This window comes from Melospiza melodia, chromosome 4 (assembly GCF_035770615.1).
Source record: "Melospiza melodia melodia isolate bMelMel2 chromosome 4, bMelMel2.pri, whole genome shotgun sequence".
Taxonomy (NCBI): Eukaryota; Metazoa; Chordata; class Aves; order Passeriformes; family Passerellidae; genus Melospiza; species Melospiza melodia.
In genome coordinates this window covers 84376208-84445211 of record NC_086197.1, presented here as the reverse complement: position 1 = coordinate 84445211, position 69004 = coordinate 84376208, and the positions used below count along the sequence as shown (strand labels likewise).

At 46.2% G+C, this 69004-nt stretch overlaps 3 protein-coding genes across 4 annotated transcripts; 2 read left to right on the top strand and 1 right to left on the bottom strand.

The window, feature by feature from the left end:
• Positions 1-21356: 21356 nt before the first annotated feature.
• MLC1 (modulator of VRAC current 1) lies at positions 21357-35491 on the bottom strand. Of its 2 annotated transcripts, XM_063155431.1 has the most exons (12): positions 35359-35491; positions 34499-34682; positions 32292-32381; positions 30235-30288; positions 29984-30085; positions 28242-28343; positions 27271-27342; positions 26685-26801; positions 25908-25964; positions 24653-24775; positions 23081-23248; positions 21357-21928 (listed from the first exon to the last, which is right to left on the bottom strand). In XM_063155431.1, exons 2-12 carry the CDS (start codon positions 34676-34678, stop codon positions 21854-21856), a joined length of 1140 nt encoding a protein of 379 aa, XP_063011501.1. In that variant the 5' UTR covers positions 34679-34682; positions 35359-35491; the 3' UTR covers positions 21357-21853. The 2 variants fall into 2 exon arrangements, with proteins under 2 accessions (XP_063011501.1, XP_063011502.1); XM_063155432.1 differs by lacking the exon at positions 30235-30288 and having other exon boundaries at positions 29984-30070.
• A 4715-nt stretch (positions 35492-40206) lies between these two features.
• On the top strand, positions 40207-48571 carry LOC134418033 (RNA helicase Mov10l1-like). The gene is made up of 7 exons (XM_063155882.1): positions 40207-40329; positions 41452-41636; positions 43651-43807; positions 44211-44323; positions 45121-45311; positions 47308-47448; positions 48334-48571. The coding sequence occupies exons 1-7, from the start codon at positions 40251-40253 to the stop codon at positions 48569-48571; spliced, it is 1104 nt and encodes a 367-aa protein (XP_063011952.1). The 5' UTR covers positions 40207-40250.
• A 4269-nt stretch (positions 48572-52840) lies between these two features.
• On the top strand, positions 52841-68383 carry LOC134418032 (RNA helicase Mov10l1-like). Its single transcript, XM_063155881.1, has 18 exons — positions 52841-52875; positions 52925-53039; positions 54352-54529; positions 55142-55212; positions 55589-55680; positions 56431-56489; positions 57043-57158; positions 58240-58270; positions 59369-59547; positions 60056-60202; positions 60990-61111; positions 61915-62014; positions 62393-62557; positions 63996-64169; positions 64933-65082; positions 66578-66685; positions 67396-67533; positions 68288-68383. Exons 1-18 carry the CDS (start codon positions 52841-52843, stop codon positions 68381-68383), a joined length of 2076 nt encoding a protein of 691 aa, XP_063011951.1.
• The last annotated feature ends 621 nt before the right edge of the window (positions 68384-69004 follow it).

The window sequence follows — 69004 nt, the reverse complement described above, 5'->3', positions numbered from 1 at the left end:
GCCCCGCAGCTGGTGGAGAGAAGGAGCCTCCATAGGCCTTGGGGACCAGAGCCGCCCTGTAAGTGGGGGCCTGTAAGTGCTCTGGAGCCCCGGGCACTTTTTAGTCCAGGCAGCGGCCTGAGCCCCCTGTAAGCAGGGGTGTGCAGCCTCTTGGCCGCTGCCTTGCGTGCCCAGCTTCCTTTGCCCAGAGGGCCCGGCTCCCAGCACGGCGTGGGACTGCGCCGGACGTCGGGACGGTGAGTGAAGCTGTAGTTGGAGGCTTTTGGGCAGCTGGGGGGCCGCGGCGTTGCTGGCATGAGGCTGTGGGGCTGTTGGGTGGCCCTTCCCTATGGCAGCTGGAGCTCCTCGGGCCTGATTGCGTCCTCGTCGACGTTTGCAGAAGCCGTGGGACAGCGAGGAAAGAGCGAGCCGCAGGAGCGGCCTCTTCGAGCTCAAGAGTGGATCGGCGAGGCAAGAGCCAGCCTTCAGCATTGGCGGCCTCGAGCCCAGAAGCGCAGCCGCAAGGTAAGAGCAGCAGCTTGGAGCTGAAGTGTGGGGCTTTTGGGCAGCCGGTTGGGGATGTCCCTGTGGGGCTGTTGGGTGGCGGTTCCCTGCAGGCACGGGGCCTGGAGTTTCTCAGGCCTGAGCGTGTCGTCGTCCGTTGGCAGAAGCCGTGGGACGACGAGGCAAGAGCGGCAGCGCCTTCGAGATCAAGAGCGGAACGGCGAGGCACAGGAGCCGAAGAGGGACGCGAGGGGCCCTCTGGGCAAAGGGCTTTTTCCAGGCCAGGGCGCCTTCAGGGTGCCGCGGCCGGCTTTGCGCTGGGCGACCTCCCTGCGTGCAGGGCTGGTCCTTGCTGTGCTTGGCCTTTTGCCTTGTGCTCCTTTGGCTGCCCGGAGAGAGGGGCGACCCTGTAAAGGAGGGTGTGAGAGCCCCTGTCTCCGCACCGCAGGGGGGAAACGGAGCTCTCCCGGCCCCCAGCCCAGCTACCCTGTAAGCAGGGCAGGGCTTTTCCCCAACCCCGGCAGCTTTCTGCCTGCTGCTGGCCCCTGGCCAGCGTGACCCCCTGTACTCGGGGCGTGTCACAGCCTGCGTCCCTGGTGCCGGTCCTGAAGCGCTTCAGCGCGTCGAGGCCCCTGTGGCCTCCTCTCAGGGCAGGGGCAGGGCTGAGGCTTTCCTCTCCCGCTCAGCATTAGCAATGGCTCCCTAGAGGAGGTTGGCTGCACAGAGCTTGCTCCCTCTTCTGGGACTGTCTCCCCCTCCCCTGCCTCCCCCTCCCCTGTCTTCCCCCTAGTTGGTGTGAGTGAGGAAGTGTGGTTGTGCTTTAGGAACAGAGCCAGTGTAGCTTAGACTTCCCAGGAGGGAAAGAGGAGCTCTGTGCAGCCGCAGGCGGGTGCCCAAAATGCACGGGTGGAGAAAGCCTCCGGCCTTGCCCCTGCTTTCTGAGGGCGGCGCGAAGCCGCTTAGCGGCAGCGTGGGCAGCGTGACCCGCCTGTAGCCAGGGCCAGGGCGTGCGCCCACGCTGCCGGTGGTGCTGGTGAGCTGCCAGCGTGCGGGCCCTGTACTCGGGGCCCGTGTCGGGACCTTGGCGGCACCCGTTGTCCCCAGGAGCAGCCCCACCCAGGTCCCTGTAAGCAGGGCTGGGGAGGCTCCTTTAGCCAGGCGACAGGAACGAGCGCTCCCGGGCCCTTGCCAGGGGGCAGCTTGCAGAAGTGCCGTGCCGCAGGGCACGCTCCTGCCTTTGGCAGTGCTTCGGGCTGGCGCCACGTGGCTGGCGGCCTCGTACAGGAGGCTCCCGGGGCTCTGCAGGCGGCCGTGTTGCCGCGCTGCGCTGCGGCCGGGCTCTGGCCTGTCCCCAAGTGGGGCGCGGGCCGGAGCCTGTGCTCCGTAGTGCTTGTTGGGGGGTGCCGGGCAGCGGGGGGCGGCCCCGTAAGCGGGGTTCTGTGCGTCCCCTGGCCTCGGCGGGCGGTTGGAGGGACCCCCTGTAATCAGGCGGGTGTCCCTGGCCCCGGTCTTTCAGAGGCATGGGGCCAGGAGTCACGGGGCCGGCCGTGTGCCCTCCCTGTCCTCAGGGCTGGGCTGGCGGCCCCTCGGCTTTAGGCCGTGAGCTGGACTGCCTGACGGTAGAGTCAGGTTCCTGTCGCCTTGGGGGAAGGCCGAGCTCTGTGGCTCCCCGGGTGTGGACCGGCCTGTAAGCAGGCTGCGGGTCTGGGAGCCTTTGTGCTCCCTTTCAGCTGGCAGCCTGTGTGGGGCGCCCGCCCCGTTAGTGGGGAGCGCCCCGCAGCTGGTGGAGAGAAGGAGCCTCCATAGGCCTTGGGGACCAGAGCCGCCCTGTAAGTGGGGGCCTGTAAGTGCTCTGGAGCCCCGGGCACTTTTTAGTCCAGGCAGCGGCCTGAGCCCCCTGTAAGCAGGGGTGTGCAGCCTCTTGGCCGCTGCCTTGCGTGCCCAGCTTCCTTTGCCCAGAGGGCCCGGCTCCCAGCACGGCGTGGGACTGCGCCGGACGTCGGGACGGTGAGTGAAGCTGTAGTTGGAGGCTTTTGGGCAGCTGGGGGGCCGCGGCGTTGCTGGCATGAGGCTGTGGGGCTGTTGGGTGGCCCTTCCCTATGGCAGCTGGAGCTCCTCGGGCCTGATTGCGTCCTCGTCGACGTTTGCAGAAGCCGTGGGACAGCGAGGAAAGAGCGAGCCGCAGGAGCGGCCTCTTCGAGCTCAAGAGTGGATCGGCGAGGCAAGAGCCAGCCTTCAGCATTGGCGGCCTCGAGCCCAGAAGCGCAGCCGCAAGGTAAGAGCAGCAGCTTGGAGCTGAAGTGTGGGGCTTTTGGGCAGCCGGTTGGGGATGTCCCTGTGGGGCTGTTGGGTGGCGGTTCCCTGCAGGCACGGGGCCTGGAGTTTCTCAGGCCTGAGCGTGTCGTCGTCCGTTGGCAGAAGCCGTGGGACGACGAGGCAAGAGCGGCAGCGCCTTCGAGATCAAGAGCGGAACGGCGAGGCACAGGAGCCGAAGAGGGACGCGAGGGGCCCTCTGGGCAAAGGGCTTTTTCCAGGCCAGGGCGCCTTCAGGGTGCCGCGGCCGGCTTTGCGCTGGGCGACCTCCCTGCGTGCAGGGCTGGTCCTTGCTGTGCTTGGCCTTTTGCCTTGTGCTCCTTTGGCTGCCCGGAGAGAGGGGCGACCCTGTAAAGGAGGGTGTGAGAGCCCCTGTCTCCGCACCGCAGGGGGGAAACGGAGCTCTCCCGGCCCCCAGCCCAGCTACCCTGTAAGCAGGGCAGGGCTTTTCCCCAACCCCGGCAGCTTTCTGCCTGCTGCTGGCCCCTGGCCAGCGTGACCCCCTGTACTCGGGGCGTGTCACAGCCTGCGTCCCTGGTGCCGGTCCTGAAGCGCTTCAGCGCGTCGAGGCCCCTGTGGCCTCCTCTCAGGGCAGGGGCAGGGCTGAGGCTTTCCTCTCCCGCTCAGCATTAGCAATGGCTCCCTAGAGGAGGTTGGCTGCACAGAGCTTGCTCCCTCTTCTGGGACTGTCTCCCCCTCCCCTGCCTCCCCCTCCCCTGTCTTCCCCCTAGTTGGTGTGAGTGAGGAAGTGTGGTTGTGCTTTAGGAACAGAGCCAGTGTAGCTTAGACTTCCCAGGAGGGAAAGAGGAGCTCTGTGCAGCCGCAGGCGGGTGCCCAAAATGCACGGGTGGAGAAAGCCTCCGGCCTTGCCCCTGCTTTCTGAGGGCGGCGCGAAGCCGCTTAGCGGCAGCGTGGGCAGCGTGACCCGCCTGTAGCCAGGGCCAGGGCGTGCGCCCACGCTGCCGGTGGTGCTGGTGAGCTGCCAGCGTGCGGGCCCTGTACTCGGGGCCCGTGTCGGGACCTTGGCGGCACCCGTTGTCCCCAGGAGCAGCCCCACCCAGGTCCCTGTAAGCAGGGCTGGGGAGGCTCCTTTAGCCAGGCGACAGGAACGAGCGCTCCCGGGCCCTTGCCAGGGGGCAGCTTGCAGAAGTGCCGTGCCGCAGGGCACGCTCCTGCCTTTGGCAGTGCTTCGGGCTGGCGCCACGTGGCTGGCGGCCTCGTACAGGAGGCTCCCGGGGCTCTGCAGGCGGCCGTGTTGCCGCGCTGCGCTGCGGCCGGGCTCTGGCCTGTCCCCAAGTGGGGCGCGGGCCGGAGCCTGTGCTCCGTAGTGCTTGTTGGGGGGTGCCGGGCAGCGGGGGGCGGCCCCGTAAGCGGGGTTCTGTGCGTCCCCTGGCCTCGGCGGGCGGTTGGAGGGACCCCCTGTAATCAGGCGGGTGTCCCTGGCCCCGGTCTTTCAGAGGCGTGGGGCCAGGAGTCACGGGGCCGGCCGTGTGCCCTCCCTGTCCTCAGGGCTGGGCTGGCGGCCCCTCGGCTTTAGGCCGTGAGCTGGACTGCCTGACGGTAGAGTCAGGTTCCTGTCGCCTTGGGGGAAGGCCGAGCTCTGTGGCTCCCCGGGTGTGGACCGGCCTGTAAGCAGGCTGCGGGTCTGGGAGCCTTTGTGCTCCCTTTCAGCTGGCAGCCTGTGTGGGGCGCCCGCCCCGTTAGTGGGGAGCGCCCCGCAGCTGGTGGAGAGAAGGAGCCTCCATAGGCCTTGGGGACCAGAGCCGCCCTGTAAGTGGGGGCCTGTAAGTGCTCTGGAGCCCCGAGCACTTTTTAGTCCAGGCAGCGGCCTGAGCCCCCTGTAAGCAGGGGTGTGCAGCCTCTTGGCCGCTGCCTTGCGTGCCCAGCTTCCTTTGCCCAGAGGGCCCGGCTCCCAGCACGGCGTGGGACTGCGCCGGACGTCGGGACGGTGAGTGAAGCTGTAGTTGGAGGCTTTTGGGCAGCTGGGGGGCCGCGGCGTTGCTGGCATGAGGCTGTGGGGCTGTTGGGTGGCCCTTCCCTATGGCAGCTGGAGCTCCTCGGGCCTGATTGCGTCCTCGTCGACGTTTGCAGAAGCCGTGGGACAGCGAGGAAAGAGCGAGCCGCAGGAGCGGCCTCTTCGAGCTCAAGAGTGGATCGGCGAGGCAAGAGCCAGCCTTCAGCATTGGCGGCCTCGAGCCCAGAAGCGCAGCCGCAAGGTAAGAGCAGCAGCTTGGAGCTGAAGTGTGGGGCTTTTGGGCAGCCGGTTGGGGATGTCCCTGTGGGGCTGTTGGGTGGCGGTTCCCTGCAGGCACGGGGCCTGGAGTTTCTCAGGCCTGAGCGTGTCGTCGTCCGTTGGCAGAAGCCGTGGGACGACGAGGCAAGAGCGGCAGCGCCTTCGAGATCAAGAGCGGAACGGCGAGGCACAGGAGCCGAAGAGGGACGCGAGGGGCCCTCTGGGCAAAGGGCTTTTTCCAGGCCAGGGCGCCTTCAGGGTGCCGCGGCCGGCTTTGCGCTGGGCGACCTCCCTGCGTGCAGGGCTGGTCCTTGCTGTGCTTGGCCTTTTGCCTTGTGCTCCTTTGGCTGCCTGGAGAGAGGGGCGACCCTGTAAAGATGGGTGTGAGAGCCCCTGTCTCCGCACCGCAGGGGGGAAACGGAGCTCTCCCGGCCCCCAGCCCAGCTACCCTGTAAGCAGGGCAGGGCTTTTCCCCAACCCCGGCAGCTTTCTGCCTGCTGCTGGCCCCTGGCCAGCGTGACCCCCTGTACTCGGGGCGTGTCACAGCCTGCGTCCCTGGTGCCGGTCCTGAAGCGCTTCAGCGCGTCGAGGCCCCTGTGGCCTCCTCTCAGGGCAGGGGCAGGGCTGAGGCTTTCCTCTCCCGCTCAGCATTAGCAATGGCTCCCTAGAGGAGGTTGGCTGCACAGAGCTTGCTCCCTCTTCTGGGACTGTCTCCCCCTCCCCTGCCTCCCCCTCCCCTGTCTTCCCCCTAGTTGGTGTGAGTGAGGAAGTGTGGTTGTGCTTTAGGAACAGAGCCAGTGTAGCTTAGACTTCCCAGGAGGGAAAGAGGAGCTCTGTGCAGCCGCAGGCGGGTGCCCAAAATGCACGGGTGGAGAAAGCCTCCGGCCTTGCCCCTGCTTTCTGAGGGCGGCGCGAAGCCGCTTAGCGGCAGCGTGGGCAGCGTGACCCGCCTGTAGCCAGGGCCAGGGCGTGCGCCCACGCTGCCGGTGGTGCTGGTGAGCTGCCAGCGTGCGGGCCCTGTACTCGGGGCCCGTGTCGGGACCTTGGCGGCACCCTTTGTCCCCAGGAGCAGCCCCACCCAGGTCCCTGTAAGCAGGGCTGGGGAGGCTCCTTTAGCCAGGCGACAGGAGCGAGCGCTCCCGGGCCCTTGCCAGGGGGCAGCTTGCAGAAGTGCCGTGCCGCAGGGCACGCTCCTGCCTTTGGCAGTGCTTCGGGCTGGCGCCACGTGGCTGGCGGCCTCGTACAGGAGGCTCCCGGGGCTCTGCAGGCGGCCGTGTTGCCGCGCTGCGCTGCGGCCGGGCTCTGGCCTGTCCCCAAGTGGGGCGCGGGCCGGAGCCTGTGCTCCGTAGTGCTTGTTGGGGGGTGCCGGGCAGCGGGGGGCGGCCCCGTAAGCGGGGTTCTGTGCGTCCCCTGGCCTCGGCGGGCGGTTGGAGGGACCCCCTGTAATCAGGCGGGTGTCCCTGGCCCCGGTCTTTCAGAGGCGTGGGGCCAGGAGTCACGGGGCCGGCCGTGTGCCCTCCCTGTCCTCAGGGCTGGGCTGGCGGCCCCTCGGCTTTAGGCCGTGAGCTGGACTGCCTGACGGTAGAGTCAGGTTCCTGTCGCCTTGGGGGAAGGCCGAGCTCTGTGGCTCCCCGGGTGTGGACCGGCCTGTAAGCAGGCTGCGGGTCTGGGAGCCTTTGTGCTCCCTTTCAGCTGGCAGCCTGTGTGGGGCGCCCGCCCCGTTAGTGGGGAGCGCCCCGCAGCTGGTGGAGAGAAGGAGCCTCCATAGGCCTTGGGGACCAGAGCCGCCCTGTAAGTGGGGGCCTGTAAGTGCTCTGGAGCCCCGGGCACTTTTTAGTCCAGGCAGCGGCCTGAGCCCCCTGTAAGCAGGGGTGTGCAGCCTCTTGGCCGCTGCCTTGCGTGCCCAGCTTCCTTTGCCCAGAGGGCCCGGCTCCCAGCACGGCGTGGGACTGCGCCGGACGTCGGGACGGTGAGTGAAGCTGTAGTTGGAGGCTTTTGGGCAGCTGGGGGGCCGCGGCGTTGCTGGCATGAGGCTGTGGGGCTGTTGGGTGGCCCTTCCCTATGGCAGCTGGAGCTCCTCGGGCCTGATTGCGTCCTCGTCGACGTTTGCAGAAGCCGTGGGACAGCGAGGAAAGAGCGAGCCGCAGGAGCGGCCTCTTCGAGCTCAAGAGTGGATCGGCGAGGCAAGAGCCAGCCTTCAGCATTGGCGGCCTCGAGCCCAGAAGCGCAGCCGCAAGGTAAGAGCAGCAGCTTGGAGCTGAAGTGTGGGGCTTTTGGGCAGCCGGTTGGGGATGTCCCTGTGGGGCTGTTGGGTGGCGGTTCCCTGCAGGCACGGGGCCTGGAGTTTCTCAGGCCTGAGCGTGTCGTCGTCCGTTGGCAGAAGCCGTGGGACGACGAGGCAAGAGCGGCAGCGCCTTCGAGATCAAGAGCGGAACGGCGAGGCACAGGAGCCGAAGAGGGACGCGAGGGGCCCTCTGGGCAAAGGGCTTTTTCCAGGCCAGGGTGCCTTCAGGGTGCCGCGGCCGGCTTTGCGCTGGGCGACCTCCCTGCGTGCAGGGCTGGTCCTTGCTGTGCTTGGCCTTTTGCCTTGTGCTCCTTTGGCTGCCCGGAGAGAGGGGCGACCCTGTAAAGGAGGGTGTGAGAGCCCCTGTCTCCGCACCGCAGGGGGGAAACGGAGCTCTCCCGGCCCCCAGCCCAGCTACCCTGTAAGCAGGGCAGGGCTTTTCCCCAACCCCGGCAGCTTTCTGCCTGCTGCTGGCCCCTGGCCAGCGTGACCCCCTGTACTCGGGGCGTGTCACAGCCTGCGTCCCTGGTGCCGGTCCTGAAGCGCTTCAGCGCGTCGAGGCCCCTGTGGCCTCCTCTCAGGGCAGGGGCAGGGCTGAGGCTTTCCTCTCCCGCTCAGCATTAGCAATGGCTCCCTAGAGGAGGTTGGCTGCACAGAGCTTGCTCCCTCTTCTGGGACTGTCTCCCCCTCCCCTGCCTCCCCCTCCCCTGTCTTCCCCCTAGTTGGTGTGAGTGAGGAAGTGTGGTTGTGCTTTAGGAACAGAGCCAGTGTAGCTTAGACTTCCCAGGAGGGAAAGAGGAGCTCTGTGCAGCCGCAGGCGGGTGCCCAAAGTGCACGGGTGGAGAAAGCCTCCGGCCTTGCCCCTGCTTTCTGAGGGCGGCGCGAAGCCGCTTAGCGGCAGCGTGGGCAGCGTGACCCGCCTGTAGCCAGGGCCAGGGCGTGCGCCCACGCTGCCGGTGGTGCTGGTGAGCTGCCAGCGTGCGGGCCCTGTACTCGGGGCCCGTGTCGGGACCTTGGCGGCACCCGTTGTCCCCAGGAGCAGCCCCACCCAGGTCCCTGTAAGCAGGGCTGGGGAGGCTCCTTTAGCCAGGCGACAGGAACGAGCGCTCCCGGGCCCTTGCCAGGGGGCAGCTTGCAGAAGTGCCGTGCCGCAGGGCACGCTCCTGCCCTTGGCAGTGCTTCGGGCTGGCGCCACGTGGCTGGCGGCCTCGTACAGGAGGCTCCCGGGGCTCTGCAGGCGGCCGTGTTGCCGCGCTGCGCTGCGGCCGGGCTCTGGCCTGTCCCCAAGTGGGGCGCGGGCCGGAGCCTGTGCTCCGTAGTGCTTGTTGGGGGGTGCCGGGCAGCGGGGGGCGGCCCCGTAAGCGGGGTTCTGTGCGTCCCCTGGCCTCGGCGGGCGGTTGGAGGGACCCCCTGTAATCAGGCGGGTGTCCCTGGCCCCGGTCTTTCAGAGGCGTGGGGCCAGGAGTCACGGGGCCGGCCGTGTGCCCTCCCTGTCCTCAGGGCTGGGCTGGCGGCCCCTCGGCTTTAGGCCGTGAGCTGGACTGCCTGACGGTAGAGTCAGGTTCCTGTCGCCTTGGGGGAAGGCCGAGCTCTGTGGCTCCCCGGGTGTGGACCGGCCTGTAAGCAGGCTGCGGGTCTGGGAGCCTTTGTGCTCCCTTTCAGCTGGCAGCCTGTGTGGGGCGCCCGCCCCGTTAGTGGGGAGCGCCCCGCAGCTGGTGGAGAGAAGGAGCCTCCATAGGCCTTGGGGACCAGAGCCGCCCTGTAAGTGGGGGCCTGTAAGTGCTCTGGAGCCCCGGGCACTTTTTAGTCCAGGCAGCGGCCTGAGCCCCCTGTAAGCAGGGGTGTGCAGCCTCTTGGCCGCTGCCTTGCGTGCCCAGCTTCCTTTGCCCAGAGGGCCCGGCTCCCAGCACGGCGTGGGACTGCGCCGGACGTCGGGACGGTGAGTGAAGCTGTAGTTGGAGGCTTTTGGGCAGCTGGGGGGCCGCGGCGTTGCTGGCATGAGGCTGTGGGGCTGTTGGGTGGCCCTTCCCTATGGCAGCTGGAGCTCCTCGGGCCTGATTGCGTCCTCGTCGACGTTTGCAGAAGCCGTGGGACAGCGAGGAAAGAGCGAGCCGCAGGAGCGGCCTCTTCGAGCTCAAGAGTGGATCGGCGAGGCAAGAGCCAGCCTTCAGCATTGGCGGCCTCGAGCCCAGAAGCGCAGCCGCAAGGTAAGAGCAGCACTTGGAGCTGAAGTGTGGGGCTTTTGGGCAGCCGGTTGGGGATGTCCCTGTGGGGCTGTTGGGTGGCGGTTCCCTGCAGGCACGGGGCCTGGAGTTTCTCAGGCCTGAGCGTGTCGTCGTCCGTTGGCAGAAGCCGTGGGACGACGAGGCAAGAGCGGCAGCGCCTTCGAGATCAAGAGCGGAACGGCGAGGCACAGGAGCCGAAGAGGGACGCGAGGGGCCCTCTGGGCAAAGGGCTTTTTCCAGGCCAGGGCGCCTTCAGGGTGCCGCGGCCGGCTTTGCGCTGGGCGACCTCCCTGCGTGCAGGGCTGGTCCTTGCTGTGCTTGGCCTTTTGCCTTGTGCTCCTTTGGCTGCCCGGAGAGAGGGGCGACCCTGTAAAGGAGGGTGTGAGAGCCCCTGTCTCCGCACCGCAGGGGGGAAACGGAGCTCTCCCGGCCCCCAGCCCAGCTACCCTGTAAGCAGGGCAGGGCTTTTCCCCAACCCCGGCAGCTTTCTGCCTGCTGCTGGCCCCTGGCCAGCGTGACCCCCTGTACTCGGGGCGTGTCACAGCCTGCGTCCCTGGTGCCGGTCCTGAAGCGCTTCAGCGCGTCGAGGCCCCTGTGGCCTCCTCTCAGGGCAGGGGCAGGGCTGAGGCTTTCCTCTCCCGCTCAGCATTAGCAATGGCTCCCTAGAGGAGGTTGGCTGCACAGAGCTTGCTCCCTCTTCTGGGACTGTCTCCCCCTCCCCTGCCTCCCCCTCCCCTGTCTTCCCCCTAGTTGGTGTGAGTGAGGAAGTGTGGTTGTGCTTTAGGAACAGAGCCAGTGTAGCTTAGACTTCCCAGGAGGGAAAGAGGAGCTCTGTGCAGCCGCAGGCGGGTGCCCAAAATGCACGGGTGGAGAAAGCCTCCGGCCTTGCCCCTGCTTTCTGAGGGCGGCGCGAAGCCGCTTAGCGGCAGCGTGGGCAGCGTGACCCGCCTGTAGCCAGGGCCAGGGCGTGCGCCCACGCTGCCGGTGGTGCTGGTGAGCTGCCAGCGTGCGGGCCCTGTACTCGGGGCCCGTGTCGGGACCTTGGCGGCACCCTTTGTCCCCAGGAGCAGCCCCACCCAGGTCCCTGTAAGCAGGGCTGGGGAGGCTCCTTTAGCCAGGCGACAGGAGCGAGCGCTCCCGGGCCCTTGCCAGGGGGCAGCTTGCAGAAGTGCCGTGCCGCAGGGCACGCTCCTGCCTTTGGCAGTGCTTCGGGCTGGCGCCACGTGGCTGGCGGCCTCGTACAGGAGGCTCCCGGGGCTCTGCAGGCGGCCGTGTTGCCGCGCTGCGCTGCGGCCGGGCTCTGGCCTGTCCCCAAGTGGGGCGCGGGCCGGAGCCTGTGCTCCGTAGTGCTTGTTGGGGGGTGCCGGGCAGCGGGGGGCGGCCCCGTAAGCGGGGTTCTGTGCGTCCCCTGGCCTCGGCGGGCGGTTGGAGGGACCCCCTGTAATCAGGCGGGTGTCCCTGGCCCCGGTCTTTCAGAGGCGTGGGGCCAGGAGTCACGGGGCCGGCCGTGTGCCCTCCCTGTCCTCAGGGCTGGGCTGGCGGCCCCTCGGCTTTAGGCCGTGAGCTGGACTGCCTGACGGTAGAGTCAGGTTCCTGTCGCCTTGGGGGAAGGCCGAGCTCTGTGGCTCCCCGGGTGTGGACCGGCCTGTAAGCAGGCTGCGGGTCTGGGAGCCTTTGTGCTCCCTTTCAGCTGGCAGCCTGTGTGGGGCGCCCGCCCCGTTAGTGGGGAGCGCCCCGCAGCTGGTGGAGAGAAGGAGCCTCCATAGGCCTTGGGGACCAGAGCCGCCCTGTAAGTGGGGGCCTGTAAGTGCTCTGGAGCCCCGGGCACTTTTTAGTCCAGGCAGCGGCCTGAGCCCCCTGTAAGCAGGGGTGTGCAGCCTCTTGGCCGCTGCCTTGCGTGCCCAGCTTCCTTTGCCCAGAGGGCCCGGCTCCCAGCACGGCGTGGGACTGCGCCGGACGTCGGGACGGTGAGTGAAGCTGTAGTTGGAGGCTTTTGGGCAGCTGGGGGGCCGCGGCGTTGCTGGCATGAGGCTGTGGGGCTGTTGGGTGGCCCTTCCCTATGGCAGCTGGAGCTCCTCGGGCCTGATTGCGTCCTCGTCGACGTTTGCAGAAGCCGTGGGACAGCGAGGAAAGAGCGAGCCGCAGGAGCGGCCTCTTCGAGCTCAAGAGTGGATCGGCGAGGCAAGAGCCAGCCTTCAGCATTGGCGGCCTCGAGCCCAGAAGCGCAGCCGCAAGGTAAGAGCAGCAGCTTGGAGCTGAAGTGTGGGGCTTTTGGGCAGCCGGTTGGGGATGTCCCTGTGGGGCTGTTGGGTGGCGGTTCCCTGCAGGCACGGGGCCTGGAGTTTCTCAGGCCTGAGCGTGTCGTCGTCCGTTGGCAGAAGCCGTGGGACGACGAGGCAAGAGCGGCAGCGCCTTCGAGATCAAGAGCGGAACGGCGAGGCACAGGAGCCGAAGAGGGACGCGAGGGGCCCTCTGGGCAAAGGGCTTTTTCCAGGCCAGGGCGCCTTCAGGGTGCCGCGGCCGGCTTTGCGCTGGGCGACCTCCCTGCGTGCAGGGCTGGTCCTTGCTGTGCTTGGCCTTTTGCCTTGTGCTCCTTTGGCTGCCCGGAGAGAGGGGCGACCCTGTAAAGGAGGGTGTGAGAGCCCCTGTCTCCGCACCGCAGGGGGGAAACGGAGCTCTCCCGGCCCCCAGCCCAGCTACCCTGTAAGCAGGGCAGGGCTTTTCCCCAACCCCGGCAGCTTTCTGCCTGCTGCTGGCCCCTGGCCAGCGTGACTCCCTGTACTCGGGGCGTGTCACAGCCTGCGTCCCTGGTGCCGGTCCTGAAGCGCTTCAGCGCGTCGAGGCCCCTGTGGCCTCCTCTCAGGGCAGGGGCAGGGCTGAGGCTTTCCTCTCCCGCTCAGCATTAGCAATGGCTCCCTAGAGGAGGTTGGCTGCACAGAGCTTGCTCCCTCTTCTGGGACTGTCTCCCCCTCCCCTGCCTCCCCCTCCCCTGTCTTCCCCCTAGTTGGTGTGAGTGAGGAAGTGTGGTTGTGCTTTAGGAACAGAGCCAGTGTAGCTTAGACTTCCCAGGAGGGAAAGAGGAGCTCTGTGCAGCCGCAGGCGGGTGCCCAAAATGCACGGGTGGAGAAAGCCTCCGGCCTTGCCCCTGCTTTCTGAGGGCGGCGCGAAGCCGCTTAGCGGCAGCGTGGGCAGCGTGACCCGCCTGTAGCCAGGGCCAGGGCGTGCGCCCACGCTGCCGGTGGTGCTGGTGAGCTGCCAGCGTGCGGGCCCTGTACTCGGGGCCCGTGTCGGGACCTTGGCGGCACCCGTTGTCCCCAGGAGCAGCCCCACCCAGGTCCCTGTAAGCAGGGCTGGGGAGGCTCCTTTAGCCAGGCGACAGGAGCGAGCGCTCCCGGGCCCTTGCCAGGGGGCAGCTTGCAGAAGTGCCGTGCCGCAGGGCACGCTCCTGCCTTTGGCAGTGCTTCGGGCTGGCGCCACGTGGCTGGCGGCCTCGTACAGGAGGCTCCCGGGGCTCTGCAGGCGGCCGTGTTGCCGCGCTGCGCTGCGGCCGGGCTCTGGCCTGTCCCCAAGTGGGGCGCGGGCCGGAGCCTGTGCTCCGTAGTGCTTGTTGGGGGGTGCCGGGCAGCGGGGGGCGGCCCCGTAAGCGGGGTTCTGTGCGTCCCCTGGCCTCGGCGGGCGGTTGGAGGGACCCCCTGTAATCAGGCGGGTGTCCCTGGCCCCGGTCTTTCAGAGGCGTGGGGCCAGGAGTCACGGGGCCGGCCGTGTGCCCTCCCTGTCCTCAGGGCTGGGCTGGCGGCCCCTCGGCTTTAGGCCGTGAGCTGGACTGCCTGACGGTAGAGTCAGGTTCCTGTCGCCTTGGGGGAAGGCCGAGCTCTGTGGCTCCCCGGGTGTGGACCGGCCTGTAAGCAGGCTGCGGGTCTGGGAGCCTTTGTGCTCCCTTTCAGCTGGCAGCCTGTGTGGGGCGCCCGCCCCGTTAGTGGGGAGCGCCCCGCAGCTGGTGGAGAGAAGGAGCCTCCATAGGCCTTGGGGACCAGAGCCGCCCTGTAAGTGGGGGCCTGTAAGTGCTCTGGAGCCCCGGGCACTTTTTAGTCCAGGCAGCGGCCTGAGCCCCCTGTAAGCAGGGGTGTGCAGCCTCTTGGCCGCTGCCTTGCGTGCCCAGCTTCCTTTGCCCAGAGGGCCCGGCTCCCAGCACGGCGTGGGACTGCGCCGGACGTCGGGACGGTGAGTGAAGCTGTAGTTGGAGGCTTTTGGGCAGCTGGGGGGCCGCGGCGTTGCTGGCATGAGGCTGTGGGGCTGTTGGGTGGCCCTTCCCTATGGCAGCTGGAGCTCCTCGGGCCTGATTGCGTCCTCGTCGACGTTTGCAGAAGCCGTGGGACAGCGAGGAAAGAGCGAGCCGCAGGAGCGGCCTCTTCGAGCTCAAGAGTGGATCGGCGAGGCAAGAGCCAGCCTTCAGCATTGGCGGCCTCGAGCCCAGAAGCGCAGCCGCAAGGTAAGAGCAGCAGCTTGGAGCTGAAGTGTGGGGCTTTTGGGCAGCCGGTTGGGGATGTCCCTGTGGGGCTGTTGGGTGGCGGTTCCCTGCAGGCACGGGGCCTGGAGTTTCTCAGGCCTGAGCGTGTCGTCGTCCGTTGGCAGAAGCCGTGGGACGACGAGGCAAGAGCGGCAGCGCCTTCGAGATCAAGAGCGGAACGGCGAGGCACAGGAGCCGAAGAGGGACGCGAGGGGCCCTCTGGGCAAAGGGCTTTTTCCAGGCCAGGGCGCCTTCAGGGTGCCGCGGCCGGCTTTGCGCTGGGCGACCTCCCTGCGTGCAGGGCTGGTCCTTGCTGTGCTTGGCCTTTTGCCTTGTGCTCCTTTGGCTGCCCGGAGAGAGGGGCGACCCTGTAAAGGAGGGTGTGAGAGCCCCTGTCTCCGCACCGCAGGGGGGAAACGGAGCTCTCCCGGCCCCCAGCCCAGCTACCCTGTAAGCAGGGCAGGGCTTTTCCCCAACCCCGGCAGCTTTCTGCCTGCTGCTGGCCCCTGGCCAGCGTGACCCCCTGTACTCGGGGCGTGTCACAGCCTGCGTCCCTGGTGCCGGTCCTGAAGCGCTTCAGCGCGTCGAGGCCCCTGTGGCCTCCTCTCAGGGCAGGGGCAGGGCTGAGGCTTTCCTCTCCCGCTCAGCATTAGCAATGGCTCCCTAGAGGAGGTTGGCTGCACAGAGCTTGCTCCCTCTTCTGGGACTGTCTCCCCCTCCCCTGCCTCCCCCTCCCCTGTCTTCCCCCTAGTTGGTGTGAGTGAGGAAGTGTGGTTGTGCTTTAGGAACAGAGCCAGTGTAGCTTAGACTTCCCAGGAGGGAAAGAGGAGCTCTGTGCAGCCGCAGGCGGGTGCCCAAAATGCACGGGTGGAGAAAGCCTCCGGCCTTGCCCCTGCTTTCTGAGGGCGGCGCGAAGCCGCTTAGCGGCAGCGTGGGCAGCGTGACCCGCCTGTAGCCAGGGCCAGGGCGTGCGCCCACGCTGCCGGTGGTGCTGGTGAGCTGCCAGCGTGCGGGCCCTGTACTCGGGGCCCGTGTCGGGACCTTGGCGGCACCCTTTGTCCCCAGGAGCAGCCCCACCCAGGTCCCTGTAAGCAGGGCTGGGGAGGCTCCTTTAGCCAGGCGACAGGAACGAGCGCTCCCGGGCCCTTGCCAGGGGGCAGCTTGCAGAAGTGCCGTGCCGCAGGGCACGCTCCTGCCTTTGGCAGTGCTTCGGGCTGGCGCCACGTGGCTGGCGGCCTCGTACAGGAGGCTCCCGGGGCTCTGCAGGCGGCCGTGTTGCCGCGCTGCGCTGCGGCCGGGCTCTGGCCTGTCCCCAAGTGGGGCGCGGGCCGGAGCCTGTGCTCCGTAGTGCTTGTTGGGGGGTGCCGGGCAGCAGGGGCGGCCCCGTAAGCGGGGTTCTGTGCGTCCCCTGGCCTCGGCGGGCGGTTGGAGGGACCCCCTGTAATCAGGCGGGTGTCCCTGGCCCCGGTCTTTCAGAGGCGTGGGGCCAGGAGTCACGGGGCCGGCCGTGTGCCCTCCCTGTCCTCAGGGCTGGGCTGGCGGCCCCTCGGCTTTAGGCCGTGAGCTGGACTGCCTGACGGTAGAGTCAGGTTCCTGTCGCCTTGGGGGAAGGCCGAGCTCTGTGGCTCCCCGGGTGTGGACCGGCCTGTAAGCAGGCTGCGGGTCTGGGAGCCTTTGTGCTCCCTTTCAGCTGGCAGCCTGTGTGGGGCGCCCGCCCCGTTAGTGGGGAGCGCCCCGCAGCTGGTGGAGAGAAGGAGCCTCCATAGGCCTTGGGGACCAGAGCCGCCCTGTAAGTGGGGGCCTGTAAGTGCTCTGGAGCCCCGGGCACTTTTTAGTCCAGGCAGCGGCCTGAGCCCCCTGTAAGCAGGGGTGTGCAGCCTCTTGGCCGCTGCCTTGCGTGCCCAGCTTCCTTTGCCCAGAGGGCCCGGCTCCCAGCACGGCGTGGGACTGCGCCGGACGTCGGGACGGTGAGTGAAGCTGTAGTTGGAGGCTTTTGGGCAGCTGGGGGGCCGCGGCGTTGCTGGCATGAGGCTGTGGGGCTGTTGGGTGGCCCTTCCCTATGGCAGCTGGAGCTCCTCGGGCCTGATTGCGTCCTCGTCGACGTTTGCAGAAGCCGTGGGACAGCGAGGAAAGAGCGAGCCGCAGGAGCGGCCTCTTCGAGCTCAAGAGTGGATCGGCGAGGCAAGAGCCAGCCTTCAGCATTGGCGGCCTCGAGCCCAGAAGCGCAGCCGCAAGGTAAGAGCAGCAGCTTGGAGCTGAAGTGTGGGGCTTTTGGGCAGCCGGTTGGGGATGTCCCTGTGGGGCTGTTGGGTGGCGGTTCCCTGCAGGCACGGGGCCTGGAGTTTCTCAGGCCTGAGCGTGTCGTCGTCCGTTGGCAGAAGCCGTGGGACGACGAGGCAAGAGCGGCAGCGCCTTCGAGATCAAGAGCGGAACGGCGAGGCACAGGAGCCGAAGAGGGACGCGAGGGGCCCTCTGGGCAAAGGGCTTTTTCCAGGCCAGGGCGCCTTCAGGGTGCCGCGGCCGGCTTTGCGCTGGGCGACCTCCCTGCGTGCAGGGCTGGTCCTTGCTGTGCTTGGCCTTTTGCCTTGTGCTCCTTTGGCTGCCCGGAGAGAGGGGCGACCCTGTAAAGGAGGGTGTGAGAGCCCCTGTCTCCGCACCGCAGGGGGGAAACGGAGCTCTCCCGGCCCCCAGCCCAGCTACCCTGTAAGCAGGGCAGGGCTTTTCCCCAACCCCGGCAGCTTTCTGCCTGCTGCTGGCCCCTGGCCAGCGTGACCCCCTGTACTCGGGGCGTGTCACAGCCTGCGTCCCTGGTGCCGGTCCTGAAGCGCTTCAGCGCGTCGAGGCCCCTGTGGCCTCCTCTCAGGGCAGGGGCAGGGCTGAGGCTTTCCTCTCCCGCTCAGCATTAGCAATGGCTCCCTAGAGGAGGTTGGCTGCACAGAGCTTGCTCCCTCTTCTGGGACTGTCTCCCCCTCCCCTGCCTCCCCCTCCCCTGTCTTCCCCCTAGTTGGTGTGAGTGAGGAAGTGTGGTTGTGCTTTAGGAACAGAGCCAGTGTAGCTTAGACTTCCCAGGAGGGAAAGAGGAGCTCTGTGCAGCCGCAGGCGGGTGCCCAAAATGCACGGGTGGAGAAAGCCTCCGGCCTTGCCCCTGCTTTCTGAGGGCGGCGCGAAGCCGCTTAGCGGCAGCGTGGGCAGCGTGACCCGCCTGTAGCCAGGGCCAGGGCGTGCGCCCACGCTGCCGGTGGTGCTGGTGAGCTGCCAGCGTGCGGGCCCTGTACTCGGGGCCCGTGTCGGGACCTTGGCGGCACCCTTTGTCCCCAGGAGCAGCCCCACCCAGGTCCCTGTAAGCAGGGCTGGGGAGGCTCCTTTAGCCAGGCGACAGGAACGAGCGCTCCCGGGCCCTTGCCAGGGGGCAGCTTGCAGAAGTGCCGTGCCGCAGGGCACGCTCCTGCCTTTGGCAGTGCTTCGGGCTGGCGCCACGTGGCTGGCGGCCTCGTACAGGAGGCTCCCGGGGCTCTGCAGGCGGCCGTGTTGCCGCGCTGCGCTGCGGCCGGGCTCTGGCCTGTCCCCAAGTGGGGCGCGGGCCGGAGCCTGTGCTCCGTAGTGCTTGTTGGGGGGTGCCGGGCAGCGGGGGGCGGCCCCGTAAGCGGGGTTCTGTGCGTCCCCTGGCCTCGGCGGGCGGTTGGAGGGACCCCCTGTAATCAGGCGGGTGTCCCTGGCCCCGGTCTTTCAGAGGCGTGGGGCCAGGAGTCACGGGGCCGGCCGTGTGCCCTCCCTGTCCTCAGGGCTGGGCTGGCGGCCCCTCGGCTTTAGGCCGTGAGCTGGACTGCCTGACGGTAGAGTCAGGTTCCTGTCGCCTTGGGGGAAGGCCGAGCTCTGTGGCTCCCCGGGTGTGGACCGGCCTGTAAGCAGGCTGCGGGTCTGGGAGCCTTTGTGCTCCCTTTCAGCTGGCAGCCTGTGTGGGGCGCCCGCCCCGTTAGTGGGGAGCGCCCCGCAGCTGGTGGAGAGAAGGAGCCTCCATAGGCCTTGGGGACCAGAGCCGCCCTGTAAGTGGGGGCCTGTAAGTGCTCTGGAGCCCCGGGCACTTTTTAGTCCAGGCAGCGGCCTGAGCCCCCTGTAAGCAGGGGTGTGCAGCCTCTTGGCCGCTGCCTTGCGTGCCCAGCTTCCTTTGCCCAGAGGGCCCGGCTCCCAGCACGGCGTGGGACTGCGCCGGACGTCGGGACGGTGAGTGAAGCTGTAGTTGGAGGCTTTTGGGCAGCTGGGGGGCCACGGCGTTGCTGGCATGAGGCTGTGGGGCTGTTGGGTGGCCCTTCCCTATGGCAGCTGGAGCTCCTCGGGCCTGATTGCGTCCTCGTCGACGTTTGCAGAAGCCGTGGGACAGCGAGGAAAGAGCGAGCCGCAGGAGCGGCCTCTTCGAGCTCAAGAGTGGATCGGCGAGGCAAGAGCCAGCCTTCAGCATTGGCGGCCTCGAGCCCAGAAGCGCAGCCGCAAGGTAAGAGCAGCAGCTTGGAGCTGAAGTGTGGGGCTTTTGGGCAGCCGGTTGGGGATGTCCCTGTGGGGCTGTTGGGTGGCGGTTCCCTGCAGGCACGGGGCCTGGAGTTTCTCAGGCCTGAGCGTGTCGTCGTCCGTTGGCAGAAGCCGTGGGACGACGAGGCAAGAGCGGCAGCGCCTTCGAGATCAAGAGCGGAACGGCGAGGCACAGGAGCCGAAGAGGGACGCGAGGGGCCCTCTGGGCAAAGGGCTTTTTCCAGGCCAGGGCGCCTTCAGGGTGCCGCGGCCGGCTTTGCGCTGGGCGACCTCCCTGCGTGCAGGGCTGGTCCTTGCTGTGCTTGGCCTTTTGCCTTGTGCTCCTTTGGCTGCCCGGAGAGAGGGGCGACCCTGTAAAGGAGGGTGTGAGAGCCCCTGTCTCCGCACCGCAGGGGGGAAACGGAGCTCTCCCGGCCCCCAGCCCAGCTACCCTGTAAGCAGGGCAGGGCTTTTCCCCAACCCCGGCAGCTTTCTGCCTGCTGCTGGCCCCTGGCCAGCGTGACCCCCTGTACTCGGGGCGTGTCACAGCCTGCGTCCCTGGTGCCGGTCCTGAAGCGCTTCAGCGCGTCGAGGCCCCTGTGGCCTCCTCTCAGGGCAGGGGCAGGGCTGAGGCTTTCCTCTCCCGCTCAGCATTAGCAATGGCTCCCTAGAGGAGGTTGGCTGCACAGAGCTTGCTCCCTCTTCTGGGACTGTCTCCCCCTCCCCTGCCTCCCCCTCCCCTGTCTTCCCCCTAGTTGGTGTGAGTGAGGAAGTGTGGTTGTGCTTTAGGAACAGAGCCAGTGTAGCTTAGACTTCCCAGGAGGGAAAGAGGAGCTCTGTGCAGCCGCAGGCGGGTGCCCAAAATGCACGGGTGGAGAAAGCCTCCGGCCTTGCCCCTGCTTTCTGAGGGCGGCGCGAAGCCGCTTAGCGGCAGCGTGGGCAGCGTGACCCGCCTGTAGCCAGGGCCAGGGCGTGCGCCCACGCTGCCGGTGGTGCTGGTGAGCTGCCAGCGTGCGGGCCCTGTACTCGGGGCCCGTGTCGGGACCTTGGCGGCACCCTTTGTCCCCAGGAGCAGCCCCACCCAGGTCCCTGTAAGCAGGGCTGGGGAGGCTCCTTTAGCCAGGCGACAGGAGCGAGCGCTCCCGGGCCCTTGCCAGGGGGCAGCTTGCAGAAGTGCCGTGCCGCAGGGCACGCTCCTGCCTTTGGCAGTGCTTCGGGCTGGCGCCACGTGGCTGGCGGCCTCGTACAGGAGGCTCCCGGGGCTCTGCAGGCGGCCGTGTTGCCGCGCTGCGCTGCGGCCGGGCTCTGGCCTGTCCCCAAGTGGGGCGCGGGCCGGAGCCTGTGCTCCGTAGTGCTTGTTGGGGGGTGCCGGGCAGCGGGGGGCGGCCCCGTAAGCGGGGTTCTGTGCGTCCCCTGGCCTCGGCGGGCGGTTGGAGGGACCCCCTGTAATCAGGCGGGTGTCCCTGGCCCCGGTCTTTCAGAGGCGTGGGGCCAGGAGTCACGGGGCCGGCCGTGTGCCCTCCCTGTCCTCAGGGCTGGGCTGGCGGCCCCTCGGCTTTAGGCCGTGAGCTGGACTGCCTGACGGTAGAGTCAGGTTGACTCCGTCTTCACTTGACAGAAAACATAATCTATTAAAGATACAGATTCAGTTAAACAATGTGTTTTACCATATAAACTAAAACAAATCATCAAGGAAATGGTTAAGTTATAGTCACACTATTCTGCATATTAATCTCTTTTTTCTTTAAATGATTCATGAAGAACTTCTACACTGTCTACAGTCTTTTTCCTGTTTAATTCATGAGATTTAGGAAGTTAGACATTTTTTTTTATATAGGAGTGTAACTATTCCTTTGCAACTTTCAAAAAAATAGGGTACCATCAACGTAACTTTTCCTACTTGTAAAATTGGTAGGATTGTAGCAGATATACACTTAAGTACCTGTGACATTGAGAGAATGGTCACACAAGTAGCACCAGTACAGGCATGAAATTTTGCAATATTTAAGAAACAGCAACTGCAGCCTGTGGTTGTTGATGTAGTAGACTGGCCCAAAAGCACACCCTATTGTTTTTAGGTGGACCAGGAGGTTGCTGTTTACATGCTCTTAAAAAGCTCTGCTCTAAACTTGAAAGAGTACCCTCTATGTATTTATTTCCAGAATAAAGGTCAGCTTTCCCAAAATGAAAATAAACATGTTCCTGTGCCTGAAAGGCTCCACACACTACACACCCTTCTCTCTTTCTTTCCCCTTCTCAAATGCAAAGAGCGAAGCTTTGCAGCATGCTCTCAACAGAATTATTTCGCCTTAAAAAGAATGAACTTCTAAGTCTATAATCTCTCAAAACCCAACAATAAAACAACAAAAACAGGAACAAAATAACCTCACCACCTTGTCAGCAGCTATCACCCTGGTTACCCCAGAATTCCTATTAACTTGGAAATTCTAATAGAGTTTGAAATCTACCCTATCGTACCCATAGTTCAGCTACAAGAAAAGGTCACCTGTATGGGGAATGTTCCTTGTTTCAGGGCAGCTAAGTTAAACAGGTTTTAAAAATAGTTAGGAAAAGAAATAAATGAGAAGTAATATATCTAAAAATAAACAAAGCCTCTTTCAAAATCAGTAGTAACTACTGTTATTTGGCCAGTTTCTTTCTGTTTGTTGGATGTTTTAGTTCTGGCTAGCAGCTTATGTGTCCCAGCACTCAGAAAAAGCCTCTCCCCCCTTTTAATAGCCCAGAAATTGAAGTTTAATGGGAAAGAATATTCTGTTTTCACCCTTCAGATAAGAATGTCAATCCACATTCTCAAGTTTCCACATAATAAAGACTTTTATTTATATAAAAGCAATAAGATGCAGAACACTTTACAACTCCTACAAAAGTGAAGTATAAGCAAAAACATCAATTATGACTTGTACTCATAACTTTACAAAAGCATTTATCAGTCACGCTGACTGCATAACTGCAGTTACAACAATCTCTTGCAAATATATGAAGCCTACTACATATTGCAATATTTCACTTTGCTATCAGCATAAATCCATGTGACTCATTACCTTTTTCTAAAGGTATCTTCTAAACACTAGACTACAGATACCAACAGAAAAGACAGATGTGTTAAAAATATTAACAACAAATTTTAAAATTATTAGACAGATACATCATTTACTGTGTTATTCCATGGCTCCTACTGCTGCAACTATATTGCTGTTTAAAAATTGAAGTTTTTAAACCTTCATTCAAACAGTTGATTTATTTTATTGGATTGTGCTGTGTTGGCTGCATTTGAAGGATCCAAACTACTGAGCCATCTGCACCACAACTGCTTTCCAAGCTTTATCTTTGTCAAAATCCTTTAAGGTATTATTGGAAACCTAAAAGTAAACAAATTTCAGACAAATGTAAACATGAAAAATGTTTTGATTAAAAACTGAAGTTCAAGCAAATAAACACCTGAGAAAATCTAGCAGAATGCAAATGTGAATAGGTACAGCCAGAGCTTTTAAAATATTCTATACATTTGTAAATTGTATAGTTTTGGATATTACAGAGTTTCTATTTAGGATATAACAGTGTAAATTGTATAATACTTGAAATGTTTGGGTCTAAGAAACTTGGCCAAATTCCCACTTTAAACATGTTACTTAAGACATTTTTTCAAGACTTTTTCTAAAATATGACTGAAAGCCTTCACACCTGAACCTTTAACCCCAAAACCAGAAGCAGCCCCCATGGTGCAACTGAAGCAAGATTTACCTATATACATGCAAGCAAAGTAAGGTCTTGCCTAAGAACACAGACTTCTGAGAAGCCAAAGGGACTTGCAACTTCACCTATAACATTATTCATGCGTTTAAATACTAAAAGGTAAGCAAAAAAGTGTTGCTTTTGCAGAGAAAGTGCTCCTTTTAGCATTTAACACCTAAGTTCTCATTGACTCACAAACCAGGAACACTTTTGTCAATAATCTCCAGCAGAGAACTCTTTAGCCATGCCATGACCCATGCTCCAAAACATGACTTGCAGCAGTGGAAGCGCTGCTGTGCTTCATCTTTTATACAGAACCTAAGGCCCAGGACACAGACCCAGCAAATAAGCAACCCACACCAAATATCCTCAGCAGCCTGAAGGGACATAATTCCAAAGCTTTCCCTTTCCATTAGCAGATGTTTACTAACTTGACTGATTTCAGTCTCTGCTCCCAGTGCTTTCTATCCAGTGCTAGACTGAATCCAGCACTCTCCTTCTATTGAAGTAAACATGAGTTACTCTCTGAGAGTCTTTAAGGATACAGGGTTTAGCTCTGTACAACAGAGGAAAGCCTAAGCAGTACAGTTCTGTGTCCTGTGTCATGCCCAGTTATCATCTAACCAGGAAACTATTATCTTGATTACAAAATTAAGTTTCATAGAACAACTTTTAATTGTGGTCTGAATTAAGATCAGAATTTAAGACCACAAAACATTATCAAAAAAAGTATTTTAAAATAGGCATTTTCAAATTTTCTAGTGGGTATAAATACAAACCTCTGTTGTTCTGTATTCCTGTTTCTTAGCCTGTGATGGTGTCCATGCTGAATCTTGTAGTTTCATTTTTGTCTTGTAATTCACACACTGTATTACAGTTCCAATAGTAAGGCATGCCTGAATTAGCAGCATCAACATCAGAAGCAACAGGAGTACATCATAAGATTGCTGAAAATAGACATATGTTGTTAATTACTTGAATAAAATATTTGATAATGTTCCCATCTCTATACTTTAACAATTCCTATCTAGACTTTTTTAACAAATTATAATTTACAGTTTATTTCAGCATAAAGTTTCAACCAAAATTTAAGTGCCTGAGTTTGTTGAAAGTAGAAGAGATCTATAGCTTCTAAAAATATGTTAATTTATCAAATTATCTTTTCCTTTGGAAACAGAACAGAATTGAGGAAACTATCTTCTAAAATAGTGTCTTACTGCTGGTTTTGACCTAAGCAATGTCACAGCTATGCTTGGGCCTGGCCCTATGCCTTGCTGGCTCTGACCTTGCCCTGCTGACCTGAGTTTCTGGATGACCTTGGATTTGCTTCAGTACTGTGGACTTGCCTGGCAATCACTGCACCTGGCTACTATGGCTGGACCTGCCTTTCTTTACTATTTTTTGGGATGCTGTAGGACTGCTCTGCTTGCCAATGAAGTTTCCATTAATTTTCTGTCTTGCTGTTTCCTCCTGCTCCATAGTTCATCACCCTGTGCAGAGCAGCCCACTCTTGTAACCGCACACAAAGCAGAGTGAGAATGTAAGAAATGCTCTGCAGGGCCACACCAACTGTCTAGACAGTGCAGTCATCTGTCTCCAACATGGGTGACAGAAGCTACTTAAAGAGGGGATGTGAAATGTCACCATTCCTGTGGTTCAACAACACAGCACACTCCCCCAGAATATCAACAGGATCACAGAAGTTGATTTTCCAGTCCCTGAGACCTCAGTTTATTAAACCTTTTCTCTCTTTCCTTCTAAAGTTACAAGACTACTTAATGACTAATGGAGACTCTTAATGGCCTTGGTCTAATGCCCCTAAGTGGTTCTTTGAACAACATCAGGGATTGGCAAACACTTTGCCAGTAGAGCACAAGAAAGCTCTTCAGCAATGCACAGGTAACATTTCATACTGAAATGCTTTAAACTTTGCAAACTGTTTCTTCTCTGTCCAAATCCAGACTTTGAATAAATACAGGTGTAATCTTACAATCCCAATGATTGGTAAGCATCCTAAGAAACAGAAAAATGTACTCTTCAAAGACTCCTAGAATCTTTTATAATTTGTAGTATTTAAATTAAAGTCTCAAGGAGTCTAGCATACTGTATATTATTTTACTGTGTCTTTAGAATAAAATCCTATCTTTTTAAAACTACAATTTCAGGGTGCCAATAGATGTAATATAATTTCAATTATATAATAAGTCAAACAAGAGTTTTTACATAATTTCAATAACATTTCATTCAATCTTTATAATGCAGGACCTTGTCTTCATATATTCCCTGATTTGCTACTGCCTTGCTACTGTAACATATAGAAGTTCATTTTTCAATTGCATAAAAACACATACTTTAACAGCAGGTGGATAACTTTTAAAGATGTCAACAACTTGCATGATACTGAAGGATAAGTATGCAGAAGCAGTGAACAACAAAGGAGAGGTAACACTGCTAATGGCAATCAGGACCTCAACCTAAAAAATAAGATAATAAATGTTAAATAATAATCTAAAAAATTAACTCTGGTTTGTAAGCTATGTCTCCTTGAAGCAAGCATAACAAAAGTGTGTAAAACTGCATAAGATTATACACAAAAGACAAATACTAAGAGCTATCCACATTTCATGAAGATACAGAAGCAAGATTTGTATAACCTAAATTTCCTAGCCAAAACACTGCTGGCTTGAAATTCATATTTCATTCAATACAGATGATGACATTTTTGCCTTATTTTGTAAGAGCCTTTGATACACACCTAGAGGAAGTAATACCCAATCTGGAGAGCCAGTATAGAAGCCACCATTTATTCCTCAATTTATATGAAGCAATGAGAATTAAAAACAGATATTGCAGACTTGCAACATAAAATACCTTAAGCAAATAAATTTGAGTGTCCTGAGGCAAATTTACTGCCACACAACAGCAGCTGAGCTTCACTCAAATATCACCCCTACAGGATTGTACTCTGACTTCAGTTGTGGTTATGCCTCATTACTCACTTAAATATGGTCACATGACTATTAATTAGAACAGATATTTTAGGGAGCCTTAACTATACATCTAGAACATTCAAGGAATAAATGCACTCTACTGAATATTATTAGTGCTTGCTGCTAATCACAAAGATGAAGAATTTGTTTAAAATAGGTTCTAGGTCCAGTACAGCCTGCACACCTAATTTTCTTCTTTCAGAAACCACAACAGATAATGAAAGAAAAAGGGAACTTCATCTCAGGAGCTTGAAAGCAGTTCTTGCCATACCATATGAGGCATGTCATTTTTCTATAGTAGTATCTTTTCACACAGAATTGGTACAAAATATCCAAAAACCAAAACAGAACAAAACAAACAAACAAAAAAAACCCAAACAACAACCAACCAAACTCTTCAAATTCTTTTCTAGAACTGATTAAATGAGGCGTCCAAAGGACCTGCTGGAGTTCTTTTAAGGGATACCAGCTAACACTCCTGCTACATATTTATTTGTTACATTTTGTAGAAGCAGCTAAAAACAAGTGAGCAAACTTGATTAGTGCCCATTATCAGGCAGATTTTCTTAGCATTATTCCATTTTAATTTAGAAGTCCAAGTATTTCACACACTTACCAGACATTTACTTGGATATTCAGCAGCTACATGACTTGCAATAGCACTTGGAAAGCACTAAACAAAAGAGTGCAACAAAATAAGTATTTATTAACTTGAAAATTACAAAAATTATTATTGAGTTACAGTAATTCCCACTATTCACAGCTCTTTTCTTTTGTGAATTTTGAATGCTGAAAAGCTTGTTTATGAACTTTTTCCACTTCATGAAAAGGGATTTTACAGACACATGTATAAACCTAGTGGTCATTGTCTTCTTTCCAAATCAGTTCCTTTGTGGCAAGCAGGGTAGCACAGCATCATTTCTGAATCCACTGCTCCTGGGTACAGGCTGTCATTAAGGAGAAGGGTTACCAATCACAGTCTCAGACTTTTAAAACAGGTAAAACTGAGAGGTTAAATAAGATATTCTAAGGATTTTACCATGCTAAAACGAAACTAAACTTTTCCTTTTGCAGCCTAAAATATTCTAAAACCTATGACGTTTTTTGACAGAACACCTCACTTCAAATACACTTGTTTTAATACTCATTTCTGTTTTACTGAATTGAGGTCTGAGAATGTATCAGAACAATTTACTGAAGTATTGCAAACCAAAACAGATGAAAAATATTGCATAAATATATTAAGTAATTGAAGTTTTAATTAATTTGCTAAGCAGCAATTCCCAAACAGTATTAGAGCCAAATAAATACTCCACTGGGGAGGAGAAAAGTGAAAAAAAAATTGAATAAAAGCCATTGTTTTAAAAGAGTAGCTTCTATTTGCACTACTTACAGCAACTAAGATCCAAAAGAATGTTACTGAGAGGTATGGACCTGAGACTAGAACATCCATATTCAAAGCAATTATTCCACCAAATACTGATGAAATTCCAATAATCACCTCAATTACCTAAAATAAGTAAGAGCACACAAATTATTAATAACATATTTGAACATCAAATTTCCTACTTGCATATAGAAAGGACCTCAGTGGAAAGAATAAAATGCATTTATGCTACTAGCTAGGCATAAAGTCCATGTTTTCCAGATCTAAAATGTGGCAAAACACTAACTAGCTTAAGTGAAAAAAAGATCAGCTTCATTATACATATTTATGCTTTCATTTATTAGCTCCCCTGAACAATAGTTCAGTTTACACTATTTATCCTTATGTCATTATGTAGTCTCCTTCCCATAATAAAAAGCAGTTGTGATTGATCTTGCAATCTTCTAAAAGGAAGTATTTTACTATATATCTCTCATTTTTGTCTTTATTCTTTCAATTCTTAGCTACAGTGATCTCTTCCCGGCTTTAAAGAACCTTAGCACTGACAAAGGTGAAATAATAAATTGATTCAATGAAACAATGCTTTTCTTACTGAGTATGACTTAAGAATTCGAGCAGGAAAGCTGACATTGCTCAAAACAATGGCACTGTCGTGTGCAGCATTCTAGAGGGGAATAAAAAAAATCGTGGTAAAAAATGTACAAAATACACAAATACACATTTCTTTCTAGTTTCTTATACAACCTCTTACAGGTCCTAACAGTGGTACTTAATATCTGATGGGCCCAGAAGAGGTGACAGTGACACATCACAGTGTCCTCCTGGGTAAGACCACATCAATTACATTAAAACCAAATTAATTAGTATCAGATTAGCTGTTCTACAGCCACCATTCAATAATGAAATATTTTCATCTTGTCTCCCTTTTCCACCTTCAAAGAATATACTTTTTTCCTGAGCCTTCAGATTTTACAGATGTGGATTAGCACAAGACAAAGGAGGACAGGGCACTACACAACTTTATCAACCAGTATTTCCAGTGTAAAATCATGTTTGCTTCATTCTAAAAGAAGTACTGTTGTAGAAAAATGAGGGTGGGGTTTGGGACAGCACTAGTGAATAAAGAAAATTTTATCAATAGTCCCAAATCCTGAAGCCAAGAGTCATTGTGCAGATACCACCAAACCAGCATACAAGACAAATACTTTCTCTACATCAGGCTTCAAAAAGGTATTGTTTGCATACATACAAGTTGTAGTACTTTAATATTTCAAACATCAAGTTTCATTCTACAGAACAGAAATAAAACATTTGCCATGCCCATTCATGGGGTATTCAAAGAACTCTGTGCTATATAATTTTCAATGGGTAATTTTGAGTGGGGTCATTGCACTTTTAAAAGCTAAAAGAAGAAATAACTGTTTAGTATGGTACTTTTATTTGTAGTTCAAATATAGCTTTAGCATGCGAAGTTATATACTGGTGTTGCCAATAAATTTTCGGCACATGTAATACAGGAAAATGGGGAATTTTTTACCATGCACAATCCTTAAGGGTACCTACTTTCTTTCTTGTACAGCAGTCTTCAGTAGACCTAGCTGAAATGATCACAGTAGTTGCCATGAAGATTTCCAGCAGAATAAGTAGAATCAAATTGAAATTTATCTGTCAGTAAAATCCCAGACATGAATGAGTTATGTCTTCCATATGAAAAATAAAGGAAGGGGCTAAGTCTAGCATGATTAGGCAGGTTGAGTAGTTTCTGTCAGATTTAGACACATCTACTGATAACATACTTTGTTATCTATTTTCTTGGCTCTTGACAAACTTCAACAACAACATAATACTCAGAATGCCTAACCTAAGAAAGAAACATTTACTTCATTTATGGAAATATTTTGCCTGAAGATTCTATCACTGTCTTCCAGAAGAAGAGCTTATGAGAAGGGAGTGTTTGCTGGGTACATTTGCTTTTTGCAGCTCCTTCTATGTGAGCCCAGAACGCTGCAGCAACTAATGGAACATTCTCAGGGGAAGGAGGGCCACAGGTCACAACTCCTAGGCTGCAATCTCAAACAGTGTGCTACCATATTGGACACTGAATGAAAACACAAACCAAAGAACTTCACCAAGGATCCCAGTTCTGTGCCCTGCTCAGTGCTGGTAAAGCATTCACAAACACTCTTCATGGGTTCACGATGCTTGCAGACTACATGGCAAAAACATGGATGCTGCCATTGCTCATATTCAAGAGACTAATAAGTGAATGCAATACTTAATGTTGCTTTTTTGTTCCTTATTATTCTCATGAAAAGAGGTAGACACCTACACTGCATGGACTGAATCATTTCCTAGAGGCACACAAGTTAGGAAGAATGGATCTCCCTATCTTGTCTTCAAAAGCACCATGTTTTTCCATCAGCTGCCCAAAAAAACATCTGGTAGTCAGTCAGGCCATTGGGGCAAAGTACCAAAAGTCTAGCAAGAACTGACACCATTCCAAACCTATACAATTACAGCAAACCATTATTCAACAACTTAGAACAGAATGATATTGTTTCCTCATGTCAGACCTGCTTTGTTGATGATGAAATCTCCATCTCTCTCTGACACATGTCTTTCAGCACATGTTTTTTGAAAAATGTAGTAAGTGGCAGATTTAGGAGGCTTTTTTGGACACTGAAATTCACTTTTGCTTAGGAAATGATAATTGAAACTATGTGCTTTGCTGCACCCAACAGACTGTACAGTTGTCCTAACTCTGCAAAGAGTGATAAATGTCATTGAGGTAAATTTCTAGAAAACGTGCTACAATAAAGAATACAGGACTTGTTAGGCAAAAGAAGAAGTTTAAATGTGTGGCCTGCAGAACAATTTATCCAGATTTAAAATTCCCATGATTTAGACATGTTTTGACACAGCACTAACACTGGTATGAGCTGGCAAGGCCTCACGTTATACTTGGCATTGCAGTGCCAAGTAGATGCACAAGTTTGAGTCCAGAAGCACTGTAACTAAACTGATGGACTATCACACTTAGTCCTAGGTACAAGAAGTAAATAACAAAAATTGAAAAAGTAAGAATAAATAAATTATATTCTTGTCAATATTATTGCAGGTAACTAACATTGGGCAAAGAAATGTAAAGTTGCTGCTGTATGATCTCTCCTCACAGACCAAGCAGGAATACTGGGATATTGGCAGCAAAGTAATGACATGTGATCTCCAGCCACCTAATGTCCTCCCCACCTTGTTTTTTAACAAAGATAAATGTATCACAATTAGTAATTGTTTTAGTAACTTACATTTATAGCTGATGGATTGAGGACAAGTTTGCATCCAAACCAAACTAAACATGTCGTTGTAACAGCAAATGTGGAGACAAAGAGAATCTGAAAATTTGGTATCTGAAAAACAGTTTCAGAATGGGTTTTTTCTCTTATTTTAAACATGGGGGGAATATGAACACACATACAGATATATAAAGACAGATTATATAGATAGATCTAGATATATAGAAAGATACATAAAATTGACAATAAAGTTTCATACTTACCACATTAATTTTATTCCTTGCTATAGCAAAGCTCACAACTGCTGAAGGAATACACTGGGAAAATTAAAAGAAAAGACTAGTGGGATCTTCTGCACAATGAATTTTATATATACTTCTACAGATGTATTTTATGTGTCTGAATTCATACTCAGTACACTTAGACAAACAGAAGATCAGAACCTCTGAAGAAAAAATTTCACTTGACTGAACTCATTAATCACAGTGTCTGAGAATTACAAGAAGTTTAAATATACCTTCCATATCCCTCAGTTTTGACTAACTACCCAGCAAAATGTGATGAGTAAAAGAAAGAAAGTCTTGCATGAGGTATTTCATGCCTTTGCTAGTTTAAATCAACTCTAGCAGGCCTTGAGCAGGAGAAAACAGTGCTACTCCCAAACTGGACCTGCACATTCTTTAGACCATCATCCTCACTGAGTATGCTAAAATTTGCCCAATCTCAAAACAGTTCTGAAGAACCTTGTGAAAATCTGCTGAGTCAAGACACACTTGGAGAATTGTGCCTGGGATGTCCTTTTGGCTCACTGGGAACTATCTTTCCTACTTGAGGACATAGAGAAATGGAAAAGTCGTGCACCAATAAAAAGTCTCACAAAGCAGTTTCTCTATCCTTTCACTGTTCCCCACCACAACAGACATGGTTCTGTTACAGATCCAACTCTGTTTTACACAAATGCCTACTAAAATTATAATAAAAGTGTTATAGTATTATAATAACATTATAATAAAAGTTAAATAATGAATCATGCAATAAATGCCACATTTCTAATTCTCTTCCCTGAACACTAATGGCTTAACAATGGAACACTATGAAGAGATTAATACTGATAGGTAAAATTCTTGGCAGCACTTCCTCAATACCTAAATGACCTTTACTGAACATAATTAAAACATTCTTCTATGTCCTGGAGTTCCTAGAACACTACAGGACTATGTTTAGGCAACTTAATGCAAGTACAAGTCCGGATGGTAACAGTCTGGAGAGCAACTCAGCTTCAGGCTAAACGAGACACTTGGTGGCCAGCTGGCTCCACATCTCTCTAGGCTCTTCTGACTGCACCAACATCACCATCTGCAGCAGGAGCTCCAACACCTTCCTCACATACAGACACCAAACACACACACCTTCAAACCCAATGTGATAACCTGCTGCAGCCAAAGTTCTACCAGGTCTTTGGAAATTTTCAAACATGAAGTTCCAAGAGTTAAGATCGGGGCAGAGAAAGAGACATCTCAGTAACCAAACCAATGCTGCAGGGAATGAGGTATCTGTGAGGATACTGACTTAAACTCCTCCAGCTTTAACACCTTTAGTGGAAACCCAAGTGATAACTCATTCACAGAGAAACTCCTGGGACTTGTTTGTTTCAAGTAATCTTGGACCTAACTTAAATATATAAGTCAAGTTGAGAAAATAACAACAACAGAATACTGCCACAAACAAAGCAAGTACATGAGACTTATTAATATCTAAAGTGCAAACTAATTATATATAACACAGTAAACATGTATATGTGCACCTCAAAGTACAGAAAAAAATACTGGGCTCTGGAAAATGTCAGCCATCTTCAAGGCATATTATTTTACTTTAATGCATTATTTTACTAATAAAATAATTCAAGAGAATTTTAGTCTGCTTTGGTACATGGATAATATGGAAAAATAAACTGAAAACTTAACACTTTGAGATAAAATATTAAATACATTTTGATAGCATACAGCCAGAAAACTTTCCAAATACATAGCAAGAAAATTTTTCTAAAAATGAAGCACAGAAAAACTGCTCAGCAGATTAACCTTGCATTCCAGTAGTAAGCTGATAAAGAAAAATGGTAGCACAAACCCAGTTGTCTTTATGACAACAGTTATTCCTTTAACCATACAACAAAAATCCATTTAATGAACTGTTAAATATAATTAAATCTTCCATGAAGAAAAGCAGTGGAAAAAGAAGAATAAAAGACATAAAACCACAAAAATTATTTTCTATTGCATTTGCTGTCAAACAGCCACAGCAAATAATTAAGAATGCTTACTGAACCTGCTGCACAACGTAAATAATCCATTTCAGATGGAAAAATATTTCCCAGATATAGTGAAAATCCAGAAGTAATAAGGAGGCAAGTCTGCAAAGCAACAAATAGGATAAATTTATATAAACAAAACTGTTTAAAAAAAAACACTAGTCAGACATAAATCAGTAATCAACCCCTTTCAAATTGAGCTATTTTTAAGAAAGCAGTTTTTGTGTGAATAAATTTGAAGAAAAATATCAAAATACGCTGATTTCTGAAGATATTTTGCTGGTTACTAAGACCTAATAATGAACAATGTTCATGTTTAAATCAAGAATTTTGTCCTGACCTGGCAAATACCTCAATATAACTCAAAAGGTAACTGCAGTGTTTAGTGGTAAAAATGTTTCAGAAACCTCAGCTATGTCTCTACTTTGCATTCCCTGCTTGAGTCTACCAACATTCATTATGCATATGGGCAGCTGGGCAATTGCCAACTAGAACACAGCAGTAAAAATAGTATTGGGATACATTAATGAAGTTTCTCCCACTATATTCTTACATCCCTCCAAATTCTCTTCCTGTCTTCATTCAGTGGCACATCCAAAAATGTTCAACTGCTCCTCTTACCTTAAAAGGTTTATTTCATAACTACCACAGTTACACACTCTGCAATAAGCCATTAGTGTCTTCTACTAACATTATTGTGGTTTTCCTTGTCATTCCTATGAGTAGGCATTTCTTTGAAGGAGCTAGGAAAGGTAAGAGACAGAACTGCTCTTTTGTTTTATTTGGTTATTTTTTTTTCATGTTGGAAAATTATTGGGGGTATTTAAAGAGTCCTTGTCAAAAAAGGACAGAAAATAAGGAAAGCGTCTGTGCATGTACAAACACACACGGAATTTTGGAAGACTGTTAGAACAATCTATGGAACCATGAGTTGAAATTGTGTTTGATGCTCATCAAATGATTTCTGCACCAAACCAGCCCGTCAGCCACTTTGATGTCACTGTACAGTTGGCAACTGCTCCCTGAAGTAGATGGTTCAGTTCACTTACAGTGACTTACAGTGCTCAGCATGCAGACTTTCTCTTCTGGACACTGTCTTTCAGAAGGGTTGATAGACACTAAACACTTGGAAGAAAAATCTAATTGGAACTTAATCTAAGAGTTTATTAATAAAATTGCATTTTCATTTTATTTTCATTTTCCCATGAAATTCATTCTCCTTGATAATATGACTTCAGCAAATGATCATTAAATATTATTCTCTCTAAAAATTTACAACTACTTAGTAAATTACAGACAGTTGTTCTTTTGCACAATTAAGTGTGAGAAAATTTAATGCAAATATAGCCAGCACTTCTTTTCATGTGACAGTACATCTGAAAGGAAATCCAAGCCTTGCAGTTTGTCAGAAAAGAAAAAATGCTCAGCTATTTCCACAAAAATAAGGCAATACTTTTATTCACTGTGCATAAACAAGCAATTACCATATTAACAGTGGGACAATATTAGTTCTAAATAAAAAGTACGCTTCAAGACACACAAGCTGACAGAAAAAGAAAAGATCAAATTTTAATTGCAATAATGAAGTTTAATTAACTTGGCCCAGAACATGGAGAAGCATATCATGTACATGCAAGATGAGTATCCTGTAATTCTAGCAGTGAACACAAAAATTCAAATCACTGTGTTGTTTGTGTAAGAAGCACAAGTATATACCTCATCACACTAACGATTATACCAAATAATTATGTGGCTATTGAACCCTGATAGATTAATGTGGCAATCAAGTACCACACATCTTTTTAATGCCAAAATGCTATCATGGCAGCCAGAGTACATTCAATAGTTAGAAGTATTTTTAAAAGAATACACATGGTCTGCATACTTTATATATTCTACCAAAAGGCACTGCTTATACATACACATGGGCTGATATTTACCACTACCAAACTTATTCTCTACTTATATGATTAATATCAATGATAAAAATAAGCCTTCATACACCACTTTTGATAAGTAAAAAAACAGTCAAAGAATACCAGCAGTCTACATTCCAAATTTGCTAAATATGTTTCTATTTTTACAAAGATTTTTTTTCAATAATATCAGTGATTAAATTCTTAGTCTTCAAATGATGTCAAACAGAACAGAGCACTAGGCACTAAGAACTGGGCACTAAGGCCTCTATTTTGAAATTTGCTATAATTTAAAGTACTTACTCCCATCAGCAAAGAAAATATCCATGTTTTGTAACTAAAGCAAGGATGCAGCCTCTTTGACAGCTGAAGGTCACTGGATTTGATATCTGGTATATAATTTCCATTCTCTTGTTTTCCTCGCTCCAAAGTTGGCATCCTGTCATAGCTAAATTCTTCTCTGTAACCTTCTTCCCTGGTCATAACACTTCACAAAAGCAATTAAATAATAATAATGCAAGTTACAAAGAAAGAGAAAAAAATATAATTTAGACCCTTCACATACCAAAATCAGCGTTCAACTCGGTTTTTTTGCATTCAAGACGAAATGAATAAACACAATGTTTAGCTACTGGATGTATTTACATCTCAAAATACATAAACTTTCTAACAACTTACTTGCACACCTTAACTAAATTTCATCCTACAGCCACAGTTCATAATGACATAATAAAAGTACCAACATATTTAAAGTTTGTGTATCTATGATACCTCAGTAAATTTCTATATCAAGATCTAAGAGCCAGTTTTAGAGGTGTTTAGTTAGTGCATACCTCTATAACCAAAGCTTTTTTCTTTTTCAACTCTAGGGCAGCAAAGAAAATCAAACAGGTTTCAATATAAATTCCATTTGATTTCAACACTTTTTATCAGCTATCTAAAATGACAGACTTCCCTATGAGTCCCATGAACACACACACCCACAATAACTCAGCTACAGCAAACTGTTTCTAATTTACCCTCTACCAACCATTTCTCTTGTTCACTTCATCCTTTTTTGCTCACCTCTCTGCTCCCCAACCTCTTAAAATACCACAAGGAGCATCTTATTTTAGAATTAAGGTACTGTAGATTTTTCAGCAGTTAAAAACCTTGGTGCTTACCTTCCACTGAAAAGTGAACTGTCAGTTTAAAGCAGCCCTGTGAACACAGCTGCCTGTACACTTTGTGATATTCTCACCGTTCAGTGAGTCATGCCGGCTTTGAAAAGTTCTCCCTTACACTTTGGCTTTCAACAACATCTATTCAGATATGGAACAAAAGCACAGCAAGAACTTCAGTTATGCCAGGGAACAGGAAAATGCCTCCTGAATTTTAATTAAGAGAACACACTAGAAAATGACTGTACTACATCTCGTAGGGCTGCCTCCAAATCAGACCAACAAATTAAAAGTTTTATGTCCCTTTTTTATTTGAGTACTACCCCTTACTTAGCATCTTAAATAAAAGTTTCCTCACTTTTCCACTTTTGGCTATCATAATACCCAGTGATCACAATATCTAACAATCGAGCTCCTGTTTCAAAATAGCAAAATGCACATACAATGCAATATTCTCCTAGAAAAAAAACCTACAGATAAAAGTTCAACTATTACAGTATCACAACAAGATGGGAAGCTCAAAAGTTAGAGGTTAGAAATCTATCAAGATTATTATTTTCACTGTAGAACACTCCTCTTTTTCCACTAACCCCAGTTTTCTGGAGTGCTCAGACAAAGCTGGCACATTTCAATCGTGCCGTCACTCGCACTCACAGAGCACCCAGATGACCAAACAACATATTTTCAGCCCAGCAGGCAGCAGTGACATGCAATGGCCAGCGTACCTTGGACCCAGTCCTCCTGCTTATTAAGCAATGAAAAGAGGGGGAAAAAAGGACGTTTTTATCTTGAAGATGTTGGCACCTTGACAGCTACAGCAATGACAGGGTCTTTTGTCTAAACTTTAAACACTCTTGTAACCAAGACACAATTAAATCTTCAGTATTCTGAAGGGCATCACCTTCAAAGTATGCTAGAAAAACTTCTGAACAGCACAACTTCTCGGTTTGTACAGAGTGTAGATTTTCCTTTTTTCATGTCAGCCGATACTGAAAGAATATGAAAATGTTGCAGTTGTTTTAATAGATTTAAACAGGGGAATTAGTACACCATACATAGCAATAGACACATCTGTAAACTGTGCTAGAAAAGAGGGGGAAAAAGATTGTACAGTCCAGCAGAACTTTCTGAAGTAATTAAGCCTTACTGTTCCTCTGCTCATGGAAGAAACACTGCACAACTATTTCCATTATCTGTTACTTTCCAAAGACCATGGTTTAATGGAAAATGGGTATTGCTTATCTGACAGCTTTTTCAGTGAATACTAGGAACTGATTGACACAAATTACCATAGACACAAAACACAATCATATTTTAACCCTTTTGATCAGTTTAGGGAGAAGGTTTGTGGGGTTTTTATGGTTTTTTTTTTTGTTTTGTTTTGTATTGTTTATTTTTTACACAAAATTTAAATTTGTGAGATAGGTATTTAGTTGATCTAATCTCTTTGAATAAAAAGAATTTGTAAAGTCCTGCACAACTGACCAGAGCAGAATTCAAACCCTTGAACAACTTGTTCACAGTTCCAAGTGTTTCAGCCAGTATTGTACCTGAAAGTTCCCTCTCTCAAGCATGGTTATACAGTGTTTTCTCAGGTTATTGTGAAATTCCTCCTACCCCCTTTCCTGTGTACTTCTCAGTATTTCCCATTTCCCTTTTGCACAGAGGTTCATTGCATAATTAATGCATCCTCTGCACTTGGCATCAGCATGAACAAAAAACACTTAAACTTCAAAGTTCAGTTTCTACTCTAAAAATTTTCTGAGGCCTTTATTTTAGGTTCCCTTCACCTCATGTTCCTGATTGCAGAAAAAGTCTCTTTTTTGTGCAAGATCAGAACCCAAGTCATTGATTAAGACCTTCTAATACTAGATAAGGTACAAATGTGGTGTACAAAGAGATTCCTCCTAATTCTAAAGAATGCATAGGAATTTTACACAAGGACTGCAGCAAGTATAACAATTGGAACACAACATGAGAAGCTTCTGAAAAGGATTTACAGATTAAGAGTTTTAATTTTAAATTAGGCCAAAAGATGTCAAGGGATGACAATTCAATCAAATAATGAGCAGCTATGATTAACTACATACTTCCACCACAGGACTGACCACTGAATAAATGCAGCTGCCTGAAGCAGCTATAGCAGATGCTTGGTCATTTGCCACAGGCTGTGTGCAATGTGAGCATCCCCCACAGTAATGACAAAAGATAAAAACCAGATTACCAGTTATAATTGAAGTGCCAAGGGACAATGTGACAAAAAGGTACATAAACTTGCCAGAGTCCTAGTTTTGCTAGCAAGGACTAAGGAAAAAGCATTCTGTCCTGGGCCACATTCTCTAGCCCTGAACAAAGGTTCACACACACATTCCAAAATCTAAATGAACACCACACCTGAAGCTCTGGTGAAGTTTACATTTAGCATCCTGACCAACTCTTCCATTTTCTGATGAGTTAACAGCTGCAGTGTGAAAAACACTTCTGTGTTTTTTCACACAATATTTAATTATGCTACTTTAGTTCATTACCTGTATTCCTTGTTGAGTATTTTCACCTCTTTTAAAACCAGCTCTTTAACCTGTTTTGTTTCTCTGAAGCTGTTTCCTCAGTCCATGTTTCCTAGCTCATGTCCTGGGGCATGTACTGAACCAAGATCAAAATCTAGATCAAATAGCTTCAAACTGATTCTTTGCTCCCCTAGAATAACATTTGCTCCCCCAGTATAATACTTTGGATTTAATCCTTCATTTAAAACATCATCTTTTCCAGAAACACAATCTCTTCATCCATTACATTTTTGCCAGCTAACAGTTCCCTGTCAGCACGCCCACTGGAAACTCAGTGAAAGAAAACAGTAATTAAAATTCTTTAAATCAACATATCCAAAAGAGGCTAAGGCTCTCTCAGCACTTTTCTAAAACCAGCACTGACTACACTCACATTTCTCCTTCCAATGGCATCATGATAGTTACTTCAGAATGAGACACTGGAACCTGTGTGCAGTCACTGGCAACCAGAATTTATTCTGCTCTAGGAACTGTACAGAACTCTGTAACAGTGTTAAACCTTCTGAAATGCATTTCTAGCCCTTCTTTTCCTAAATAACGCTGAGTGAACCATACAGCCAGAACCTAAAAATTTGCCAAAGACAACTGCTGCTTTAGTCACACAACTTAGGCAGTGTATTTTGTGATTTCTACAAAAAATTACACACTGCTCTGCTCAACCTCCTGAAAGCATCTCCTGGAACAGCTTTATATGGCAGCTCCTATTTAAACTACTGGGATGCTGAGCTCATCAACTCAAAAAACTTTGCTTTGTGAAACAGCATTTGTTGAAGAAAATGCAAAGAGGCCTTATACAAGATACCCAAACTGCACTTTGTGAAGAGAACTGGTGTGAAAAACGCCAATCACTTGTTTTTAAAATTTTTTCAAGTTTAATAGTAATAAAATGGTTAAAAAAATAGTAACACAATTAGAGTAATAACAATTTGGACAAATTGAATGAAGACAATATGAGACAACAAAAACAAAGAGTTACAGACGTCCAGGTACCTTTTTCTGGGCATCACGAGCCCAGGAAAGGACACCCGTTAACAAAGGATTAACCATTAAGAACAACAGCCCAATGCATATTCATACACTTCATATATGATGCATAAATTCCATTCAAACACAGGATTCCATCTGGTCTTCATCAACTTCTTCCTCATAATCCTAACAGCGCCTTCAAGGCAGGAAGAAGTTCGTTTCTTCTGATAAGAAGGCAATAAATTCCCTTTCTCTGAAAGATTTAGGTGTCCTGTGGCTGCTATCTCGCTGCAAGTCCTTTCTTTTAAACAAAGCATCTTACATAGCATAGTTTCTATTTTAACAATTTTCATAACCTAAAACTATATTTAACACAGTACTTAAGAAAATTAATACAGAATTACTTTCTGACACAACACATATAATAATCATTTTAATATTTGCGAAAAGCCAATCATAAAATACATGCATTTTTCACAACTAGTAAAAAAATACAGAGATAGTAACCACACAGATAGTAAGCACAGATGGATAGTAAGCACAGAACTACAGAGACAGTAACTCCAGAACTACTGAGATAGTTCTCTAGAACTACAGAGATAGTAAACAAGTCAGTAAAATCATATTTCCTCAGGCACTATAGCAGCTGCTTTATTAACGATATTAAGTCAAAAGCACCTTTTTTTTTCCCATTAGGCAAGTTTACCATGTTCTAGAGTTTATTCTACCATTTTGAAACTGGCTGCTGCTGAGAGCATCACAATCCACCAATGTTCCACATGCATACTCTCCCAAGCCCGGTGTTTCACCACGCTGGAGGGACTCCGTGCCCGGCGTACTCCCAGAGCCACGGAGAGCTCAGCCCAGGGGAGGTCACAGCCGGTCCGTGGGTTCTCCCTGCTTCGGGCGTCCCATCGCAGGAACGCTGTCATACACTACGACCACAATTTCAGACAGCACCACCAGCAAGCAACAGGCTGCACACACCCTCTTCCTTTAAGCTCTTCGTGGTAGCCTCGCGCGACTCCACCTTTCCCACGCCCTCAGGCGCAGCCGGCCGTGCACCTGCAGAGGGCAGACCCTGCAGAGGGCAGCCCCGCCCCGGCCGCTCCCTGAGGGCAGCGCTGAGGGCGGCCCGGAGCCCGGAGGGCGCTTCCCGGCGCCGGGGCCGCCCCTGCGCGGGCCTGCGGGCGCCCCCGAGGCGCGTGGCGCTGCCGCGTGACCCGGAGCGAGCGTCGCCATTGGCCGCGGCAGCTGCGCGGGCTCGAGGCGGCCGCAGGGAGACGTCGCGCCCCGGCTGCGCCCGCAGTGCGGGTTCTGAAGCCGTCCTGGGGCTCTGGCTCCTCACTGAGGCGCTCCGGGATGCTCTCTCTCCTTTCTAAGGCGGTCTCCTACTTCTGGAGACGCGCAGGTGGTGAAGATGAGAGAGGGGCGACCTCTGGTAGGAATTCCGGGCCTGTTGTGGGTTTGTGGTGCAGCTTTTGAGCCGTGAAGCGTGCTCGTCCCCCACTGCCTGGAGCTGAGTGCAGCCCTGTTTCCTTAGGAAGGGATGTAAGGAGGAGATTGAGATGATACGGCATCATTGAGATGATAAGGCATCATTTTGACTCCAGAGCCTGTGGAAGTTTTCCCGGAAGTACTTTTTTTGCCGTTTCCTGGGTAGGACAGGTTCCTGTTGCTGCTGAGAGTATGGAGTGAGGAGTGGGAGCAGTGCCCGGGCAGCCATGGGGGCCGGTCATGTCCTGCTGGGGTGCATCAGGCACTGCATCCTTGGTGTGTGAGGGAGGGGTTGTCTGCTCTGCTCTGCACTGGGACAGCCTCACAATCCTCTGTGCACTTTCAGAGGCCTCAATACAAGACCTACCTCAAGCCATTAGAGTGAGTCTAGTTGGAGGCTGGGCAAGACGGTGACAGGTTTCGGGGGTGTGATTTAAGAGGAGCAGCTGAGGTCACTCGGCTTGTTCGGCTTGGAGGAAAGAAAGCTGAGGTGGGACCTCAGCACAGCCCACACCTTCGGGAGGGTGCTGGTCTCCTATCTCCGAGTACCAGTGACAGGACACAAGGACATGGAAGGAAACTGCATCAGGGGAAGTTTAAATTGGACAGTGGGGAAAGGCTCCTCACTGGCAGGGTGGTAGTCACTGGAACAGGCTTCCCAGGGAAAGCACCAAGTCTGTCAGAGTTAAGGGGCATCTGGATGATGCACTGAATCATATTGTTTAGTTTTAGGTAGTCCTGTGAGGAGGAGCAGAGAGTTAGACCCCCATGATCCTTATGGGTCTCTTTCAGTGTGAGATATTCCATTAATTCATTTTTTTAAGTACAGCTTTAAGCATGTTGGTTTTAAAATATTTGTATTTAACTAGCTTTCTTAATTGGTTGAAACCATAAATTGCCCTAAGATTCAAGACTTAATTGTGAAAATAATTAGTTGGCAGCTGTTGCTATTTTCGTTTGGCCTTTTGACAGAATGGATGTCCCTTTTAATAGCCTTCATGACTTTTTGCATAGTTCTGTAAACAAGTAATTTGGGTTAATGTCACCACTTTTCCTTTTGATGCAGATGAAAAAGCATTGAAAACAGTACAAGGAGTAGTGACAAGACTTTGCCATGATTATGGGATGATAGATGACACAATAGTCTTCACAAAGGATGTTGTTACAAAAAACATGTTGCTGGCTGTTGGACAAGAAGTTATTGCCACTGTGGAAGAGGATAAAACATCAGGTGGCCTGAAGGCTGTCAGGGTAAGAGGTGAAGATAAATAGTAGTCTCACTTTCTCCTTGAGTACCTTGAGGCTTTGTTTTGGAAGTTACTATAGTTTTAGCCTTACAAATTCTACAAAATAGGAGAAATTGCAAGCTGTTCACCTAGAGGGGATAAGCTGGGGTTTGTGGGTCATTTTATTGTTTCATTCCATTGCCTTTCAAACTATGTTTAATACTGATTCTCTGAATACAGGTGTAGGTGTAGTGAACAAGAAGCGATTACTTGAGATTATCAGGTCAAAATTTTAGTCATAGCTACTCCACATCTGTATAACTTTTCCAAGAACATAAATGAAAACCTAAACCAATCTGTACTTTGTGATGTATTGCCTTACTTTTCATATACTGGCACAAACTTGAGATACTCTGAACATTTGATAAAAACAGACAACAGTATTTGAATTGTAGTTGTTTTGCATGGTAGAGAATTAAGTCCATTTTCAAACCCCTAGTTAGAGGAGAAAATTTTGCTTCCTAACAAGCATAATTAATAACTACTGTACAAAAGGTACTTAAATACTAGTATCCAAATAGTTGAGATATTACCACTTAACTTTTTGTTTTAAGTGAACTAAAAGGTACTCCTCTATTGCAGACAGAAGCTCTGAAGCCTGGACACTGCCAGTGCAGTTTGGGGCAGAATCTGGAAGGTGCAGTTCAGACTTTGGTGGTGTCAGTGTGTTTATGTTGCTTGCTTTTAGGAAGACCATGGTCAGCTCTCTGCCCAGTGTGCTGTTTGGAGCTGCTGGCCGTGTGGTTTGGAAAGATCCTGGCTCCAAAGTTTGGATTTCAGTTTATTTGAGGTCCAGTCCTAATTAAACTCTGCATGGAATGATTATAGGTTTGTAGCAGGCTTTAAAAACAGGCTGCCACCAGTGGTAGCAGGAAGGCCTTTTTAACCTAGTATGAGAAAGAACTTTAGTTTTATGGGTAGAGAAAAGTTGAGAAGTATCAAAAGAAAATGTATGTTGGGAGTTTTAAGGTGTTATCATGTCTTAAAAACATTTCTTTAGGTCTGCAAATTACTTTCAAGTGTAAGTGCATGTGTAGTTTGCATGAAGTGTCAATTTACCAATCTTCTGAGGAACAGTTTGCTTATTCATGTTCTATCCAAGTGAAGCCATAAAAAGCACTTTGGAGAAAGTTTGGTATTCTTAGATCTTCCTAGTGAATGGGAAGATATGTCTGTCAGACTGGAACAAAGTATAGATTTTTCTTTCATTTTTTTACAGTAACTTTTCATGTTGTCAAGTGTTATGTAATAGTAACTCTTTTAATGCAATAAAACAGTATTGGCTAAAAACAAAATAGCTATTTATAGTCAACTAGTGTTTACAAACCTCAGAAGCATACATAGACTTACACTATTCATTACTATTGCAAATGGTAAGCATTATGTTCAACAAAATAAATCATAAAATTTAGTAGGATAGTATGCTTCAGGTTGGGTCAGACTTCAGTAAACTCATAGCTGAGGTGGTAATATGAAGAGTCTGTTAGAAGCTGCTCTAGGGGTTTTCTTAATCAAATTACTAAAAAGTGACAGGGTCAGTCTCTATATAAATACATGTAGTGTTTATAAATACCGTCTTGAAAACATATTTTTTGCTTTCTGAAATAGTCATTTTCTACTTCCACTTTTGTACAGACAGATTGCTGGATATGGTGTTCCTGTCAATTGAAAAATCTTAAGTAGACCTAGAGCAAGGGAGGTATGAGAAAGTTTGAAAAATCAGCATGTAATTTTAGCAGTTGTCAGCACTGCAGCATGCATTGCTCTTTAAAAGAGTAGTTTTAAAGTTTCTCTTTAAAAGAGAAGTTACTGTTTATTATTTACTCTTTTTGTGTCCAAAAAGTAAGAGCTTTAGTAAGTAATTTTGTAGTAAGCTTTGTCTCCATTAGCAATTGAAATTTTGTATATTTGTTGTAGGAATATGTATTTAATTATAAGTGTCAACTGTTTAAATGTTTGGGTTATTTTTGTATTAACAGGTAGACACCATCCAGAGTACCCAAGAAGAGTCCAGTCCTACTTGTGATGCCTCTGAACTAAATCAGAAAACATTAATTGGCAATATTACCTCTCTCTCTGTGGATGGTGGCTATATTAATCAGAATACATACTTTGCAATGCAAAACGTCTGGGAAGGTGTGTAGGGACTTCTTGTTTTCTATTTCTTAATAATTTTGTGTATACAATAGAAATATCTTCTGAAAACCTTGCAGTTGTCATCCCAAATCAATTCTAATGGAATATGCAGTGAGACATAGTGAAACAGCCAGGCATGGATGGAGAAAGCTGCCAGTGCATTCTCACTGAGCACAGCCTGCATTTAAGCATAAGTTACATGTTAGCAGGTGGATTTTCAGCTAGCATCTCCTATGTAGTTTGCCACAACCTGCAAAGTAAAGGACTGCAGAGAAAACTTTGGACTCAGTGGGTCTGAATAATGCATTGTTCTGGCTTTTATTTAACTCACACTAATTCTGTAGTGGAGTAATGTAAATAGTACCAATAGTAATTAACCTTGAGAAGTGTTCTGTTTGTATAGATTTCAAACCTTGTGAAGGGGACTGGGTGCAAGCTAAATATTATATTAACTCGACAACATGGAAGACTGAGGCAGTTGCTGTAAGGCCTTTGAGGTATAAACAAGTAAACAAGGTAAATGTTCTGCATGTTGTTTTTGGCAATAGGAATCCTGGGTGAAGTGGGGTTGCAAATTGGTTTCAGTTACAAATATTGGTAGATCTTCTATAAAACATCTTTAATTGAAAGATAAAATGTATTAATTCATCCATTTAGAGCATGTGTGTAAAATAATTTTGTTAAAAATAATAATTTTGAAAATGCATACATAACTTTCATTGAACAGAAAGAGTCACTAACTTACCTATTATGAATTGCTGGTTTGAATTCTTGCTATTAGTTATAATGAGGACGTGTCATGATTGGGAATTTATTAATTTTAATTTATTCAAGTGTTTCAGCTTAAAAACAACCACAGTCTCTTCTTTTTATTTTAATGAAAACATTTGTTTTCTCTAGTAATGCATATGCTATACTAGGTTTGTGGTTTCTTGTCTTTGTCTGAAATCTATATATTGAATATTTGCACATCAAGCATAGGAAAAAAAATGTCTCATTACTGCTAGTATGGAAGTGTAAATTAGTTAAGTTGACATGTCACAAGAAAGGTATCATGGTTAAGTCTAGTGCATGTTGTAGCATGCACTTCAGTGGAACTTAATGCTTATGTGAAGTACTCGTGTTTCTTTACTCTTCTAAATCTGAAAGCAGGCACAGTGATTCTGGGTTAGGGCTCTGTGTTTATCTCCTATGAATAACTGAAATTTCAGAATGCATTTTTGTTGATGCTAGAGGGGCTGCTTCAGGTGAAAAATAGTATGTGTGTTAGTTTACAGAGAATATCAAATAACAGTGAATACAAACTATTACAGGTTCGCATTTCCAGCATCTGTGGCAGAGCTGGGACAATAGATGACAGCATATTTTTCACTTTGGATTCACTGAGACTTCCTAATGGCTACCTACCTCGGAGACATGATCTAGTGAACACGATTGTGGTGGAGAGCAGCCAGTCCTGTTACATTTGGAGAGCTCTCTGCTTGGTGCCAGTCAGCCAGGATGGGTAACATTACTTTGTTCTCTTTATAGCAGTTAGAGACCTGGTGTAGTTATGTACTTGACATTTTATTGCATCTGTTCAGCAAGAAATACTGTGACTATTTCCCTAGGTGACTAGAAGGCATAATAGACCATTGGTAAAATCAGAGCTTGAGATGGTTTGGCCCTTGTTTGGGTTTTTATCTCCTTCCAGAAGGTGGGAACATGAGTGCTACTAGAGAAGCAAAACAAACAGCAGCTCCTCTCCGGGATATTGCTAGGCAGGGAAGGAGTTTTTTATGTATGTTAGTAAAATGCCAAGTTCATTGTGCTCCTCTAGTAGGGACTTCACTGTTTGAAAACAAATCACAGCAAAATTCACATAAAATACATGTTTCTTTAATCTATTTGTCTCAAGTTACAGTGATTGTTCGGATATCTGTCTTAAAAGGAAAAGTTTCACGGTCTAAATAATGGATTAATTCAACTTGCAAGTATTGATCTAAGAGGTTCTGCAGGGCCTTTAGATGTTAAATGTGGTATGAGGAGGATTTGCATACACTGCAGAAGAGGTTGAAAAAAGTAGGTGATCCTCAGTATGGAGAAGAAGCAAAACTTAGGGAAAATACACAAAAGTAAAATGGGCAACAGGTCAATAACAGACCTCAGCAAAGATCTGGAATTTGACTTTGGAGTTTAAGTGTCTGTACTGTGAAACACACAGTTACCACCTGAATAAATTGATATTTTAACTGTAAAGTCACTTTCCATGCTGAGGTCTTGGCAGGATTACATAGTCTAACTCTGCTGGCCAAAAATAAATTGTCAGTTGGAAAGTCCAAGGGGAGAGCATTCTGATATCTTTCAGACATCATCTTTGGGAGATCTCTAGGAAATTTAGCCAAGGCCTTGTGGCCATGTATATGTCTTCAAAGGATCTACAAAGAATGATATAAGCTGTTTTGTTTTCTCTAGAGATAACAGATATAGTAAGTTGCACCTAAATGAAACCTGAGGCGTTTGCATGATTTTGCAAAACAGTACAAATTGTTCATAATTTGTTTTTTCCAGTTGCACCTATTTTTAATTATGCATTTTATATAGAAAATTGATTGGTTTCTCAGGTTTAGTGTACATCTACCATATCAAAAACTGCAGCTTAGGCTGCAGTGGGAGACATCTAGTGGGCTTGACTAGTAAATTGATACAGCTAATGAAAAGCAGCTGCACTCATTTTCTGCTTCAGTATGTCAGATAACTCAGGATTAATGAGGGTGTGTACATATTAGTGAGATTATTAAAATATTTCTAAATTATTTTCATGCCACTTTATCTAAATTAATAGTTTCTTAATTACAGAATAGGAACTATGTGGAAATTTGTTTTACAGGTAGAAGACACCAGGAGTTTAGACTTGTGCTCAGTGTTTCAGACAGGAAAGAGCACATGCCTGGTTTCATAGGCCTTTTTCATTAGTTGTGTGTAATAAAAGTTTTCGAGGGTAATCTTTGGTTTTCAACTGTTTGTTAGTTTTGTCCTCAGCTTGCTGATTTCAGGTAGGAACAGTAAGCAGAAGACACAAGTGCATAGGGTGAAACACTTCCAGTCTAGTCATTTTATCTCTTAGCTGCAGTGCTAATCATGACTCTTGCTAAGGAGCTGCTCTTTGTTGTGTCTTTGTTCAGCTCCCAAAGAGAGCCATGAAAATGAAATTCCTTCACTCACCATTTGATTTAGTTTTTTAGCAGGGATTTGTTAACTCCTCCAATCATTTTAGTCTTGCATCCAAAGTTTTATGCTGGTTTACTGTGCTGCTGACAAAAGACTTGTTGCTGCTTAAATTACTTAATCTAATTTTCTTGGAAGTATAAATGGCTGAAAAAACAAATGAACTATCTCACCTGCTTGTTTCTAAATATTGTGACTGTGCCTTGGTATAGTTTCCTAAACTTGTGCCGAGTCAAAAATATTTCCTGAGGCTATTAGTGTTTAAAAACTGCTGCTTAAAATTATTTTTGCAGACAGTCTCACTCTAATGAAGGTAATGTGGATGAACCTTATGAAGACATAATGAGAGACAAAGGAGAGTTGAAAGTATCAAGAATGACTGACTTTGGAACTCTGAAGCAGGGGGAATCTAAAAGAATGATGGTCTGGATAGAGTAAGCCTTTCTGATTGTTTGAAGATTTCTTTATTTCTATCACTCTATCTGTTAACCTGTTTTACATTCAGAAGTCTCTTCTAGTTGAGCCTTGTGGTTTGTGTTATTTAAGTAACCTCCAGTTACTATGGAATTAAATTCACACTGAATTTAATGTCTGTAGGATAGCCTTTTTGATACTGAGCATTTATCTTACAGACAGTGTTTTGAGACTCTCCAGTTCTGTATCTCTTTTCAATCCTAGTAAAATCTTTCCTAGAGCAAGGATTGAAGCAAAAGCTTTTACTTGTGTGTTTAACTTAAGCTGCAGATACTCTGCCATCTTCAAAATCTTAGAACAAGAGGACTGTTGCATATTTGTGTATTAAAAGCAGAACAGATTTTTTTTTTGTTTGGTTTTTTTTTTCTTTTTTTGTTAACTTGATGCTGAAGATCTATTCGGTGCATCCTTGGGAGGGTTTTGTTTTGGTGGTGGGGGTTTTTGGGGGGTTGGTTGATTGGGGTTGTTTGTGTGTGGGTTTTTTTCACATCTGGGCATCAAGGCTTAAATGAAGACAAACCTGCATATCCATTCTTTGTTATTCTGTGTTCTTTCCTAAGAGTTGGTTACCCAATGATGAACTTTAAGCTCCCATTGTTTATATTATACATGGTATTTGTATATGCTTTAATGGTAGTTGATGCGACCTAGAAATATTAACATAAAGCAGAGGTTCTTGTGCTCATTAGTTGGAAGCAGCAGTGCAATTTCTTTCTGATAGCAGTTATGAAATAAGGGGAACTAACCTGCTGCAGACAATTGGATTTGACTTCAGGTAGAAATAAACTTCTCAAGAACATTCACCCTGCACTTAATTATGTAACTAATCACATAACTACTTCTAGGAATAAAGGGAGCATACCACAGTCCTTAATCAGCTGCAGATTAGCTGGATGGGTGAAAGACAAGCAATTCAGTATTGAGATTCCTCAAAACTGTGAAAACAGTCCATCTTTTCCAATAAATCAAGAAAACCTCTCAAAAGCTGCAATTAATTCATTTAACAACAGTGAAGGAGCATGTGAGTCATTGAACCATACATCCATTATGAAGAATGGAGTCATTCCAGGTACAGTGAAATGAGTGTTTGAGTGCTGAATGTTAGCTCCTCAGGAGACCAGTAGTTTTGTTTGAGAAGATTTGCCTGTGTTAGCAATAGAAATTGTGATAACAAAGTTTATTGTTATACATTTACTCCAGAAGGAATTAATTTTCAAGATACGAATTTATCAAGGACAAAGGAAAACAATTCTTTGGTGAAAGATGAAAATATGCAAAATGGAGAAAGTGAGCAAAAAGACCATGTGGAGCAACCAACTAAGCACAGCAATATTACTCCAGAAATTGTGATAGCACCAGGTGAAAAAATATCCATAGTGATTATATGCACAGCTGTGTAAGTATTTCTTTCCCTTATTTCTAACCAATACAATGCCAAGAAGTAGTGAAAATAGACTTAGCAGTTCTGTTTCTGAGCATAGTTCTCTTCTTGGCATGTTGTGCTTTAACCCCAGCTGGAAACTGATCCCCATTCAGCTGCTTGCTCACTCCTTCCAGTGGGACCATGGGGACGATGGGAAGAGTAAAAGTGAGAAAACTCATGTGTTGATATGAAGAGAATTGATAAGGTAAAGCCACATTAGAAGCAAAGTAAAACAAGGAATACATTCACTTCCATGGGCAGTCAGGTGTTCAGCCATCCCCAGCACAGCACGGCTCCATCACACATGATGGTGACTTGGGAAGACAAATGCTGTCACTCAGAATGTCCTCCCTTCTTCCTTCCCCCAGCTTTATGTACTGAGCATGATGCCCTATGATGTGGAATATCCCTTGGAGCAGTTGGTGTCAGCTGTCCTGCCTGTGTCCCCTTCCAACTCCTTGTGCACCCCTGGACTCCTCAGTGGTGGGACAACATGAGAAGGGGAAAAGGCCTTGATTCTGTGCAAGCCTTTTTCAACACTGTAGAAACATCCCTATGCTATCAACACTCTTCAGCACAGATCCAAGCCAGAGCCCCATACTAGCTACTATGAAGAAAATTAACTCTACCACAGTCAAAACAGGCACATGGTGTAGTATAAAGTAAGCCAATACATATTAGCAAAACATCTGGAAATGTATGTGACTGTGAAAGTAGTTACCATTTCACTGCTTGATTCTAAATTTTTATTGAAAGAAAATTGTAGTGGCTAATGAAACAATATGAGTGGGAGTAGGTTGCATCTCTAAAATGACACAGTGAAGTGAGGATAATGCCTGCAGATGGATATATTCTTAGTAGTAAATCCATTGCTCCATGAGCACTAGAGCTAATGCAGATTTCCTCTGTTATGTCTGATGCATTTCTTCTAGTCTTTAGTATCTGGTATTGCTACATGCCCTGATCTCAAGTTTTCCTGTTCTGTGATGTGAAATTCAAGTTATGTATGCTGAAATAGAAAAGAAAATGCTTCCTTCACTGAAGGTGTAATTCACAGAGGAAGTGGTTTGCAAATCTTAGAAAACCCCTGAAAAAGAAAAAATACTCAGCTGCACAAAATACTTTCTTCATTTAGTTAAGAATAGAAAGTGGCTTTGTGGGAGCTCCTGCATTCAAGTAGGAGTATTACATTTGTGTAACTTTCACTCACTTCCAGCTGTAGCTCTACAGACTTTGTGTTCCACAGCCATTGATTCCTTGGATGGTAAAGGAATAGTTGGACAGAGGAAAATAAGGTTTAATTCATTGAAGTAATGCTGCAATAATATTCACACTACTTCTCATTTTAAATAGTGAAGTAAAGGGTAAAAAATTTCTTAGGAGGATGATTTAGCTCTAGTTTGAAAGATAGAGCTGCAGGCATGGCTTGCCTTCATGCAGATAGACATGTAGAAAGGATGATTTATATTTCGCTGTAAAGCCATAAAAGACACAAAGTCTTAGAGTCTTCTGAGAATACAGGATAAGCCACACAAAGCTTCATGGGAGGCTGCAGCATGAAGTTAACAAGGCTTAACTGGGTTTGCTGGCCACTTAAGAGGCCAGAGAGACTGCAAATGTAGACCATAAATTTGGACAGTTTGGTGTCTGTTTTGAGTTTTTATGTCAGAGAAAACCAGGATATAGTTTTAACCTGAGCAGATAGTCTTAGTTGGCAAAAGTGGTTTTCCTGCCAAAGAGAAGGTAAGCTGGAATTCTTCTGGGATGCATTTGTTTCCAGCACTTGGTAGCAGTGTTGGACCATGTAGTTAGGGTATTGCACTGTAGCAGTGCTTAGGTTTCATAGAAACCAATCTGACCAAACCTCCTCTTTTTGTCCCATGTGTCACTGCCCAAGCAACACTTGCAAATATAAAGTATGTTTTCCAGATTTAGAGGATTTTTCCTGCTTTCTCCGTTCAAGTCTTGAAGTTAGGGTTCAGTTTAGAGTAGCCTTTCACAAGGTGCTGCAGAGCAGTTACTGCAGACAGTGAAGGGATGTGCTTCAGGTTCTTCTGTTGGACCTGTTTGGCTCTTCTTTTGCAGTAGCAGTAATTCCAAGATGTTCCTTGTAACAGAAGTATTAATTCTATGCCCTAGTAGGTTGAGTGGAGGGATTTTGCATTTTACCCAAGATTTTGATGAAATTGTGGGGTTGAGATTTTTTGCTGGGGTTTTGAGTTGGTATTTTTTGGTTGAGTGGGGTGGGTGGGGTTTTTTTTAATTTTTTGGGATACCTGGATTGAACTTGAGGTGGGGGAGCGTTGAGGAATTACCCTAAATTAGCAATTCTCATATATGACTGAAATGAGAATTTATCTCATGGCTGGGGAAAATGAAGTGTGGCCATGTTGGTTTTAAGAAGATAACTTCTGTTTACTTGAAGGATTCATGGGTACAGTAAAGAGCTCCTGCTGCTTGGCTTTTCTGATTTTACTGTTGGCCGCTATATTGAAGCCACTGTAACAAAAGAAGAAGAATTACTTATAGCACCTGTACAACCTTATTCTCCAGGAAAGCCTAAAAATATTCCAGATTCTCAGCTAAGGAAGACAACAGTGGCTGCCCCTAAACAAAAAAGGTACTGTCACTTTGAGTATAAAATAATACTTACCTAACACTGCTCTGTTTGGTATTGTTATATCTTTTCTGTAATGCTGAGAAAGAAAATGTGAAACTGGGAGAATCTCTGCATGTTTTTACATATGCTGTAAACAAGATGGTTGTGGACATTTCTGATAGAAGAGGTTGTTTAGTAATTAACTGTTTGATTTCTTTGTAGGTTTTTCAAACAGAATCTCTAATGTGCAGTATGGTAATTAGATAAAACACTGTTTCTTTAGTTATCTACTTAGTAACAATTGTGTTATTGTGGAAAAAAATGGGAAACTGAGAATAGTTTTTTGAGATCATAAGCTTCTTAATTCATTACACAACTTTAATGTCTACATCTGACTAATGTCTCCCATCTTTCATTCAAAACTTTTGTTGGTGGTTGTCCATCTTTCTAATTGGTGTAGGTCTCTCTTCAGTGATGCTCTGCATCTGAGGGAGTTCTCAGCTCCTCCCTATTTAGTGTCAGACTTACACTAAATTGGCAGACTTACTTACTTATTGGCAGACTTACTTACTTATTGGCAGACTTACTCAGCATACCTTCAAATGTGGCTTCTAAGTCATCTGAGAGGATGTTGAAGAAAAGTAGCCCTAAGGTGGAGCCCTGTGAAACCCCACTAGGGACAGGTCACCAGTCAGATGTCACCCCCTTCACTGTAACCCTTTGTGCCCAACCTGTGAGCCAGTTGCTCACTGTCACATGATGTGTTTGTCCAGCTGTGGGCTGGATATTTTGTCCTGAAGGATCCTCTGAGACACAGTATCTAAAGCTTTACTGTCTTGTGATGACATCAACCAGGCCTTTGAGTATTCAGATGAATACCATCAGGTCCCATAGACTTACAGCAATCCAGCAGCAAATCCTGCAGAAGTTCAGGTTCAACTTGGAGTTTATCATTCTCAGTCATGACTCCCCAGCTAAGGGCAGTGGCACTCCCTTAGCCCCTCATTGATGTTGAGGACAGAGACAAAGAAAGCGTTAAACATCTCAGCTTTGTCTGTGTCCCTGTGTGTGAGGTGACCATCCTCATCGTGTAATGGGCCAATAGTACTTTTTGCAATTGGCATATTTTTAAAACATTTTTGTTGTCTCCCACAGTACTGGACAGCTTCACCTTCAATTGAGCTTTGGCCACGTGCATTTTTTTCCCTACAGCATCAAGGAGCATCTTCATAAGATCTCTTACCTTTCTTCCCAGTATAACGAATTTCTCAGTTGTCACTTTGAAGGAGTCACTAGTCTGTTGTGTGTGTGTGTGTTTTGGTTTATAGTCATGGCGATGTGGCATGTTAATCAGCTGGTTTTTACGTACATTACTTGAGCAAGCTAAATGTAATGTTGTACATTTTCATTTTAGAAATAAGAGAAGGTGGTGTTCAAACTTTCTCCCACATTTTACCATACCAGATGAGTTAAGAAAATGTGTGGAACAGCAATTAGACATACTGACCTTTCAGCCCCTCCTAGCAGAGGTATGTAAGTGCAGGTTTTATATAAAAAATACTTTTTGATATGGTGTTTTTGTTCAAGCACCTTTAACTTAGGAAGAATGTATAGTCCTTAGTGTAAGAGAAGATGACATAACACTTGTCAGGTAGACTTAAACTTCAGTTTGGATCCCATAACTTCCATGGGTTTCAGTATGTTACAGCATCCAAGCTTACAAAAGCATAAATGGGAAAATCTGAAAAGAGACTTGAAGTGTTTTGGGGGTTGACATACAGAAGCTGAAGAAAGATTTCTCTGTATTCTCACTTTTTAGGCATCACTGGAAGGGGTTTTTTGAGACGTCAGGAAAGTTGTTATTTCATAGAAAATCGCAATCTCTTGAATTACTGCAATAACAGAGGATTCTTTTCTGATTGTTAAAAATTGTTTTTGTAAACATCTTCAGATGTAATTCACTAAATCTTGTTCAAATTCTTCCCACAAGTATAGCAGTTTCAGAATACATATAAAACACCCCCCAAAAAGCTATAAAGTCTTAACAAGAGTACTACAATGATTCCTTCTCCAAAACTTTGCTCTGATTTCTGGTACAATATGGCTGCAGCTCACATGTTTTTATAAATTTTAAGTACTTACAAACTGGAGCTGACACTTAAAGTAAGAGGCTATATTGTCTGCTGACTAAACATCTCACATTAAACTTGGGATCACAGCATTAAATTAGTAGGTTAGATATCCTCTCTCAAAAAGGAAGATAAAGCTCTGTAGTGTCTATAATAATTTTACAGTGAAGGCCTGCCATCAATGGTTACTTTTTTTAACCACACCCTAAGCTTAGATAGAAGTTGGTCCTGTTGGAGAATACCTCTGCAGTGAGATTCGGTAAGCTCTGAGGGAGAAAATTCAGGTTCTTTGAGCTCGCCATGAGTTGCATGATCATCAGCCAGGGCCAAGACTGACATGACTCTCTCTTTTCAGCTGTCTCTGTCCATCTATTTAGATTTTTTGTTCTCTGGGCATAAACTGAGCCTAGAACTCAGTCTGTAGACTGCCCCTGAATTCAGATGGTGAAACTGCTGCTGTAGTAAGGAGAGACTTGGTTAACTCTTTAGCTGAGGGGCTGTTGTATTTGAGCTCAAGGACTATACTAATCTCATTTTGGCTATTTAGCAGGTTTAAAATATTATCTAGTGCATGGATGCATGTATTTAGATATCTTATTTGGCAACCCAGTTGCTGTGCAGTCTGTCTCAAGAAGTGTTTTGTTTAATGTTAGCAATAGTGGATTCTGTATCTGCGTGTACAACAATAATGTCTTCTGGGTTTTTTTTTCAGCGTCTTAATCTAGATAATTATAAAGCAAACTTTTCTACTCTTTTATGGCTTGAAGAGATCAAAGCAGAAATGGATTTAAAAGATTACTACATGAGTGGGGTTACTTTAAAAAGGAATGGGAACTTGTTAGTGCTGGAAGTGCCAGGAGTAGAAGAGGGCAGACCTCGCCTGATTCCAGGTAGAAATGAATGTGAGATAAAGTCAAATGGCATGTTGATCTATGTTTTCACAATGCAAACTATATTGTTTATTCATTTGTTTAAAGAAGTCTTTCAGACGTTTGAGCACAAAGTTATTCATTTAGGCTACTGGACAGGGGACTCAAGGACACTATGTTAGTGTTTCAGTCTTACAGTGGCTGCTATCTGAAGCAGCATTGCATGTGTCTGTTCTTACAGATGTTTCAGCACTTTAGGATTTTTCTTTTACAATAATCAGTGGGACTTTCAGCAAAAATAAACTGTGCAATGTAGTAATAGCTTTAAAAGCAATAAGTGTAGCAAAAAGACTGGGAAAGCAGCTAAAATTAAATTTAGAATTTCAAGTAATATACAAGATAGTGTTTTCAAGAGGTGTTGTCTGATTGCATCAATACTAGATACCTTTTATAATATACAACTACATATGGCATTTCAAAACAGTACTGATGGATGCAGCAACTTTGCTGAAGTTAGCCTCTTCCAAATTCCTAGTTTAATCATGCAGGAGGGAAGGAGAAATTACATGCTGCAGTGAAAATGTTGCTATTACTTGTAACAGTATTTTGCCTTTTAACTTTGTTTTCAATTAGGTGATAAGGTGATACTGAAAAGTCAGGTCTACTCAGATCATATAATAGAGTACATTGCCTATGTCTCTGAGGTAAGAAAAGTGTTTCTCCTCTTGAAAATACCATGGTCCACAGGTTTTATAGGGGAAGCTTGCAATTCCTGGAGTTGGAGACTATTTTAACCTGACTTCTGAGAAGATAGGTTTATTCTATCTGTATTTGGAATGGTGATTTTGTATTTTTGTTGTATTTTTGATAACTCTGGCTTCCATATTCTTTTGAGGTTATAATGTTTGCCTGCTCTGAAAGCACTTTTAACATAATCTAGATATGTAATGTGTTGTTAGTAGGTAAATCTAGATTTACATTTTGGAGTTGGTGGGGGGTTAAGTGCTTTCAGAGGTGCTTTTTTATGTTTAAAGTACTAAATCTTCATCAGGATCCTGACTTCTTTTATCTTTGTAACAGATATGTGAAGAAGATGTTACTCTTAAGGTTAATGCTGACTTTGAACGTGCTTACAACTTGGAGCCCATGGATGTGGAATTTGTTCATTGCAGGTGTTTTTATAAGCTTCCAGAAAGCTGTGTTTAATGATTCCTCTAGTAGAATGACTTTTAAAATATGACCATCGGCTGTTTATTTTGGTGGACACAGAGAAAGACACAGTTAAGATCTTGCCAAGTTTTTCACTTCTTTTCCTCAACCCACCTTTGCCACCATATTCATGGTTAAAAGACTTTAACTGTACAAGTGTGCAAAGAGTTGTTATCTTAATCATTTCTAGATAGCCACACCAATGCCAGATAGAAAAATGGGGAGGAATGAGGTGGGGTGTTTGGGGGTATTTTTCTTAGGTTTTGGGTGGTTTGGTTTTGTTTTTGTTTTTTTAATGTACTAATATAGCTGCAAGACTGTGCAGGAAGTAAAAGTAGCTGGTGATAATCTCCCATTCTTTTATACTTTTGTTTAATTCATGGGATGTTGTTACCTGCTTGGAGTTACGTAATAAATCTTCTCTGTAAATTCAGCCTTGCAAAGAGCTTCCTTGAAAGTGTTGAACACCAGGCTATCTTTGTATCACTGAAAAGCCAGAGACTATGTGTGTCAATATTTTTCATAGCTAAGCTGTTTATACCTCTGCAACATATTTCTCAGTAGATTCTTTTTTTTTTTAAACACACATTTTTATATAAAACCTTTTTTTTAATGCACAGTAAAAAGTACCAGGTAACTCCTAGGAGTGTGCTCTCACAGTATATGGAAATGTAAGCTTTTACTTTAATTACAAATCTGTATTCTGGTTCCAGTATTCCTAGCAGGCGATGCCAGTTGGCCATTCAGCAAGCTGTGTACCTGGGTGAAAAAGGTACATTTCATTTGACTGTTAAGCTGTCTAGAGGAGTTTCTTTGTTTCTTTGTGCAGAGTCCTGTGGATTTTATTGCTTTCACATCAGGGCATACTGGGACGAATGCATTGTAATTTGTTCTTACAGGAGTTTTCCATGCCTTAGGGGCTTTTTGTTTTGGTTTGGTTTTTAAGAAGAAAAAACAATACTGAATGTGTAGAAGGTTTTGTCAAAATTATTTCATGTTGGCCATCACAGGCAGGAGGATAGGAAGCAAACTTTGTGAACTGTTAGAGCCAACAAGAAATGTAGGACTCATGCATACTGCTATAATAATAGCCAATGAAATGGCTGTGCTTTGTATTACCTCAGAATTTATTAAAAACCACTGATTTCCTGTTCCATGGTTGAGTTGAACAATGCATGTGAACTTCACTTATTATCACCTTAGTTCTTATAAACCAATTTTGGCAGCTCAGACTAAGCTGATGTATCAACAGTAAAATTAATCAGTGAAATATGCAAAGTGTTTGTTTGAAATTTCTCTACTTTCTTTTTCTCTGCTTAATTTAGTGTTATTTCCTGAAAGGCTTGTGTTACAATCACCACAAGCTATCAAGACCCAGAATGCTACAGAGTATTGTGCTGTTGATGATGGCCTTAAACAACCTTCACAGCAGGAAAGTAAGGTAACTATTCTGTAAATGTTCCTTAAAATACTCCTTCATTCAGATGGGTACCAGATACTTACTGTACAGCGATTGCCAGAAGGGACTTGAATAATGGAGTATCAAAGAATCAAATTGTATTCTGCTGCATTCTAATGACAGAAGTTTTTGTTTGCTGCCTGGAGATGGGAGATTTTATGACAGCTGATACTATAAAGCTTACAAAATGGAAAGTGCATATTAAAAAAAGTGTGTGATTGTGGTGGAAATTGTCAGATTTGCCTTAGACTAGTTCTCATAGCTACTGTTGAGTAGATACTGTAAGTCCAGTTAATGTGGCAGGAAATAATTTTGTAATAGAAGAAAAATCATCCTTTTCTGAGTAGATTTACCCAGGCTTAGCTGCCACTTATATTAGTAAAATGTAGAAAGGACTTTTGGAGGCTGCCTAATTCTCTTTCCTTTTTGAAGCAAGACTGTCACCAGCGCTAAATCAAGTCTGCTTGGGGGCATGTGGCAGCATTTCTTTTTTTTTTTTGTCTAGACTTTTCTCAGTGTCTGCATAACCTGTACTTCACCACCTTTACACTCAAGATTTTTTCCTAATTCCCTAATTATTTCACCTGGAGTTTGTGCTTTACAACAAGGAGTAATCAATCAATCTGATTTGGAACCAGTATTTTTAAGATGACATCCAGAACCTTGCCAACACCACATTCCCTACAAGCAGTTTTCTCCTGTGCTGCCATCTAAAGAGACATGTCCACCAAGGAAGATGTATCTTTCAAAGTGGTCTGGAATTTGACTGCTGTTGTGGAAGCAAACAAGTTATGTAATCATGGCTTCAGAATCCTCATCTGAGCCTGCAGAGTATTTATGAAATAAATGTCTAATGTTAACAGAGCCAAAGTATTGGAAATCTTAAACTTAACATGGAAATTCCTGGCACCTTCTCCTACTGTTCTTACCTTTCTGTCTTAACAGTAGGTATTCTATTTAATAGGAAAAAAATTAAAGCTTAGCAAATTCAAAATTATCAGGGAAGATAGTTGCCTGTCTTCATAAGGTTATAAATGCATTTATCTTCACTTTCTCTTTGCAGATCAGAAAAAAGCAGAACAAACAGACAAAAGGTATGACATCAAGGGAGGTGAACATAACAGAGGTGATGAGAGTAACTCTGCAAAAAAGCCAACTTGGTATATTTTCTGTGCTTAAATAATAAGTATCACATCAGTAAATCAGGCTCTGCCTTTAAAGACAAACTCTAGAAATACTAGCAGGAAGTTTCTATGGAGGCTTTTGGTGCATGACTTAAACATCTCTAATTCACAGAATCTAGAATGATTTGGGTTGGAAAGGACCTTAAAGATCATCGAGTTCCAACCTCTCTGCCACAGTCAAGAACACCTCCCACTAGACTGGGTTGCCCAGAGTTCACCCAGGCTGGCTTTGAACACTTTGTTTGGGGGAAGGGGGAACAAGCATCTGATATTTTGTAATAAATAAATAGTTGTTTCCCAGTCATTTACTTATGACTTTTTGATCATATTCAGAGTTTTCAATTTGTTATTGGGATGCTGTTTCTCATCTTTGGGAAAGTTTTGCTAAAGATGCTAAAACTTTTTCAAGTATCCCAGATTATTCCTATGCTTTTTTTTTTTGAAAATATGACTTTAAATATCATTTTAATGAAATGCCTGAGAGGAGAGTGATGATGCCATTTTTTGTCAAAAGTATTTTTAAGAATTTCTGAGAAATTACCTAGAATGCACTTCTGTCCAAAGTTTAATAAGATTCTACTGCAGAAAGCTGAAGTTAAACTAATTCAAACAGGATTAAGAAAAAAAAATTCTAGCAGTTGTAGCAGAGGGCTGATCATGTAATACTGGTACCATTCCCTAAGTGCCAGTTACTGGAAGTTTCTCAAGTTTTGCTGTTCTAGGACAAGAAAGTGAACTTGATTCTAAAATTACTGAATAGAGTTTTTATTGATTGTTTGGTTATGTAATCAGGGTCCTTTTCTGCTTTTCAATAAAGAGCCAGTACACTTTAGAAATATGAATGGCTTATTTTCTACTTGGTATTCAATGAAAATGGAATTTTAGAGAAATTCATTGGTTGTTACCGCAAAAGGAAAACAAAAAATGTGCAGAAGCATATTGTGAATTGGAATTGTTTTAATCTATTTACATTTGTGAATTTCTGAGATATGCTTGTCTCGATTACAGCTGGTGAAACTGTGGCACTTAAACAGAGAGATGGTGAATTTTTCAATCCTGTGCTGAATGTGCAACAGAAGCTGGCAGTAAAAAGGATACTGAGTGGTGAATGTCGCCCAACACCTTATCTTCTCTTTGGACCACCAGGAACTGGAAAAACAGTCACAGTAATTGAAGCTATTTTACAGGTAGTAGTAAATAACAAATCAGTCATCTCTAATCTTTTCCATGTTGGAACATTTATAGTATTTCTGTAAGTGCCAGCATATTTTTTTCCAAAGGCATTTTCAAAATACTCTTTTAAAATAATTTTCTACAGCTCCATGGAATGAGGAAAATCCATCTTCATATGGATTTAACAAAATTTTGAATGGCTTATTTTCAAGCCTTTTTGTCTTTAAAACTTCAGTGAACAGTATCTACTTTGTGATTCCAGTAGTGCATAATGTATTAATGAAGCACAGTGTACATTAATGTGATAATCATTAATTAGTTCTGTTATGGCTACACTCAGTTTGAGACTACTTAGTCATAACTGTTGGCAGGAGCATTTCTGAACTGCAAAAGAATGAATGGAAATCACACATGTGCAGAACTCCTCTGGGTTCTGTATTCAGTAAAATAAAATGGGAATGTTTGCACTACTGCTGCTTCTTAAATAACCTTTTTTTTTAATATCTCTCTTCTTTAATGTAGATACACTTTACTCTGCCAGACAGTCGGATTTTGGTGTGTGCACCATCAAATGCTGCAACAGATCTGATTTGCTTGAGACTGCATCAAAGCAATCTCTTAAAACCAGGAACTATGGTTCGAGTTAATGCTGCCTTCAGGTCAGCAGAGGTAAATATTAGAGATGCCTGCCACTTAAGGTTTCCATTTTAATATTTTTACCTTAAAATACTGATTTAGTATTTTAACTCTCAGTGGCTATGAGGCCGCTTAGGTTTGCTTAGCATCCAGAGTATTACATTTCTTCAGCTTTTCCAGAAGATTAACTGGAAAGTTGATCATAATCCTTAATTTGATTGTATGAGCATAAGATCTTCACTTTTTTCTTGCTATGCATTACTCTACAAACAGCAAATAGGCATTGGTGGGGATTTTTGATTTCATTTAGGTTTTTTTTTTGTTATCAGTCCAGGTTAAGACTGCTTACACAGAAAGTAAGCAATTAGGATTGTCATCTCTATGCAGGACACACACCTTGTGGGTTCATTTCATATATATACATGTATATGTATACATATGTATATGTATTTACATGTAAATGTGTATATATAGAGATATACATTTGTATGTATATACATATGTGTGTGTGTGTGTGTGTGTGTGTATATGCACATATATGTTTGTGTATATATAGATGAGTACATAAAATAGCCAAAAGTTCCATTTTGATCCTTACAGTAAAGCACAGATGTCTTCCATATGTACTATTTTCTTAGGAAAATCAGTTCATTCATTTTGGTGTATGAATGGGTGTTAGTCTATGTGTTTTGCTCAGCTTTTAAAACAGTTTTCAGAGAGCTTGCTTTTCTATTCAGATTTAAAATTTCTGTTTTAGGCTGGCAAGTTGTTTTACCTTTTTATTTTTTTTTCAAGTGTTTTTTTACTTTTTTTTGTGCAGCAAATTGATGACATGGTGAAACCTTACTGCAAAGATGGTGATGATATTCAGAAGGCATTGTGGTCCAGGATTGTAATTACAACATGCAGCAGTGCAGGACTGTTTTATCAAACAGATACACGGTACAGTACCATAGATAGCAGTGTCACTGAAGTGGCTGAATGACACAAACCCCAGAGCTTTTACAGCCTGACTGACCTGTCACTTGGGCTGTTTTAATAGTTTATTGCATGAGCCTGTATTGTGTTAGAGAGCAAAGCACTTGGTTTGAGTAATGTTTGAGCAGAAACTTTCCTCATGGTAAATTTAAGAATTATCTTGAGAAATGTTTAAGATTTTTGAAACAATAATGTCTCCTCTGCCCCCTGTGGGAATTACATTGCTCTTGACAATCACTTTGGCTCAAAATGATTGCCACACTAAAAATTACCATGTATTTGGTTTTTATCAAGTCCCCTTTAATAACTGTAAACAACTGTCATATCCAGTTCTTTTAACCAAGGTTGTGTCTGACTTGGATTTTAATTTCAGAAAAGGACAGTCTAAAGCTTTCCTATCTCAAGTTGTTTGGCAGAAACAAAGCTTGGGGATTGTTTTTGCTGTACCAAGTGCCTTGTTTTAATTCAATATCTTAGGAATACTGAGAATAAGGGAAGCTTTTCTAACTATCTTAACGTTGCTACAATGCTTTAATTAAAGGTTGTGTATATCAGAGTATGTAAGTGAAATCAAAGAAGAAAAATGAAAGTTAGGGGATTGTTTTTTCTGTATTTCCTTCTGGAAATACCCATCTTTGCTCTGTGTCTTTGGGTTGCCTGGCACACTTGACAAGGATGTTAACACAATTGCTGAGGTCAACCACAGGGTGGCAGAACGAACTAATCTGAAAACAGCCCTGTTTCAGGTTAATGTTACTTAATTACAGGCTTGGACATTTCACTCATGTGATTCTGGATGAGGCAGGTCAAGCAAGTGAACCAGAGAGTCTCATTCCTATTGGGTTGATTTCAGAAGCTGATGGACAGGTAATTCTCTTAACATCATTTACTGAAAGGGAAAAAGCTTGTTTATTATTTTCATATTTTGTGGATTATGTAGAGTGCAAGCAGCCATTTTCTGGTAATGAGTTTTTTAATAGAGATTATTCATGCATAATATCAATTCTCAACACTTAAACAAGTTTCTTTACCTCTAGAGCAAATCTGTGCTGGGAGGACTGGGTCTGTGTGGGAGATACCACAATAAAGGATGTGTTCTGTTCTTTGCAAACAAATGTTTGAAAGAAAGCAGAATACTTGATATGAATTGGTCTTTGAATTCTGAAACATGTATGTCATTATAAAATGAAGTTTCAGTAACAATTATTTTAATCTAAAATGGATGTTTTTAAATTTCATATACAGATAATTCTCGTTGGAGATCCGAAGCAGTTAGGGCCAGTAATAAAATCTAAACTTGCACAGTCTTTTGGATTAAGTATGTCCTTGCTAGAAAGACTGTCATCAAGAGAGCTATATCTCAGAGATGAGGATGCCTTTGGTGCCTGTGGAGCATACAATCCTTTGTTGGTGAGTTAAGCCTTCCATCAATCTTTTTCAGCTCAATCAAAAAAGGAGAACTTGTGGCTTCTTGCCACCGTTTTGCTCCCTGATGCTTAATGATAAGTCTAGCTTGAGCATGAATTCTCTAGAAAAGCTTGATTAATTTGCATATGTAGTCTGAATAGTAAAGATGCTGACTCTTCCATCATGGTAAAACTTTTCTTTGAAGGGATCCTCTATTCTTAAGTATCATAAGTCAAATATGGTGCACAAAGCACAGTTGTAAATAATAGCTTAAAATTCTCTTTCACATTCATAGTCCAGGTTTACCATTACTTCATTTTCCACAGATGAAAAAGTACAATTTCTGCTTTTACCATAAAAAGACAGAGTATCTTCTTTGAAGATTAATTTTGCAAACATCATGTTTCACAAAGGAAAGAAGAGAAATTGTTCTTATTTCTGTATCATGTCTTCATTTGAAGGTTAGCTTCCCCAGATTTCTGTATGGGCAAGTACCTAAAATCTATGTTAAGTGGCAGAGGTAGCATAGTATTTAAACAATTACAGATGTTTGAGCTGCTTTAATTACTGTCTGAATCCCAAACATAGGGCTGATGTTAAGCTTCCTAAGGTGCCTTCCTATTCTCATGGTGACATACTTCAAAGGACTAAACTGAGAGCAAAAGATGACTAAATGACCATGGAAATAGAGAAGGGAGGAAATCTGATGGCACATTTAAGGGTGAAAGTGAGGGTATTTGGACCTAGGCTTTAGGTCAGGTTCAGCCTGCTGAAAAACCTGTCACAATTCCTCCTAAAATCTGTTAGCACAAACTCTGGTTGTTGTGTTCCTTACGTGGTGCTTGAGGAGAATTGGCATAGTGAGAGATCAGGAAATGGGAGGGCTTTAAGGACAGGTTTTGACTGGAATATCCTATGTTATCCCTTTTACAGGACTGGGGTTTTTTGAACTGGTCATTACTTTCTGGAATGCTTCCTTAAGATTATTTTTTCATTTAAAGACCTTTAAAACATCTTTTGGATGTTTTAAGGCCAGCTTCTGTCAGCTGTTCCGATGCTCCCTGTTTGCCTGTCAAGACTTTCTCAGAAAAAGACATTGTATCCATTGAAATCCCATGGAAATAATATGACTCTTAAAAAAGGAGAATGTGTCTATACATCAAATGTTTCAAGAAACTGGAGAATGTCCCATTTGTCTATCATGTACATTCAATTCTCTTTGCTTCCCCTTTGGAAGGGAGGGAGATGGTCCTTCAAAAAACTGCTTTGGTGTACTTCTTACTTACAGAGGACCACAACTGCAGTTTTTGCCTTGAATACAGTTCTTTGGCAGCCTTAGAAATGCTAAATGCTAGTGGATGGTAAGGTAGTAGCTGTGTTCTGAGAAGTCTGATGAATAATTACCTGTTTCAGTTACAGATTTTGGATTTTGTCTTTGCAGATCACTAAACTCACAAAGAACTACAGGTCACATTCTGCGTTGCTTGCCTTGCCATCTAAATTGTTTTATCATAAGGAGCTAGAAGTTTGTGCAGATACCTCAGTAGTGACTTCTTTCTTGAACTGGGAGAAATTGCCCAGGAAGGGATTTCCATTAATTTTTCATGGAATAAGGGTATGTGAAATGTTCATACAGTGAACTAAATGTATAGGCTTGCTAGCAGCTTGCTGATTTCTTTAGAATAAATTCTAGAAAGGATATGAAAAAAGCTTAATATGCCTTTCACAGATAATGTGACTTCCTGACCATCTGGTTTTAAAAACAAATACTTAAGTCACATATTTAGTAGGAACTTGAACAGCTGCCTCCTGAAGTGCACTGTGGAGACATTTTCATGCAAGTTTAAATTCATAGCAGATGACCAGACTGGTGTTACCATCAGCTGCTCTAGATTGCTTTTGATGAGGGTTTCCTACATTCAGATGGTTACAAGCCTCTAAAACTAAAAGATCATTAGAGCTTAACTTGGCAGGTGAAAAAGTAGTATCTTGGGAAAAAAAAATTCTTGAATCTTCCAAGAAGTTAGTAAGAAGTGGTAATATCTGCTGCTTGGAGAGGCTTGGTTTAGAACTCTTCCGCCTTGAAAAAAGCAAGATGTCAGGTTATTAACATGTTATTCTGAGTTGAGCTATAACTCCTTTGTTGCATACTTAAAATACTTTTGTTATATTGCTTATATTTATAAATTATAAAAATATATATAAAATGTCAGGTAATACTTGTTCTCTCGCAAAGGTGTATAGAGAGGGAGAGAAATGATATAGAATATTCCATCACTTTTTTTTGCATTCAGGAGGTATAAGAATAATGTGTTAATAAGTACATAGTCATTTCTGCGCCTGATCTCCATCATCTCATTTCCTTTCCCCCAACACAGGGCAGTGAAACACGTGAAGGTCGCAGTCCTTCATGGTTCAATCCAGCCGAGGCAGTCCAAGTGATGACGTACTGTTGCCAGCTGGCCAGAAGGGAATACTCTGCAGTGCCAGTGACAGACATTGGAGTGATTGCACCATACCGCAAACAGGTACAGTGTTCAGCAGGTCTGATGTCTTCAGAGCCTCAGAGTTGCTGTATTCTCCGTTCTCAGCCTGTTGTCTCTGCCTGGTTAGGCATAGAATGGCCTTGGGACAACCCACGCTCCAAAGGACGAGTGCACTCTTCAGATTTTTCGGTCTTCAATATTGTTTATTAATTCTTATCTACAAAGTCGTCCCCCAGCCTGACAGAGGTCTGCCCAGCAAGACAGCCATGGGCACACTGACCTCCCACTGGGCAGTCGTCTATTTTTATACTAAAAACTACGTATAAGATATTTACCTTCACCTTCCAATACCTTTTACCCTTATTAACAAGTGCACATTTAATGTGAACCAATCTTAAAGTGCCAGCATCACCACCAAAGATGGATGACAAGAAGAAGAGGAGAAGGACAAGACACGCCCTAATTCCTCCATCTTGTCTCCTAAAAACCCCCCTGTACCAAAATCCCAAAACTTGTATTTTCACCCTGTGAATAATCAATTCCTTCACCACTTATCCCCAAGTGGTGAAGGAATTGGACACCTCTTGTCCTCACAGAGGTGGCACATCCCGTGCAGGGTCAAAATCCAACCACCAAGCACTTCTGGCAACATTTCAGGATTTCCGAGCCCCCAAAGGGTTGTCTTGGTAACTCTGGACATGAGGAGTGATGTGCTGAGTTCCCACACTGTATTTCATGGTGGCTGTGTTTACAGTTATTTGTTTTTTCAAATATTCATAAGTATTCATACTGTTGATGTTACTGAATTTCTTACACTCCATAAACAATAATTTCATATGATTTAATGCGACTTTGTCCTTCATCTGCCTATAATACAAGGCATATGATAGTAATGTCCACATTAAAAAAGTCACTTTGTATTGCAGGAACACTGATTAGAAAGTAGTCTTTGACTGTAATCTTCAGCATAGTCAGGCAGGATTTCTTCTTAAATCTTTTGGAGCACTTCAGTTATAATCTCTGAACAACTTTTAGCAGATGGCAGTGCAGTAATCCCATATGTACCAGGATCCCAGTGCCTGAGACTCCTTGTTCTCTCTCTCTTTTGATGGGTACTTAAGATCATACCCCACATCTGCCTGTCCCTCTGCATGATGCTCCTGGCAAGCAAAGGTGGAATCTTTGTTGTCATCTTCTTCAAGGGCTAATGGAAGCTGCTTGTCCTTGGATCTGTCATATGCATCGTTTTGGATATGATGCACACTGGAAAAAGAGGGTTTAAGGATCTGAGTTATCTTTAAAATCTGGACTACTAAAAATCTTGCCTTCTATTCAGTTTATGGTAGAGAGTACTCCTTTACCTAAGTTGTGTATTAGCTGTGATACTTTCTTGTAGGAAAAGTTACTATGTTATTTGAAAATCTTACTAGTGAATGATTGTGTAGCTTGGTGTATGTGGTATGGTTTCGGTTTTAAAGCAGTCCACCCTCAAATGTAACACTAAATTCCCTCAACCACATTTTTTTTTTCTTGATAGGTGGAAAAAATTAGATTTCTTCTCAGAAGTATTGATTTGGAAGACATAAAGGTTGGCACAGTAGAAGAGTTTCAAGGGCAGGAGTACATGGTTATCATCTTATCAACAGTGCGTAAATTTACTGTGGTACTATTGAGAATTTTTATGTGTCTAATTCTCTGTGTTTCATTTTTGATATAGGCCTTTAAAAAATTTAGAAGCGGTATTTTTGTCAGTCTATCACAGTATTTGAAAGCAGAGCTTATTAAGTGCATGCTTGTTTAGTTGCTCTTCTCTTGAAAATATGGATTGTTAAAAATCTGTTGCTTTCTGTTTAAATAATGGTAGTAGTACTTCATACTTGCAGCTTGGAGGAAGAATCCAGGATTTTCTCACTTTTTTTTTTTTTTTCTTCCTGAGGGCAGTGGTACTGTACTTACTTTCACAAGTGGTATGATGATCAGCATCATACCATAGCTTTTCAGTCCACTATTAGAACTCCCTTAAAGTATTTCTAGGTATGTACTGCACTCTTATTTATAAGAACTCATTATTTAGGTAGTGAAAATTTTCTTTTTTCAAAGATAAGTTCAAGTATGGATGAAAAATGGGTAAAAAAATAATGAGTCACAGTTTTAGCACACTACTTGCTTTGGCTGTTTTTCCTATGTTAAGACAAAGCACACTGATGAGGCTACTGAAGAAGGCATACTGAAAAACACATTGTGAATTGTCATTCAGCTGAGTGGATTTTTGCAGTAAGGAAATACTATGTTAAAGTTACACTGTGGTATGTTGTATTCTCATCATTTTATTTCTAAAACTATCCTTAATTTTAGGTGCGATCTCAGAAAATGGTAATTGATGATGAAAAACACTCTCTGGGCTTTCTCTGTAACCCAAAGAGATTTAACGTAGCAATTACTCGAGCAAAAGCTTTGCTGATTGTCGTGGGAAATCCTCACGTTCTTGTGAAAGTAAGTTTTGGGTTTATATCTTTGAATTGCATATGTTATTTGCCCCAGCAGTTGTATGATTTTGTGGTTAATCTGATGTGAGGAAGCATCAGAACATGTTAGGAATATTGTCCTCAGTCTGCATTTGGGAGTATCTGATCTCCGTGTGTTCAGTACGAACAGACAGTTCAGGCACACACACAGTAGATTTCCAAGCACAAGGGAAATCCTGCTCTGTGTGTACAGACTCCTAGCTCCTTTTTGTCTCCAGCCTGGAGGCTCTGACCTCCTCTCAAGTTCTCCAGCAGCATGCAAGTCCATTAAGCATGTTCTGAATGACCTCACACAATTAGGTTCTTCACAAAATGTAGTTGCATCACTTCAAGTGGAGGGTGGCAGAAGTGATTGTTCTCAATTAATGCAACAAGTGCCAGGGAGGACTCCTTTTGGACTCATGCATGGTCCTTCCACAGGAATAACTTCAGCTTGTCTTAATATCTCATTTTATGTCTGACTTCACAAACAACAAGGAAAACTGTTCCAGAAATGGTCTGAATGAAAATTTAGTTCCCCTACATCTACCATGTAACTATGGAAGTGAGAGCAGCTGTAGGTACCTTCCTCGCATTTTGCACCATACTTGCACCATTTGTAGAGTTCTGTTTCTGGAAGAGATCCTATTAAATCTCTTACATTCATGTGCCATGTTAATTTGTTTGCAAATTCACTTTACAGAGCACCATGATTACAATTATATATTAATTTTCTCTTGTAGGATCCCTGTTTTTGTGCACTGTTAGAATACAGTTTAATGAACAGAGTTTATATAGGTTGTGACCTGCCCACAGAGCTGGAACACCTGCACAAGTAAGTGTCTGGTCTTCAGTTTAACCTTGCCAGATATTGATCAGTTTTCAGTATTTTTAGAGCTGGTGTCATTTGGAAGATTGATCAGTACAACAGCCTGGGTTACCATAGTAGGATTGGATTTTGCATTCCTAAGTAAACATTATGTAAACATAATGGTGTAATGTAACCCTGTTTTCTCCTGCCCCGTAAAAGAATCTGACCATTAATTATTAAATAAGAGCTGTTGTTGACTTTGGTATCTTATGTATCCCCAAATGATAATGGCATATTTGATCATCATTAAGGTGGAGGGTACAGCAGAAGTATTTAAGGTGATTTCACTGTAGTTAAAAACAAAGTGCTTGAAATTTTAAATATGTTCCTTCTGATAACATGTAATAAATACAGTGTTCAATGGGTATTATAGGGTTCAATGATTACATATAATCACCCTAGATTATACTATTTTTTTAATCAAAACTGTTGTTTATGGGAAAAGTAAGCAAGATTTTTATGTTACTCTCTTTAATTGACAGGTGTGACTAGTTTTTTGATATTCAAGATGCATTCAAGAGTTTGGTATTCATCTGTTTTGAAACTAAAAACACTTATAAGAAATTTAGTCCTGAGCAGATCAAGCACT

What these genes read in the sequence shown, in the direction of transcription:
- LOC134418033 (XM_063155882.1), top strand. Translation starts at nt 40,251, where the DNA reads ATGCTCTCTCTCCTTTCTAAGGCGGTCTCCTACTTCTGGAGACGCGCA. An exon ending in AATGCAAAACGTCTGGGAAG is followed by an intron (nt 43,808 to 44,210) that starts GTGTGTAGGGAC and finishes CTGTTTGTATAG; the next exon opens with ATTTCAAACCTTGTGAAGGG. An exon ending in AGAATGATGGTCTGGATAGA is followed by an intron (nt 47,449 to 48,333) that starts GTAAGCCTTTCT and finishes AACTACTTCTAG; the next exon opens with GAATAAAGGGAGCATACCAC.
- LOC134418032 (XM_063155881.1), top strand. Translation starts at nt 52,841, where the DNA reads ATGGCGATGTGGCATGTTAATCAGCTGGTTTTTAC. An exon ending in CTTCACAGCAGGAAAGTAAG is followed by an intron (nt 57,159 to 58,239) that starts GTAACTATTCTG and finishes TTCTCTTTGCAG; the next exon opens with ATCAGAAAAAAGCAGAACAA. An exon ending in TAATTGAAGCTATTTTACAG is followed by an intron (nt 59,548 to 60,055) that starts GTAGTAGTAAAT and finishes TCTTTAATGTAG; the next exon opens with ATACACTTTACTCTGCCAGA.
- MLC1 (XM_063155431.1), bottom strand. Translation starts at nt 34,678, where the DNA reads ATGACCAGGGAAGAAGGTTACAGAGAAGAATTTAGCTATGACAGGATG. An exon ending in TACGTTGTGCAGCAGGTTCA is followed by an intron (nt 30,289 to 32,291) that starts GTAAGCATTCTT and finishes TAATTTTCCCAG; the next exon opens with TGTATTCCTTCAGCAGTTGT. An exon ending in ACTGCTGTACAAGAAAGAAA is followed by an intron (nt 27,343 to 28,241) that starts GTAGGTACCCTT and finishes ATTCCCCTCTAG; the next exon opens with AATGCTGCACACGACAGTGC.